This window comes from Crinia signifera, chromosome 2 (assembly GCF_055691185.1).
Source record: "Crinia signifera chromosome 2, ASM5569118v1, whole genome shotgun sequence".
NCBI lineage: Eukaryota > Metazoa > Chordata > Amphibia > Anura > Myobatrachidae > Crinia > Crinia signifera.
The window spans coordinates 306,448,476-306,520,564 of NC_139218.1; the positions used below are offsets into that span (position 1 = coordinate 306,448,476).

The 72,089-nt window shown below is 43.8% G+C and overlaps 1 pseudogene; it reads left to right on the forward strand.

The window, feature by feature from the left end:
- The first annotated feature begins 29,210 nt into the window (after positions 1 to 29,210).
- LOC146060880 (U2 spliceosomal RNA) lies at positions 29,211 to 29,346 on the forward strand (annotated as a pseudogene).
- The last annotated feature ends 42,743 nt before the right edge of the window (positions 29,347 to 72,089 follow it).

The window sequence follows — 72,089 nt, forward strand, 5'->3', positions numbered from 1 at the left end:
GTGGTTATACTTTCAACAGCGCCCTCTACGCTCCTACTTCTTGTTTCTATTTCATCTCCCACTAACAGAGGAGATTCTGTAGAGGTAGCAGCTATTAACTATTGGAAGCGCGTTCAGGGTCAACCCCCCTTTTTTGTACACACACATATATATATATATATACTGTATACGCAGATACATATATATATATATATACACACACACACATATACATACATACATATATATATATATATATATATATATATATATAGACTCTGTTTTTTCGACCCCCCAGGGGGAAGAAAGAAGTGGCACTCAGCGGACTTGATTCAAACAGTGATGACAAAATTTATTCCATTTGAATAAAATGCAGGGACGTCATGTCGACGTTTCAAGGCCGACTGGCCTTTTCATCAGGACGTGTGTCCTCCAAGGTGCATAAAGTGCTGTGTGGAAAGTGCGGTGCATACAGAAGTGTTTCTTTTCTTACCTTAAATAGCAGACTGCAGGTGAAAAACTGGCCGGCGTCTCTGCTGCGTGCGGGGTCCGCTACTCCGGAAGTGCTGGTGACGTCCATCCGGTCTAGCGTGGCTGTTCCCTGGCAACCGCCCGACGCCTCTTCCTATTGGCCAGAGGGTCTGTGTACTGCCGGTTACCTGGCGACGCTATTCTGGATCTGTTCACTTGCGCTACCCGGAGCGCGGTTATCTCTCCCCGCTGCCGCTGTCAGATTCGTCGTAAAGAAGACCAGCTGTAAAAAAATAAGGGCTGGATATAAAAACGAGTGTACACTGCAATAAAGTATTCATAAAGCAGTCTGTTCTGTGCTATTACTAAAGTGGAGTGAAGGACTTAAAAAGTGGGTTTGATTAAAGAAAAATCAGGCATACTTAATACATCATCGGTAACCTATTATATGTATACGTTATTTAATAGTGTACCACCCAGGGTACTGAGGGGATCTCTAACACAGCACTGTATGCACCTTCTCCCCCATACAGAGCTGCACAATGTTACATACATTTTTTGAAAAACTGGCACAAATACATATCACAAGAATGACGGACTCTGTAAATTTCAACTTATAAAAATACATTCCAGGCTATCATCTCGTTGAGACCGGACGGTGCCAGAGCGTTGAGTCTATAAATCCATTCCGATTCTCTTTGGGATAAAAGTTTTTGTCTATCTCCACCTCTTGCCAATGGTGGGATGTGATCTATAATTTGGCTTTTTAGATCTGATACTGTATGGCCATTTTCCCTATAATGCCTCGCGACGGGTTGGTCTACTGGTTTTCCTTTTGCCGTTGACATGATGGCGGATCTATGTAGCGCCATCCGCTCCCTAAATGTCCTAATCGTTTGTCCCACATATATTTTGCCACATGGGCATCTGATGGTATATATAACGAACTGTGACCTACAATGTAGTACATGTCGCATTTTAAATATTTGTCCTGTTTGAGGGTGTTCAAACGTATGGCCCATTTCCATTGTTTTGCATGTTGTGCATGAGGGGCATCTGTAACAACCCGGTTTCTTGGATTGAATCCCAAAAAGGGTGGGACTAGGTTTAGATGTTATGTTAGTTTTTACTAGTATATCTTTAAGGTTTTTTCCCCGTTTGTAGCTTGGCATAATGGATTTGTCCCTAACACTGGCAGAGTCCTGTCACTTGAGACGATTGGCCAGAGCGCTTTTGTCACCCTGGATAATAATTGTGTTGCCGGTGTGAATGTAGACACAAAAGGGATCTTTTTATTTAATGTTTTTCTTTCTCTTGTTTTGAATAGAGCATTTCTCGGTATTGCCAGGACTTCATTCTTCTGTTTCTCTAGTGTGGTCTGGTCGTATCCCCGATCTGCGAATCTTTTTTGCATTATGTCTAGATTGGTGGCAAGTTGAGTCGGGTCACTGGTTATGCGCGTTATGCAGGTCACACCTTGCAAACAACAAGATCCAAAATCACTGAGGTAAAGCAGGAACATAAACATCTGCTTCAAGATAAAAAACTACAAGCCCAATGGGAAAAATTGGAGACACAATTAGCCCAACATAAAAAAGACCTGGAAAAGTTTAAGAAGAGAAAGTGGCAAACAGTGGAGGCCGATTATGAAGATGGGAGAGTATATCGGTGGTTATCGGGAATGACCCCCCAAAAACCCAGAGGCCGACGCCAACAAAGACCCAGTTGGAGAGACAGACAGGGAAGGGATCAATCCCGCTATACAAGCGACAGCGACTTCTACGTCGACGATTCAGACGAAAATCCATCAACGTCTGCCCTCCCTTTAGGCCGGACCACCCGGGCCAGAACCGGAGGAGTGCGCGGCACTGGACCAGAAGAGGGGGCCAAACGAACCGGCTCTACAAAACCGCCAAGCAACGCGAACAAAAAGAAACCATAACCTTCAATCTCTCATCACGACCACTTACAGCAGCTGAAGACAAAATTCTTAACAGAGGCCTGACATTCATCCCAACGAACCGACACAACCATTTCAAATGGAATACGGAACTACACAAATTTGGGAGATCACTTCGAGTCAAAGAATTCTTTCAGAAGACACCCATTTCAACTACAGATGTGCATGAAACATTTCTAACCAAACATTTCCACTTAACCTTTGACCCACAATCACATAACCCGTCGATTAAAACATTTACCAAACTGGTTGATGACTCAGTACAAAGATTTGACCTCACTACCAACAAAAAATGGTCTAACATCAGTAAAGCAGAGTCAGAGGCCTTGAAAACTCTGGCCAGTTGCCCTGAAATCACTATACGCCCCGCTGACAAAGGCGGGGGTATAGTGATACAGGACACAAAAAAGTACATAGCTCAACTGGATACTCTATTGGCTGATGAAACAACCTACATAAAACTGACGGGAGATCCAACTCAGGTGTTTAAAAAGGAGCTGGATTTGGTTCTAAAAACAGCATACCAACAAGGACAATTCAGCAAAAAAGTGTTTCAAACCCTCTCTCAAGACCATCCAATAACCCCAGTAATTTACACTATTCCCAAAATACACAAAGATTCCATAAACCCGCCGGGCAGACCCATTATATCTGCCCGTGGCTCATTATTTCAACCTATATCACAGTTTTTAGACACTTTAATTCAACCGTACATTTCTTCCCAAAAGACCTATCTGAAAGACACGACTCAACTCTTGATTAAATTGGAGCAACTCGGCAACATTCCACAGGACGCCACTCTGTGCACAATGGATGTGAAAAATTTATATACCGTAATACCTCATTCACAAGCCATTACAGCCATGAACACTTTTTTGCATAGAGTTAATTTTTCTGCATTAGATATCCCATTGTTTTTGGAACTATTACAACTCACGCTTACCAAAAACTACTTTTTGCACAATGGACATTATTATTTACAGCTCACTGGGTGCTCTATGGGATCGAATGTTTCCCCCTCCCTGGCAAATGTTTTTATGTTCGAACAGGAGAATGACTTTTTCTTTACAGACAGTAACATCTCTCAACAGGTCATTTTGTATACACGGTATATAGATGACCTCCTATTAATATGGTCTGGACCAGAAACATCCCTCAAAAACTTGATTGAGGAAATCAATCAGAGAGAGGGTCCAATCAAATTCACATACTGCCTGGATAAGAAACAAGTGAATTATCTCGATGTATCCATCAGAAACCAACAAGGTACCATCAGTACATCAATATTTCATAAACAAACGGACAGAAACACGCTATTGGAGTACAGCAGCCACCACCCTCCAGCCCTTAAAAAGGGCCTCCCTAAATCACAAATGATTAGGGTGGCGCGCATAACCAGTGACCCGACTCAACTTGCCACCAATCTAGACATAATGCAAAAAAGATTCGCAGATCGGGGATACGACCAGACCACACTAGAGAAACAGAAGAATGAAGTCCTGGCAATACCGAGAAATGCTCTATTCAAAACAAGAGAAAGAAAAACATTAAATAAAAAGATCCCTTTTGTGTCTACATTCACACCGGCAACACAATTATTATCCAGGGCAACAAAAGCGCTCTGGCCAATCGTCTCAAGTGACAGGACTCTGCCAGTGTTTAGGGACAAATCCATTATGCCAAGCTACAAACGGGGAAAAAACCTTAAAGATATACTAGTAAAAACTAACATAACATCTAAACCTAGTCCCACCCTTTTTGGGATTCAATCCAAGAAACCGGGTTGTTACAGATGCCCCTCATGCACAACATGCAAAACAATGGAAATGGGCCATACGTTTGAACACCCTCAAACAGGACAAATATTTAAAATGCGACATGTACTACATTGTAGGTCACAGTTCGTTATATATACCATCAGATGCCCATGTGGCAAAATATATGTGGGACAAACGATTAGGACATTTAGGGAGCGGATGGCGCTACATAGATCCGCCATCATGTCAACGGCAAAAGGAAAACCAGTAGACCAACCCGTCGCGAGGCATTATAGGGAAAATGGCCATACAGTATCAGATCTAAAAAGCCAAATTATAGATCACATCCCACCATTGGCAAGAGGTGGAGATAGACAAAAACTTTTATCCCAAAGAGAATCGGAATGGATTTATAGACTCAACGCTCTGGCACCGTCCGGTCTCAACGAGATGATAGCCTGGAATGTATTTTTATAAGTTGAAATTTACAGAGTCCGTCATTCTTGTGATATGTATTTGTGCCAGTTTTTCAAAAAATGTATGTAACATTGTGCAGCTCTGTATGGGGGAGAAGGTGCATACAGTGCTGTGTTAGAGATCCCCTCAGTACCCTGGGTGGTACACTATTAAATAACGTATACATATAATAGGTTACCGATGATGTATTAAGTATGCCTGATTTTTCTTTAATCAAACCCACTTTTTAAGTCCTTCACTCCACTTTAGTAATAGCACAGAACAGACTGCTTTATGAATACTTTATTGCAGTGTACACTCGTTTTTATATCCAGCCCTTATTTTTTTACAGCTGGTCTTCTTTACGACGAATCTGACAGCGGCAGCGGGGAGAGATAACCGCGCTCCGGGTAGCGCAAGTGAACAGATCCAGAATAGCGTCGCCAGGTAACCGGCAGTACACAGACCCTCTGGCCAATAGGAAGAGGCGTCGGGCGGTTGCCAGGGAACAGCCACGCTAGACCGGATGGACGTCACCAGCACTTCCGGAGTAGCGGACCCCGCACGCAGCAGAGACGCCGGCCAGTTTTTCACCTGCAGTCTGCTATTTAAGGTAAGAAAAGAAACACTTCTGTATGCACCGCACTTTCCACACAGCACTTTATGCACCTTGGAGGACACACGTCCTGATGAAAAGGCCAGTCGGCCTTGAAACGTCGACATGACGTCCCTGCATTTTATTCAAATGGAATAAATTTTGTCATCACTGTTTGAATCAAGTCCGCTGAGTGCCACTTCTTTCTTCCCCCTGGGGGGTCGAAAAAACAGAGTCTGCATCCATCATTTAAGGAGGCACCGCGGCAGTCCCCGTCGGCAGGAGTGCCAGTCAGTCGAGCTCTATATATATATATATATATATATATATAGGCTAGAAAAAAAGACTAGCACTCATAGGTCTTTCTTAGAAATTTGTATTCAGCAAACCAATGTTTCGGGGCAGCGCCCCTTTGTCAAGGTGTGTGTGAACAAGTGAAACAAAAATAGTGCTTACCTTAAATAAGGGTGAGTGGGTGGGCGGCGGCGCGTCGTGCTGGGCCTGGCCTGCTCCGTTGGAGGGTCGCGGTGACGTCGCACCGGAAGTGATGTCAGAGCCATATCAGGAAGAATGTTCAGGCTCTGATACCGCCGGAAGTAACACGGCGGGGGGAGCTGGAACGCACGCTGTCAGGTAGCCATGGTGACTGGAATCTCCAGTCGGACCCAGTGGGCGGCACTAGGCTGCCAGCATGACGCGTAGCCTGCGTGAGGACATAACAAAACAAAGTGTTTATAAGACGATTATAAGGCAGTTATGCAATTTGTGACAAAGTGAAAAAGATTAAACAAGACTGTTGCAAAAAGTTAAAAAGCGTTATGCGGCACAGTTGCTCACAGTGTTAATAAATTATGAAGCACATAAAGTGCTTGGTGAATAAAATGTATGACCTTAGGGAGGACCAGCATAACCCCTAAGGGCTCCTTAATACAACAGATGAAATTCCCATGTTTTAATGTCGACACCACTTGTGTCGACCTATAAGAGTCACTGCACATATCGGAGCGGTGGTTAGTGGAAGCATGACAGGTACCACAGGGGACATACATAAGGAAATTTACAAATATTTTAAATACATTAGGAAGAAAATCAAAGGGATAGAAAGAGTGTTAGCGGAGAGAAGAAAAAAGCACACCAATGGGCGTGTAAACGCTTGCAGCTACTGAAGACGTAGGGGCTCCTTGGTAGCAAATATTGCTGTGGGAGATTGTGATAGGCACATTAATTAAATCCTATAAGGGACACTTAGAGCACAACGGCCCTCATGAGTAACTGGGCCAGGTGCAGGTATGTACACACATTATTGTACACAAGGAAAAAAATCAAAGGGACAGCAAGATCAAGCAGAGAGAAAGAAAAGCACACTCAGAACGTGGCTACGTTCATCTAATATATATATGTGTTCAGGGGTTATCCTACCCCGAGAGTCAATAGGAGAGCAGAAGTGACACACTCGCAGCGCTAGGCTTACAGATTTCTGCTTAGGCTAGGGCCAGGTGTATTGCCTATGGGCTAGCATACATAATATTCAAAGAAGAAAATCAAAGGGATAGCAAGAAAAGAGCGGAGAGAAGGAAAAGCACACCAAATGGACGTATATACGTCACCGGCCTGTTCTATAATCTAGGATGTTCCGACACTTGCTACAATAGAAAGAATTACAGGGGTAAACAGTATACGGAGCATGCAGTTTTGAAGACCTCATCCGTAGGGGCCTGGTGGGTGATGGCTATCCTCATTTATAAAGAAGGACTGACTAAAGGAAGACATTAAGTGGCAATCTGTCGTTCAGTCCTCCTGGTTTCACAGATTTTAGACGATGGATCCATCTCGCTTCAAGGCGTAATAGTTTACCGCCTCGGTCGCCTCTTCTTAGGCTCTCTGGGATGTGGTCAACTGCCATGTGCCTCAATTCACTTAGTTTGTGTTTTTCTTGTGCGAAATGCTTCGCCACAGGTTGGTCGTTGCCCTTGCCCATTAGGGCTTGGCTGATGGCCGAGCGGTGTAGGGCCATCCGTTCCCTCATAGTTCAAATGGTTTTACCCACATATGTCCACTTGCACGGGCAAGTGATCACATATATAATGTGGGTGGAGGTGCACGTTAGCACTTGTCTAATGGGAAACTTTTGTTGGGTCTTCGGGTGTGTGAAATGGGTACCGATATCCATATGCTGGCAAGTGGTGCATTTAATACACCTATAGCACCCTGGTGCTTTGCTCAAGAAGTTGCTTTTATGGCTACTCGCCGTTAGAAAGCCTGTAACATCATTGTGCACCAATGTGTCCTTTATACTCTTGCCCTTGGTGAAACAGAGCATAGGTCTTTTATTCATGAACCCCGGAAGACTTTTGTCCGTTTTTATAATGGGCCATAAGGCACGTGTTGCCCTGGGTAAGATGGCACTGGCGGTGTTAAATCTTGTTACGAATGGCAATATTTCCAGTTCGTTCGTCCCCTGTTTCTGTGCCCTTTCAAGGAGATTTGTCCTCTCCATGGCCAAGACTTCCTGCTTCTGTAGTTTGAGAGTCTTGAGGTCGTAGCCCCTTTGTTTGAACTTGTCCACAAAGTTGTCTAAGACCTGAGGCAACTGGGTAGGGTCACTGGTGATTCTCGCCGCCCTTACCATTTGGGACTTGGGGAGCCCCTTCTTCAATGCTCTGGGGTGGAAGCTGTTTGCCCTCAGCAGGGTATTCCTGTCGGTGGGCTTAGAGTATACTGTAGTGCTTAGATGCCCATTGTTGACTGTGGCTGAAACGTCAAGATAATTGATTTCTTTGTGTGAAAAAGCATAGGTCAATTTTATGGGTGACGCTTGCGAGTTGATGTTAGAAATGAGTGTTGCCAGGGCCTCCTCGCCCCCTGTCCAGATCATAAACAGGTCGTCTATGTACCTGGTAAACATGATGATGTGTTGTTGTATATCAGGGCTGTCCAGGAACATGTTCTTTTCTTGTTTGAACATGTAAACATTGGCGAAGGATGGTGATACACAGCTGCCCATTGCACACCCTGATTTCTGGCGGAAGAACTGGCCATTGAATAAAAAGTAGTTCTTAGTCAAGGTTAGCTCAAGCAATTTCATATACAGGTCCAGGTCTAAAGCATCCATTTTGTTCTCAATGAGGAATTCCCTCATGACCCCCAGGCCCTCTTGTTGGGGGATGCTGGTATATAAGCTGGTGACATCCATGGTCACCAGCAGTGCTTCAGTTGGGAGATCCCGGATTTGGTTTAGCCTGTTTAGGAAATTGGTGGTATCCTTGATGTGAGAGGGTTGACTGATGATAAGAGGTTGAATAATACTGTCAAGAAATTGGGATATGGGCTGGTAGATGGACTGATACGCACTAATGATAGGGCGCCCTGGGGGGTGGGTAAGGGATTTGTGGATCTTGGGAACCATGAAGAAAACCGGGACTGCAGGATGATGCTGTGTGAGGGTAACTTTCAGTTTTTCTGAGATCAGCTTGGTCTCATAGGCCTCTTTCAGAATGTCATCCAGCTCATTTTTGTAGCCGATGGTAGGGTCAGCAGATAGTTTCTCATACACATTAGCATCTTCCAGCTGACGATAGGCCTCCTTTATGTAGTCTGCTGTGTTCTGGACCACTATCCCTCCCCCCTTGTCTGCCGCTCGGAAGACCACGTTTCTATAAAGACCCATATTTTTCAGGGCCTGTTGCTCCTCTCTGCTGAGGTTGCAATGCGTGGGATGTTGTGGGGCAGTATATCTCCCAACTGACTCCTCCATTAGACGTAAGTAGGAATCTATCGATGGGTTGGTAGACACTGGGTCGAATGTCGATCTACTATGGGCTTGTATGAAGCCTTGATGTGGATCCGGATTGGGGGTTCTAGGAATGTGCTGGAAATGTTCCTGCAGGCGCAGTTTTCTTCCAAATTTATGCAAATCACTTTTCCAAGTCAGTTCATCATAAGGTGTGGTGGGCACATAGGATAGGCCCAGATTGAGCACCCTCTGCTCGATGTCGGAAAATTGTCTGTCGGAAAGGTTGTAAATCAACGATTCCGTTGCTCCTTTACCCTTGGTGATTCGCGCGTTCTGGCCCCCCCCTGCGGGTGGTCGCCCTCCTCTTTTGGTATTTTTGGATGTGCTGGCTGGAGTGGGGGTCCCTAAAGGGACATCTGCATCAGGTGTTTCAGGGGTATCAGAGTCCATCTGAAAGTCGCTGTCACTCTGTGAACGATTGGGAGGTCTTCCCGAGTGAGTGCTCCTAGAGCGTCTGAAGGGTTTACCCCTGCCTGGTTGGGGTGGTTTTGCACCCGGCATGTTCCCGGATAGCCATCGGTAGACAGAATTATGGTCATAGTCATCTTTCACGATGCTCAGCTTATTTCTCTTAAATTTGATCAGGTCCCTCTGGTAATTGTTACACTGTTCCTGCAGTTTGGACAACCAGTCTGTGCTGGTGTCGGCTAAGAGTGTTTCTTTGTGCTGGAATTCAAACGCTGCCAATTTACTTTTAGTACGCTGGAGCTCCTGGCCTGCTTCCTCCACCACCAGGACCATAAGGTCATGGCTACATTTGTTTAGGATGCCCACCCACCGTCGACAGAACTCCGGGTTGTGTCGACCGATGGTGGGCATGTTCCTTACCCGGAAACCTCTTGGTATCATGCGCTCACGCACATAGTCAGACAATGAAACTCCATGAAGGAGATAATCAATTTCTCTTTTTCGTAGTTTGTACCAGTCCCGGTAGATGGTGTCGGAGCTGGGTCGCTCATCAACGCTATTCAGGCTCTGTGTGAAGAGCAATTGAGCTGTGTGCTCCTCCGTGTAGCTGTAGTGCTCCTTGCTGTCCACTGCAATACCCATATAGCCTGGGGTGGCTTGGTCCTGTCTGTGGTCCTCTATCACTGGGTCCCGGCAGGGATTTGGGCTGGGAAGAAGTCATCTTTGTTGTAAATGTGAAGTCGGTGGGGGGCTGGTCCAGCGTGGGTTAAAGCAGGGATAAGTGCAGAGGTACTGTGCAGTGGTTTAAAAAGGGAAAGGTATGTCGATCACTACCTCTTTTCAAAGTGTAAGCGTCCAGATACAAAATGAGGGTGCCTTGACTCCAGTGGTCCCACAGGTCCTGGTATTAGTCGCAGTACGGTCCGGCACTCACTCCAAACGGTTAATGGCCCCGGTGCCTGTCTCAGTGAACAGTGTAGGCTAGAAAAAAAGACTAGCACTCGTAGGTCTTTCTTAGAAATTTGTATTCAGCAAACCAACGTTTCGGGGCAGCGCCCCTTTGTCAAGGTGTGTGTGAACAAGTGAAACAAAAATAGTGCTTACCTTAAATAAGGGTGAGTGGGTGGGCGGCGGCGCGTCGTGCTGGGCCTGGCCTGCTCCGTTGGAGGGTCGCGGTGACGTCGCACCGGAAGTGATGTCAGAGCCATATCAGGAAGAATGTTCAGGCTCTGATACCGCCGGAAGTAACACGGCGGGGGGAGCTGGAACGCACGCTGTCAGGTAGCCATGGTGACTGGAATCTCCAGTCGGACCCAGTGGGCGGCACTAGGCTGCCAGCATGACGCGTAGCCTGCGTGAGGACATAACAAAACAAAGTGTTTATAAGACGATTATAAGGCAGTTATGCAATTTGTGACAAAGTGAAAAAGATTAAACAAGACTGTTGCAAAAAGTTAAAAAGCGTTATGCGGCACAGTTGCTCACAGTGTTAATAAATTATGAAGCACATAAAGTGCTTGGTGAATAAAATGTATGACCTTAGGGTGGACCAGCATAACCCCTAAGGGCTCCTTAATACAACAGATGAAATTCCCATGTTTTAATGTCGACACCACTTGTGTCGACCTATAAGAGTCACTGCACATATCGGAGCGGTGGTTAGTGGAAGCATGACAGGTACCACAGGGGACATACATAAGGAAATTTACAAATATTTTAAATACATTAGGAAGAAAATCAAAGGGATAGAAAGAGTGTTAGCGGAGAGAAGAAAAAAGCACACCAATGGGCGTGTAAACGCTTGCAGCTACTGAAGACGTAGGGGCTCCTTGGTAGCAAATATTGCTGTGGGAGATTGTGATAGGCACATTAATTAAATCCTATAAGGGACACTTAGAGCACAACGGCCCTCATGAGTAACTGGGCCAGGTGCAGGTATGTACACACATTATTGTACACAAGGAAAAAAATCAAAGGGACAGCAAGATCAAGCGGAGAGAAAGAAAAGCACACTCAGAACGTGGCTACGTTCATCTAATATATATATGTGTTCAGGGGTTATCCTACCCCGAGAGTCAATAGGAGAGCAGAAGTGACACACTCGCAGCGCTAGGCTTACAGATTCCTGCTTAGGCTAGGGCCAGGTGTATTGCCTATGGGCTAGCATACATAATATTCAAAGAAGAAAATCAAAGGGATAGCAAGAAAAGAGCGGAGAGAAGGAAAAGCACACCAAATGGACGTATATACGTCACCGGCCTGTTCTATAATCTAGGATGTTCCGACACTTGCTACAATAGAAAGAATTACAGGGGTAAACAGTATACGGAGCATGCAGTTTTGAAGACCTCATCCGTAGGGGCCTGGTGGGTGATGGCTATCCTCATTTATAAAGAAGGACTGACTAAAGGAAGACATTAAGTGGCAATCTTCTTTGAATATTATGTATGCTAGCCCATAGGCAATACACCTGGCCCTAGCCTAAGCAGGAATCTGTAAGCCTAGCGCTGCGAGTGTGTCACTTCTGCTCTCCTATTGACTCTCGGGGTAGGATAACCCCTGAACACATATATATATTAGATGAACGTAGCCACGTTCTGAGTGTGCTTTTCTTTCTCTCCGCTTGATCTTGCTGTCCCTTTGATTTTTTTCCTTGTGTACAATAATGTGTGTACATACCTGCACCTGGCCCAGTTACTCATGAGGGCCGTTGTGCTCTAAGTGTCCCTTATAGGATTTAATTAATGTGCCTATCACAATCTCCCACAGCAATATTTGCTACCAAGGAGCCCCTACGTCTTCAGTAGCTGCAAGCGTTTACACGCCCATTGGTGTGCTTTTTTCTTTTCTCCGCTAACACTCTTTCTATCCCTTTGATTTTCTTCCTAATGTATTTAAAATATTTGTAAATTTCCTTATGTATGTCCCCTGTGGTACCTGTCATGCTTCCACTAACCACCGCTCCGATATGTGCAGTGACTCTTATAGGTCGACACAAGTGGTGTCGACATTAAAACATGGGAATTTCATCTGTTGTATCAAGGAGCCCTTAGGGGTTATGCTGGTCCACCCTAAGGTCATACATTTTATTCACCAAGCACTTTATGTGCTTCATAATTTATTAACACTGTGAGCAACTGTGCCGCATAACGCTTTTTAACTTTTTGCAACAGTCTTGTTTAATCTTTTTCACTTTGTCACAAATTGCATAACTGCCTTATAATCGTCTTATAAACACTTTGTTTTGTTATGTCCTCACGCAGGCTACGCGTCATGCTGGCAGCCTAGTGCCGCCCACTGGGTCCGACTGGAGATTCCAGTCACCATGGCTACCTGACAGCGTGCGTTCCAGCTCCCCCCGCCGTGTTACTTCCGGCGGTATCAGAGCCTGAACATTCTTCCTGATATGGCTCTGACATCACTTCCGGTGCGACATCACCGCGACCCTCCAACGGAGCAGGCCAGGCCCAGCACGACGCGCCGCCGCCCACCCACTCACCCTTATTTAAGGTAAGCACTATTTTTGTTTCACTTGTTCACACACACCTTGACAAAGGGGCGCTGCCCCGAAACGTTGGTTTGCTGAATACAAATTTCTAAGAAAGACCTACGAGTGCTAGTCTTTTTTTCTAGCCTACACTGTTCACTGAGACAGGCACCGGGGCCATTAACCGTTTGGAGTGAGTGCCGGACCGTACTGCGCCTATATATATATATATATATATATATATATATATATACATACCAGTATTCCAATGCGCAACGTCCAATTATTAATAGTCTGTTGTGATTTCTAATAGCCTTTATCCAATGTAGTGCAGCCTCTTCTCCTAGGATCCACTGTCTCCAGCAGCCAGGGAAATTTCACATAGAAAAGAGATGGAGGAGGCGCACACAATGAGCAGATATATTTCAACACTTTACTAAAAAATAAAAGCTCACATACATGAAAGTTTTAGAAGATGATCATCATCATATCACCAGTGTGAATACAGCGGTAACCGTCATCAGGACAGGGCAAATCTAGATCCACTGTTCTGTGGCTCCCACAGCAGGGCAGCAGCACGATGTCGCCACGGCTTCACAGACCAGACCGGCTAGGTTTCCAGCGTCACTGCTCACATGCCGTCAACGTGTTTCTTCACGTCAGGACTTCATATATACACACACACACACCAATTTGTTTGCAGGAGGTGAAATAAATAGTAACAGATAATACTGAATAAGCTACCAATTTAATTATCTTCAAGACACAAAAAAAGATCTTTACCTTGACAGTGAAATAGCACATATTGTGCACGAATTGCTGTTATTGTATGTAAGCAAGCACACTTATGTATAATCAGTATAATTATTTTTTTAGAGATTAACATATACAACACATGTGTTGTGCCCCACTTTATTATGTTATACTCCCACGTGTTATTAACATTAGCTCGATGCTTTTTAACCTCATATTTGTGTCACTTTATTCACTAGCACCTTTTCTAATTGTGTGCATCTGTATGCTTTCAGCAACACGCATACCTTAATGTCCAAGTGCACATGCCGCTCCAGCGCCCTTTGATCTATCTATCTTGTGCTCTGCTGGCTCCGCCCTCTCTACCCCCCTGTTCTCATCACCTGTTAAGATATTATCCAAATCTTTGTCCTTGAAGAGAGTTTGTATCCAACCTTGAAAATGTCTGCAATGTGTGACCACAGCTACTATTTAGTTAATTGCTAAGGATCTTCAAAACTTGAACTAATAAACAATTTTAAACATCAAATTCATGTTCAGCACATTGAAATCAGTAAGAGCTGTTTGTTTTTACATAGGATCATTTTTGGCTTTTGCCTAGAGTAAGAAATAGTTCCACAGAAAAATAGCAATTTTCTACATTTTGCAGAATTAGCTGCAAATATAACAAATATGCAACCCCTTAAAACTCCCCCCAGCCTGCTGCAAAGAGCAGGATCAGAGGTACTTGTGTATTTGCATGGCGCCCACTAACCTATTTGCTTAGTGGGCTATTCTGCGTAATAAAATTGCATTGCATCGCATGCAATTTTGCGGTGCTATGCGATGTGATGCGATTTTCCTTAGTTAATTTTTAGTGCACCACTGCCCACGGATCGCATCGCATGCCATTTGCGGTGTGATGCAATTTTTCATTGTATAAGCACCCATACGATGAGATGTGATGGTACTTAATTTTAAAAGCACCCATGCACACCCCCACTATCCACGTCACCCCGAAGCGTGGTGAGCACAGTGAGCCCCGCAATGGGACGCGGTTACATGTCCTCCCAACCTTTTCATACCCCCACTATCCACGTCATCATGGAGTTGATGAGTCCACAGCGTGGCAAGCGCAGCGAGCCCCGCGAGGGGACGTGGATTACTTTACATTTATTCTGCGTCTCCTCGCCACGCTCACTGCACTCGCCACACTTCGGGGTGACATGGATAGTGTAGATGTGCATGGGTGCATTTAAAATGAAGTACCATCACATCTCTTCGCATGGGTGCTTATACGAGGATATATAGCATTGCATCGCACAGTAAATGGCATGCGATGCGATCCGCGGGCAGGGGTGCACTAAAAATGAACTAAGGAAAGCCGCATCACATCGCATAGCACCGCAAAATTGCATGTGATGCGATGCGATTTTCCTACAGTGCCGTACGTATGTAAATTGAGTGCCCTGCAAATACACAAGTACCGGATCAGATATTCCAGGAATATGACAGGGACTGTAACTTTACTTTCAGTACAAAAGATGACCAAAAATCACAATATGCAAAACGTTAACCTCTGTGGTGTCAAATCTGCAGGCGCCCTGTACTGGAAGTGGGAAGGCAGCTGACATCAGCTGCCCGCCCCAGCATGTTTGTCATGGGTGCATTAGCATGGAAATGTGCAATATTTTCATGGGAACACCCCTGAAACGCTGGGCATTCCCATGGGTGCAGCTAGTCACTGCCACCCCATGTCCCCTGCACGCACTGCTAGGTGCAAACGGGACAGCAGTTGCCGTGCCCACTTGGACCAAGTATCTGCACATGCGCATAAATGCGTACATGCATAAATGCACACGTGCATCTACATGCGCCAAACATCTCTCCACCATGCGGGGGAGCGAACAAACTAGAATAACTCCCATAATTGTTTCTTTGCAGTTGTAATATATTTGAATACTTACAGTAGCTGCATCTTTGTCAATGTCTATATGGCCCCTCCAATCTTGCACCGGCCCTCTTTGATGGAGCAGGACGTTGTATGCGGAAAACATGGATAAGATACCATGGCAACATAAATGCATCATGAATTACATGCATGCTCACATTGGAAAAGTGCAAGTTCTAAAATACCAACCAATGCTGATTGAGGTCCTATATTATGAAATGTATAATGTAAGAGACAATTGGTTATTTGAATATTTAGCTCAGAAAAGTATATTTTATCTATGAACTGGACCTTAGTTATGAAAAGCATTTGATGCCTACCATAAAATGCATAGTACAGATGTGTCCTCATACATTTAGTCTCAATACCTCTTGGTGGGAGTGAACTGCTGAGTCCTGTGCAAGTCTCCTACTGTTGGGTTTATTTTTTGTGACTCCACAAGGACCCATCAGGAGAATGAGCTGATTCATTTGATATGCAAAACTTGTATATATCAAATGCAGACTCAGGTCGCATACAAACACTAAGGAACTTTCATGTAAAAGAAAAAAAAGCCATAGCTGGTGCACTGTACTTTAGCACTTTGTATACACATTGAGAGACTCAGTCACACACATACAGCATATACAAGTGGAGAATATAAAATTATTCAGAACAGTATCATGATGTGTCCTAGACACATAACATGGTAACAAAAAATAAATAGCCCAAAGCTCTCACAGGACGTTGGGGTTGTTTAGAATGACAGTGATGCTTGGGGTATATCTGTATATTAAGGTACATGTACACATTCTGCTCTCACAAACACCACTGCAATATAAACATGTGCCTAAGTGAGAAGAGGATTGGTAGAAAATATCCATAGGTGGAAAGAAAAATAATAAAAAAAAAATTAACGAAAAATTTAAGTAAAATATGAACCCTATAGAACCCTAAATAAAGAAATATAATAATAATAATTATTATTATTATTATTATTATAAATTTCATTAGAAATTAATTCATTCATTTAAAAACAGTGTCATTCGGTGGCCATTATGGGTGAAGATATGGAGTTTTGCCTGCCCTCCTCTGCTAAGACACTAATGGAGAGTACTTATTGAGACGTTATGAAAGGACAATACTATACCAGTTATCGGAGGGGTTTCACCAATTTGATTAATAACCTAGGAGAAGGATGGATCAAGTTTTGGGTAACTTCTCCACTTCACTGTATCTCTCCAAGGCTTGATACAATACTAACATACTATTGAAAGATGCATTGCTTCTATGCAGCCCAGCCATATACCATTAACTTCAAAATAAATTATCTGACTTTTTAATGCCAATTATTAAATTATTCTTATATAATAAATTTGTAATTTGTTGGTATTTTTATATGTGTTATCTTGTTTTGCAGCATAACAAATTCTAGCAGGTTGAATATATAATGCAAAATCCGAAACTTACACACACAATATAATAATATGAGATAAGAGTTTAATAAAATAGTGTATATCTCTTCTCTTCTGCCCAGCCGTATAACTCAGAGACTAATAACTGACCTTGGGTCACATCTCGATGTTCACATTGTTTGTGGAGGTCAGAGGCGTAACTAATATTGTGGCGCCCCCCCGCCAAAAAATTACCTTACCCCTCCGCATGCCGCCGCTGGCCCCGCATTCAGTCTGGCACCGCAGATAGCCTCCGGGCTCCGTCTCCTGCAGTAATGAAAAATGACACGACAAAATGGCTGCCCCCGTACTGCCCCCTCTAGCATCCTTAAAAACTGTCTGCTATTAGGGGGCAGCCATTTTGTCGTGTCATTTTTCATTACTGCAGGAGACGGAGCCCGGAGGCTATCTGCGGTGCCGGACTGAATGCGGTGGCGGCAGCATGCGGAGGGGTAAGGGGGGGTCTGACCAGAGTGCCAGGGCACCGGGGGCGCCCCGCTGGCGCTTGCTCCCCCAAGCAGCCGCGGTGGCTGCCTTATGGTAGCTACGCCTCTGGTGGAGGTACAGCGCTATTGTGATCCACTTTTGGAGTTTGTATTGTGTTGGGAATTGGTAAATCCCTGGATTTGTTCATAAGTTGCAGTACCAGGGACGCAGTCATGGGGCAGTATACAATGCTCTTTTGCGTGCTGTGACGGCGAGCAGTGCTTATTGCTTGCCATCACAGCTCTTGGGTCAGTATTCAACTGACCCCCCATGCACACGCCATTTTCACCTCGCTGGGTTTTTACAGTGTGGTGGAACGGTTGCATTAGCCGCAAACCTCACCATTTGGGGGAATCTTCACTAACCTCTAACAGTGAGGATTCCCCTGGAACATTGAATAGGGTGAGCGACCAGCGTAGGGGTTAAACGGTGAGGGTGGCATGTTTTCGGTGATCCTCACCTTTTAACCTCCTCGCCGGATGCATTGAATACGGCCCATTGACCTATACTCTTGTCTTTTTGTGTTAACATCAGGAACACGCACTTACAAGTTAATGTTAAAAAGAAATATTTTATATGAAAATTTATATACAATAGAAGCTTAGATTATAGTGAACAGCCCAACAGGATCTTTTTACATCTGTATAAACAAAAGTGTTATTTTATTACTGTGGATTGTATGATTTAATAACACATTCAGTGTGATTGCACCATGCAATTTATTTAAGAAGTTTTCTTTTAAATAGGTTACATTTTCTCATTGAGTCTTTAGTGTAAAGGATATTGAAATTGAAAAGAACCATTACCAATATCCTAAGTGTCATTAAAGAAAACATTAATAACACACATTGAAAGAGACCATTATGAGATGCATTAGTATAGTTTTACCATTGTTTTAATGTAAAGTAAAAGGGTGAAACTTTTCCTTTATGTTCAAGGTTTTCCCTATAGGTTCAGAAAAAAAGGACATTTATAGCATATTCCATTAGATAAATTCCTGCATTAAGTATGATCAATTGACTATTACTCACCTTAATTCTGACATATATTTGTTTAATTTATTCAAAATTTAGATGTTTCCCCATAGACAAAAAGGAGAGAAAGTTGAAGTGGTAGAAGAAAAGATAAATAGAATAAAATAAAGATAGTGACCGAGAGAGACATAGACAAAGAGAGAGAGAAAGAGAGAGAAGGAAAGACAGAGTAGAGAAATTATAAAAGTAAAAATATATATATATTTTTTAAAGTCTGCCTCTTCATTAAATGTATATTATGTGTCTGCAGATATAAAGACATCTGCTTTGGTTTTACTGCAAATCAGTCCTCCAATCTGACTGTACAATAAAAAGTGTAACTTGAGCATAGACATTTCTGAGCTGTGGTTTGTAAAGTCTCATCCCACAGAAATCTTACCATAAATATTGCAAAAATGATGGTCTAGAATTGCAGCACAGACCCACATGGTCCATGCATTTTTGAATTTCATTGTAGAACTGTGTATGGAAAACAAGTATTTAGTAATTAAAATGTGGCTTTACTAGCCAGGTCAGGGGGCACTATGACATTGGTCTCGGGCTGGTTGGCACTATGTTTTCTCAATCAGTTTTGGGTAACTTGCAGGAGGGCCCCATGAATTTTTTTTTATTTTTTAAAAAAGGAAGCCTCTACATATCCTAGTACAGTGTTTTATCCAAAATAACTCTCAGAGGCTCAGCAAAGCTAATCAATTTGGGACAGGGAACAGTGATTTCTGTTCTACATTGTCATCTCTGTGTTTTTGCTGCAGCTTTTAGCTTAGTAAATTGCTTAGGAAAATTATGCAAGTATGCTGAAATTACAAAAACAACACTTAATAAATTCATAATTTATAGCTGACATAAGCATTTACATACAAGTATAAATTGCAGTGCAAAAATAAAGCTGTCCAGCATTTATGTGTAATGCCGGGCACTAAATGAAAAGTCGCTCATACAAATATATTTGCACCATTTCTATTGTAACATTTCTTTCTTTAGTATGTGTCCAACTTTGTAAAAGTAGCTAAGACATCCATCAATTTATTGTACTTAACCATGATAAAAAAAAAAAAACATTTGAAATACTGCTCATAAATAATGCAGGTTATTCTGAGTTACTCAGAAAGGCACAATCACTCTCTAATAGACTAAACCATATGCACTGCAGGTGGGGCTGATGTAACAGAGAGAGTTAGATTTGGGTGGGGTTTGTATTTCAAACTGATATCTATATTGCAGTGTAAAAATAAACCAGTCAGTATTTACCCTGCACAGAAACAATAGAACACCCAAATCTAACTTTCTCTGCACATGTTACATCAGCCCCACCTGCAGTGAATATGGTTTTGTTCATTAGAGAGTAATTCTGCCTTTCAGAGTATCTCAGACACAGCTGTTGGATGTAAAGTTCAAATCTTCTATTAATTGACAACCAAAATTTGAATTTATAAATGAGGTGGCCAAGAAGATGCTTCAAAACACTTAGCTTTAGGCTATAAACTTAACATAAATGAGGGCCAACTACCATGTCCACATTCTTGTGTCTGTGTGTTGGGAAGTATGTCACTTTTCCCTACTCTAACAAAGTCCAAATGCTTTTGCAAAGAAAACAGCCAAGTTGTCCTGCATAGTTGTTCTACACAATCTCCCCCAAAGTGCACCACAATGATCTCTTGCAGGGGGATTTCTTGCCACAGACAGGTTCCCAGAACTGCAGCATGAAACCCAAGATTGAGTATATTCTCATTTTGGAAATTAGTTTGGCTTAGGTCAAAAATGTTTAAATGTACTACATTTGGCATGTAAAACTGAGAAGAGATCAACTATAACAAGGAATATATTGCCATCAAACCGACATTTTGTAGCACTTAATTGGGAACAACTGTATACTCAATATACTCAATTGAGAATATACTCAAGCTTGGGTTTCTTAGCTTTATTCAAAGCTAAATGGTCATTAGACCCCATCCAATGAAATCTATAGAATTTAAGATAATTTTAATGTCCTTAAAATGACCAATATTATTACCTTCAACGTGTACAATGAGGCAACCATTGTGGCACAGAGGATGACAATAAGTCCAAATGCAAATCCTAATCACCTATTTTTAACCCCACCAATCAATAAAAAACTTTTAGTAAGGGGTAAGCTTCTTGGCCCAAAACTTATATGAATGCCTCATAATTAACGTATGTTCTGAAGAATAATCTTCACCTAAAAATTGTCTGAGAAGAAGTACAGTATCTGAAGCAAAGCCAAGCAAACAATGCATTGAGAAGAAAAAAAAAAAAACAGGAAACCTAGCCAAAGTCAAAAACAGTACTCAATTGAAGGTAGAACTTCAAAAAACCTCCAGTAGCATGCAGTTGGGCCCCATGGAAGAAAATAAAAATAAAAATTCATGTCCCTATTTTTTAAAGCTAAACATTTTAAAAACATATAAACAAACAGTATTTGGGGTAAAAGCAGGAACTACAGAACTACGGCTTTTTGCAGCAATATGGAAGATTAAATCATCTGCCTATAATTCATATAACACCTTCAATTGCTGATGTACAGGATGATAATAAAAAAGTGTTAGACATGGGATCAAATGGATACAACAACCCACTCTCTTGAACCCCCCCCCCCCCAAAAAAAAAAAATGCAGCAAATTGAAACTTCATAAGTGGTGTGGAATCTGTGTGCAAAAACCATTAAACATTGTGACACAATCTTAAATAAATGGAAGACAGCTTAACCAGGTATGCAATGCTATTCTCATGAATTTAGAGAGTAACCTAGTGCCTAGTTACCTTATCAATCAGTTTTGGGGGCTTTTCATTTTAATTTAAACTGCTTTAGTAACAACATCCTTTAGTAACATGTCATACCCCAGAAAACTTGAGTAGACTGTAATTGCTGAAGTAACTACAGTAGTAACTCCCATTCATGGAATGCCCCCAAAGTAGAGGCAGTCTGAAAACAATTGTTTTGAAGCCACACTTCAAATTGTTTAAGGCAGTTCCGGGGACAACTTAAAAAAATTACTGTAATAGAATCAGAACTGTAACTCTTGCAGCTCTCTTTAGCTCAACATCTTTGCCAAGCTTAAAAGTTTTTCTAGGACATACTGTACAGCATGTAATTGTTAGAAAAATGTAATTCCTGACAAAGCTGCTGACACGGCAGCCATGGACCTCGTATCCTGATAAATGCCCCCATACAAACACTAAAATAATTGAGTCACTGATTTTCTTAAATGAGCGTTAGAATTGAAAGAGTCACAGAGTTTCTCACCAGTCCTTCTATGCCAGTATGTGAATCTTGAAATTATGAGAAGAACAAATTAAGTCTATTGGATTTGGCTCCAGTACAACTGTGCTGAGGAAGCCGCTGAACACAGAAAAGGCAGGAAAACACGTTAAAGCGGACCATATACATACACACTTGGATGACAGAGAGCATCAGGTCTATGGTTATTACCTACTAGAAAAAGGCAGCAGGACTATGTTTATTACCAACTAACAAAAGGCAACAAGTCTATAGTTATTACCTACTAACAAAAGGCAGCAGGTTTAGGGAAAAAAACCTACTAACAAATGGAGCTCCACAAGCTGAATAAGCATTACCATTTTAATAACTCTACTTTGCTTATACTGTATTAAGTACTTATCCATGCACTGCTATATTAAGCCTTAGTACCTTTATAATGGACTTACCTATGTTGTGAGAGATCTGCATATAAAAACCTTGTGCAGCCAGCCAATTGCATGCTATACACTAAGTGCCTCTACTAATATCAGCTGTGCAAATACATGATCTAACACTGCCATCAAATTTACTATCAAGTGTAGAACTATAAGTGATCTCTGGACTGTGTCACTCAAGTTCTTGATTATGCATGAAATACTTTGTAAGACTTTGATGGTAACTTTTACATTATATTTTTTTTTATTCAGACAGCTACTGAAAGCTCTATTCTCTTCTCAGAAATGCCAATCTTGATAGCCACTTGCATATTTTGCTGAATTATTTTATGTTCCTCTTCACAACCTTTCCAATATTGTGAACCAATCTCACCTTTTTTTTTTGCCACAGAACTTTTTTTTGACAACTCAAATTTTATGGTTAGTTTAGTTTGCCTTCCAAATGAGCCTACATACATCTTAAATTAAAAACCAAGGAATATTTCTGAGCAGTGAAGCGTGCTTCATTTTTTCTCTAGCGATTTTTTTAAACATACACTGATAAGAGTATAGATTAATGCTTGTAGATAGGAAGTCAATGTATATCTTTGTAGTTTTATTAATGGTAAGATTAAGAAAATGCTTGTAATTAGGGATACATATCCTGGGGCAATTTTTTCAATCCCAGGATTGGCCTCCTTTAGAAAAAAAATATCCCAACACACTGGCTGCTCTGAACATTTACTTACTTGGGTGGGTGGTGGGGCCTGGAGCAGAGCAGGCAGGAGCGGGGCAAGCATCAGTGGTGCGGCAGTGTGGGGCTGCCCAGTGCAACTGGAAGTGAGTGGGCGGGCAGTCTGCACAGCATGAAATCTGACCATTTCATGTTGCGTAGAGCCGCATGCTGTGTTCGTGAACAACCGGTCAGTGTCTGGGTGGGTGCTCAGACACTGCTCGCCATTGTGCATGCGCAATCTAATCCCAAAATCGTGAATCTTTGAAATCCCAGCAATTTTAGGGCAAAATACCAGGATCCCGCCAATCCTGATTGGCCATGCTACTTGTAATGTATTTTGTAAATATTGAAAGTTATATAATAATAGTCCTCAGAGTACACTTGTAAGTGGCTACCCACATTTGGAAACCATCTCATTAAAATATACTGTCAGTCCAAATTTAGTGCTAAACTTGCACATTTTGAAAACTCATCAATGTAAATTGCATGTTGTTTTGGTCTAACAAAACTTCCAGGTGTTTTCCCATACAACTCACCAAATGTTATAAGGTGAAATGTTGAGTTTGAAACTTAAAACGTGCCCAAAAACTTTCCAAAAACTAGAATTGGTTATAATAGGTGAGTTGGAGATAAATAAAATTACACACTTAAAGCACATTTGCACTCAATACACATTTTAAAACATACTGTACTTCCAACATTGAAAACACAAATACAAAATTTCTGCCCCTAAAAATAGTTGATGTTCATGTATTTGTAAAACCACATTAAACTACCCCATATTAGCTAAATTGTACGCCCTAAAGTGTGTTCCTACAGTACATATACAATTTAAACACACATTATCCCCCCAAAATATACTTGATGTAATTTATGTAAAAAAACACAAAACATTTTTTTTAATTACTTTACTTAAACAGTAGAAAAACATGAACAAATACTAACAAAATGAAGAAAGTGATCAAAACAATAAACAAATAAAATTAATAACAAAGAAGTATTGCAAGGCTCAAGATGCTCATACTCTCACTGCACTTTATTGTGCACCTACTCACCCCCATGTATGGACACTATGCTTGGTGGGGAGCCAAAGGTTTTGATAGTCTGAGAGCTGGTCTGAATGGAGCTGGACATGATGTGGATGGTGGACATGATGGGGATGTCTTGAAAAAGGCCCCAGCTTGGGGAGGAAATGCGTTGGTGAACACTTGCATTTGGACTTTCAGCTACAGGAAACAGAGGAGACGGTAACCAGAGATGCAGCCGATTGCCATTTGGGAATTGAGATACAAGCGCATGTGGAACTGTTTAAACTCAGTTCCATACTGATCTGGTAATTACCATTGTCTTCCTCCATGTGGATACCTGTCACTTTGCACTGTGCACTATATATAAAGAAGTGCTAAGTTTTAAATATTTTAACATTTTGTTGTCATTAAATTGTATGTGAAAACGTACTTCACTATGATGATTTACTTATATGACACTCCTGAGGAAGGATTGTAACATCTTTGAGGACCAAAGAGTAGGAACCAATGTGATATCTCTTTCACTGTTGAGAACACAACAATTAATCCTACTCCACAAGCTTGCTGCCTAGGGGTCATCCTCGACTCTGACCTGTCATTCATTCCTTAAATTCAATCTGTCTCTAAATCTTGTTACGTGCATCTAAAAAACAAATCCAAAATTTGTCTGTACCTTACACAAGACACTGCAAAAACTCTAATCTATGCACTGATTATACCACGCATTGACTATTGCAATATTACCGGTCCTCCTAAGTAAAGACTCTAACCAATACAGTCCATTTTGAATGCAGCTGTTAGACTGATCTTCCTGGCTAGACATTCATCATCTGCTGGTCCGCTCTGTCAGTCCCTCCATTGGTTGCCTGTATAGCACCACATTCAATAAAAATTATTCTATTTAAAGATGTAGAGTGAAATTTACTAAGAAGTGAAATACACTTCACATGTCATGTTGCTATGGGCAACCAATGACATCCTGTCTACTATCTTCTAGAGGGTGGTAAATAAATGAGAAGTAGATTCTGATTGGGTGCCCATAGCAACATGACCTGTGAAGTGTATTTCACATTTTAGTAAATTTCACCCGTAGCCTATTTATTCTTGGCCTTTAATAGGATTAACTGAGAAAGACCAGTCACACTAATCCCCTGTTAATCCCCTTGCTGTGTTGTTCTCTCTATTGTATTGCAGCTGAGAACAATAGATGAAAGGAAGCATTTTCTATGCCTAGCTGCAGAAATTTAGTCAAGATGAGCCTGGCTCTATCTGTCCATACAAAGCCATTACTCTGACTACACCAATTTATATCGCTTTGCTTATCTCAAAATATATCCCCACCCATCCACTCCACCACACTCTCTAATGGACAGAACCATGTGCACTGCAGGTGGGACTGATGTAACATGTGCAGAGAGAGTTAGATTTGGGTGGGGTTTGTACTTCAAACTGATATCTATATTGCAGTGTAAAAATAAAGCAGCCAGTATTTACCCTGCACAGAAACATTAAAACACCCAAATATAACTCTCTCTCCACATGTTACATCAGCCCCACCTGCAGTGCACATGGTTCTGTCCATTAGAGAGTGATTGTGCCTTTGCGTCTGAACTGGAATAACCCCCAAGATCTGCAACTCTCATCAACACTCATTACTTGCTCCCACTTACACTTGCAGGATTTTTGTCGGGCAGCACCCACCCTATGGAATGCCCTTCCCACACACACTAAGACTCTCCTCTAGCCTCCAAACTTTCAAGCATTCCCTGAAAACTCACCTCTTCAGGCAAGCTTATCATATTCAGGAACCCCCACACAACCTCCAGTAGCATTTACATCTAATTGCATCCCATCAGGACTGTCTTGTAATCTGATGGGAATGCCATGCTATGGAATTATATCCTTATGTATCCCTCCTATTATCCCTATAGATTGTAAGCTTGCGAGCAGGGCCCTCCTACCTCCATGTCGGTTTGTATCTACCCAGTTTGTTTAATCACTGTTGTTTCCAATTGTAAAGCGCAACGGAATATGCTGCGCTATATCACAGATTTACAAGTTAAATATTTAGCTCCATCTGTGAATCTTTTAAAATGTGTAATGCATACACCTGTGCACCTAACAAGTGACCTGCAAAATGGGAACTGTTTGGGGTCCTGAGTAATGATTTTGAAAACCATTGATCAAGCTCAAAATCTATAAGCATGTGTAGTCATAGTGTTTTGAGACACTACTGTACAAGGGTTCCACACTAGCTTGCACTAACATGCACTAACATGCAAATGATCAAAGTCTTATTATTACTTGGGTGTGGAGCAGGATAGAATATATTTATGTTTTCTGATGCAATGGAATGGCTTCACTTCACAATACCAGTACGCAGTATTCATTTATTTTTTTAGAAAGAAGACATTAAATACGAAAGCCAGTAATTTTCTAATGCATTGCAACTTTGTAAGAATATGTCAGCCTAAGAATAAGTTGCTACATTAACTAAGTAGTGACATTACTCTAGTCACAGTATCTAAGGATTTGATTAAATAATAATATATTGAGATAAAAAGTAATCAATTACAGATTACAATGGTAAAACTTACAATTATGTATCTTATTTGGAAATTAATGTATAAATTCTAACATATGTTTACTTTATCTTATCAATCTGTACAAGTTTTTCAGAAAATGTAACTATAATGCAGCTGCCTAGTTCATTGCATTGCAAGACAGCACTGTCGGAACAGTTACTTTTCCTTCATATGGCTGTCATTACATTTCACTTGCAGGACCCCTAGTGGTTTAACTTAATATCAGTAGATACAGCACATATTAAATACAATTAGAGAGAGTTTTTTTTTCAACCAGATATTATTCATAATGATTTTCTATGAACCCAAACTTATGTATGTTTTGTGACATAGAGGCTTTGGAATTATTTTGCAATGACAAAAACTTTATCAACAGTATGAATTGTACAAAGAGCAGCTAGAATTTTGCATGTACATACATATCGAATTTGTATCCAAAATTGTATATTTAAATTTTTTCTTTTGTACAAAAATAGTATACAGTAGTATTAAGAAAATGATTATTAACCTGTTGATCCTAGCATCTCGTTTTGACTTGTATATTCCATGAACCGATTGAAGAGCCATAACAAGGTAATGGACTATTGTCTGAAGTTGAGAACTGCCATTGATTAAAGAATTAATGTTGAAATGGCATACAGTGTGACTTTATGTGTTAAAAGCATTGATACTTGTGTATTTGCAGGGTGCCAAATTTGCATACGTACACAGGCATAGTGAAATCACATCGCATGTCACAGTTTCGTGACGTGCGATGCATTCTCATTAGTTAATATGGTACTTGTATATTAGCACGGCACCCATTACACAGTTAGCGTAGCGGTGCTGTCAGAATCAGCGTAGATAGCGTAGTCAATCAGAAGTAGCGTAGTGTTCCCGCTCCCTGTCAGATTCAGTCAGAGGTGAAGTGACTGCGTAATGGCTGCAGAACAATGTTCAACATGCCGCAGACAGAGAAGGAGTCAGTGTTTTTTTTCCAGCAGCACCATTTGCTGCCACTGACACAAACCTGTGTTAATGGACACCCAATGCACCTGAGTATAAAGGAGTGCAAGTGGCGCTGCCATATTAAAATGTGTCGTAAGAAGGTGAGCCTCCGTGCGGCACATTGGTTCCCAGGTTGCCATTTACCTTTTCTTACTGTAATATAGTTTATTTATTCATGGGTGTAGGAGCTCACAAGTATATCTGTCTGTGAGCGACAACTTAAGTTGTTGAATTAAACAATGGTGCTGTATAATAATCTGATGCAGGAGGCCTGCACCATGGACATAATGTCACAGCCCCAACGCCAGATTGGCGGTCCTGGGAAAATCGTTGAAATCGACTAGAGCCTCTTTGTACAGAGGAAAAGTCATGTGGGACGGATGCTGCCTCAAAAGTGGCTATTTGGAGGCATTTCCAGAGACACTTGTAGAAAGACGTGATGCCAGTACCCTGGTGGCCGCCATCAAGCAATACATTGAACCAGGGACGACTATCTAGTCCGATTGCTGGCGTGCTTATAACACTGAGCAGCTGGAGCAGGCAGGGTACCACCATGCTCAGGTGAACCACCGGTTTAATTTCGTAGATCTGGGGAATGGGGTTCATACCCAAAACATTGAACGCCTTTGAGGATCCTGTAAATGGCGCAACAAACGTCAAAGAAGCACTGCGTACCAGAATCTCGACTCCTACATACAGGAATTTATCTGACGAAAGACTGTCGGCGCAGAAAATGCTTTCAGGTGTATTTTTTATGCCCTTTCTCTTCTCCCAAAGGCTGATGCAGAATCAGAAGAATGACTGTTTTCTTATTTTCTTTGTTCTTGATTAATTGTTATTATTGTAATTTGTTAATTAGATTTTTTCTTCTTTATTATTAAGTAAAATCCAGTTAACAGTTAACACATCGTTAAGTTTAATTTATAAAGTGTGGCGAGCGCAGCGAGCCACCGAGCCCAAAGCATGGTGAGCGCACTAGGTGACGCGGATTACTTTACATGTGTTCTGTGTCCCCCCACCACGCTTTGGGCTTGGTGGCTCGCCACACTTTATAAAAACAAATACACGCCAACGTGGATAGTGTGGCTATGAAAAGGTCAGGAGGATGCGCTCTGCGTCTCCTCGTGGGGCTCTGCCCTCAGTGTGCTTCGGGCTGGCATGGATAGTGGGGGTGTGCTAAATCCCATTGTATCACATAGACGTGTACACTGGGGGTGTTGTGCTCAATCGCATCACACGCAAAATCGCATTCAATTTTGCGTGTGATGCAATGCAATGCGATCTGCGACCAGGGTGTAGTGTGTAAATTAACTAGTGAGATCGCATCACATTGCACGGCATGAAAACGTGCCATGCGATGCAATTTCACTACGCAGAAAAGGTTACTAAGCAAATAGCTTAATGGGCACCCTGCAAATATATAAGTACCAAAGCATTTACAGAAAATAAGATATTGTTAGACATTCTTAGATATAAAATAATTTGCTCAAATTAGATCCATAATAAAATAATACTTTAATATTGCACTTGCATGAAAGTAAAATTTCCCTTACTAAAATAAGAAATTATTATTGTCTCTGTAATAAAGAAACAAGAAAGTTTTGCCCCATGGGGCGTGGCTTGGTAGCCTAGCATGACAGGTGCATGATCCTAGAGCTCTGCTTTTTGCCAGCCAATATAAATCACTTCTCTGCCTTTTGGCTTAGATCAAGTGTAGTATCTGTTCTTATCAGTGGGTATGGACTGGCCTCTGGCAGAGAATAGAGAAAGGCTGGACTGAGTAGCTGCTCTGATGGGCGGAGGGTGTGGGACCCCTCTTTTTTGCCTGGGAGTGGTGAAAAGTCTGGCTGAGTACCTTCACCTTTGCCAGTGGTAGGAGGTGTTGTTTCCGTAAACCCACTGGTGAGAGGTGGGGGAGAAACACTGGGCCTAGTAGTTTGGCTCTCCTTGACGGGGTTCATAGCCCCCGAAGGATGAGACAGCGAAAGGCTCAGTCTAGTATCCATTCCCAAGGAGCGGAGAAAGGCTGGGACTGAGTAGATGGCTCCTGTTCCAGAGGTTCGTAGTCTCTGATGGGGAGACCGCGAAAGGTCCAGCTTAGTACCTTAACCTTGGGATCGGAGAAACACTGAGACTAAGTAGATTGCTCTTCCGAGGGGGTCTCAGCCCCTAAGGGAGTCAGTCGAAAAGCCCAGTGGAGTACCCATTCCCATGCCAGGGGCTGGAAAATGCCCTACGATGAAAACAGAGAAACCTTGGTCGGACGCTGATCGGTCGGTTGTTCGGAGTCCGAGGCTGCACTGTGCCCCCGGGGAAACTCGGGGGTGCCGAACATGCACGGGTGATCCCAAAATCACCATGCACTAGTATGGCACTTGCACTGCGCACTTCCCTTCAGGTAGCGCTTCACGTCCTTACTTTGTCCTTTTGGATGGGGTAGGACAATTTTTCCCACCCCCACCCCGGCCTTCTGGCTAGGGTATCTTTATTATTTATTTCTCTTCCCCTCTCACGCTCATCACTTTTCACGGTCCTTGTTTTTTGTAGTTTTGTCACTTTTTTTGGGTAGTGTGGTCGACCCTTTCGGGCCTTCCATTTCCCCAATGTGCCAAAGCTCTCGCCTTTTGGGGAGAGCTTCGGTCCCCCGAGGACCACCCCAAGCCGCAAGGCGGAGGGAAGTCTACTGAGGGTCTCTCCAAACCTTCGGGTGCGGAGGACCCACAGTCCTAACCCTTACGGGGGTTGAGGAATGAGGGTCTCTCTAAGCTTCGGCGAAGAGGACCCACCGTTCCCTATTTTCCCCTCTTCGGCCTGATGGTTGAGAGGGGTTAGGGTAAAAACGGGGCCCGTCTCCTTCGGGAGATGGCCCACTTCGATCGCACAGCCCCCTTTGCACGTGTTTAGGCACAGCACTGGTGGTAGGGAGCACACCTTGGGCTTCTGAGTTTCTTCAAACTCAATATAAATGTCTATAATAATTATCCACAGATGCAATTCTGTGTGACTCACCCAGCACTTATCAATCAATATAACTGAAATGCTAATCAGCTATTTACAATATCATTGGCCAAGAATTAATATAATACAGACCTTAGTGAGAATTATTTTATTTTCATACATACAGATGGAGCCTCTCTCAGTTAATGCTGGAGTTCGCCAGAATGTCCATGATAGCGAGCACTGGGTGAGAGGGACTCCATTAGACTATGATTCACGAGCGTCTCACATGCATGCGCATCCCAGTAATTTGGCGGCTGGGTGGCGGAACACTGCTCATCTCCGCTCCAGGGGGACAGGCAGGGTAAGGGTGGGTGGTGGGGTGTGCTGAAACTGAAATCAAAATTGCAGTGTTAAAATAATGCAGCCAGCATTTACCCTGCACAGAAACAAAATAACTCACACAAATCTAACTCTCTTTGCACAGGTTATATCTGCTCCACCTGCAGTGCACATGGTTTTGCCCATTTTCCAAACAAATTTGTACTGAGCTCAGATCTGAACAAGGCCCATAATGTGAGTACAATTTCGACTAATTTGCATGGAACACTGAGTGTCATTCAGATAAATTGTATGATAATTTTACATACGTAAGAAACTTGTTTTTATGTAAAAAACTGGGTGATCATTTTTAGGATAATCTATTAATGTAAGCTTAGGAATGTAAGTATGCTTTTAAACAATTATTGCTTCAGCATATACAGTATAACCATCATAGCATCTTTACTCTTGACATATCAATGTAATAAGATGGCGATCTTAAATCTATTGTTTTTGTAAAGGGGAACTACAGTAGTGAGCAAAGTTGTTTTAAAATCATTGAATTTGCAAGTAAAATACAATATATTGCTTCATGTTAACACTGTGACAGGTTAACGAATAGAATGCAGCAATGTTATTGAAGTGATTGAATGAAATAGCATGTGACAGATCATTTAAGTTATTTTCCATTATAATGAATCTAGATAGAATGGATCACTCATGCTATTGAATGATAATGGATTTGAACAATGGTAATGATTAATTATATTTGATAGTAGGTCTACAGCTGTCATGTAAATGATATATTATTCTAATAATAAAAGAATGATGAATCTGACAATTGCAATGTTAATGAAGAGTCGAGATTAGGTTATTTTTTGCTGCAAGAAAACTGAATACAATAGGTCATTTAGGTCAACAGTTCTAAACATGGGTTATGAGTATCTCTTGCATAGTTGTTGTGATGTTCAGAGATATGCTAAACATGTTTAGTAATGTCTGATGGGATATGGAAAGTTATTTAAATTCTTGATGACAGAAGCTCAGTAATTCTAATAGCCTAAATCAGGCATTCCCAGCCACGGTCCTCAAGGCACAACAACAGTACAGGTTTTAGTGATATCCAAGCTTGAGCACAGGTGACTTAATTAGAACCTGAGTGATTCTGATTAATCCATCTGTGCTGAAGCCTGGATATCACTAAAACCGGCACTGTTGTGTGCCTTGAGGACCGTGGTTGGGAATGCCTGGCCTAAATAATCGTGTAAGACAGGTAGCACCTTTTCCTTCCAAGTTCAGAGCTTAAACCTTTTACCACATTTGATTCTTGTAATTAGTTCAGTCATATTCTTGATGTTAATCGCATCAGCGCCTGTCCATTAGAACAATACTAATTGAAGGTCATTCTGGTTGGCTCGCTAAGTGCAGTGGTAGTTCACCGCTTAGTGATCCTTCTAATGCCCGTCCCCGGTACCCAGCAAATATGCTGGGTGAGCAGCTACACAAATGGGCTATGTCCCCTTTTCTGAGCATTCCCACTGAAACCATGCCCCCTTTTTCAGGTGTGCTCCATAGGCTCTATTCTACATATATGTGTGTAAATTTAGCTCTATTAGAAGCCAATGCTCCTCTGTCCATTTACCTTGCAGCATAACGCTGACTCATAGACACCCTTAGGGGAGTATTACATGCTTGTGTTCTCCATGTGCAGCGAATCCTGTTTAGGATTCACTGCACATTCGCAGGGTTCAGGAGGGCTGCAGCATGCCCCTTCACAGAAAAAAAATCTGATTTTTTTACACCAAAAAAACAAAACAAAAAAATGCTTTATTTTAAAAGATCACATTCCAGTTCTCCTAAAAAAGATGACGAATGTAAAATGGAGAATCATGGCGAAAATCAATGGAGAAAGCAGTTCTCCATTTGAGCATTGAATACACTCTCGGCGAATCCCAGTGAAAACCCCATTGAAATACACCAGCAAATTGCACCGAGCATGAAACTGAGAACTGTCCGGCATTCACTGTTTGCTTTTGGCGAACAGTGAACATTGAATACGGTGAATCATATTTTCAGTAAAAAAAATTCACCGCAAGGAGTGAAAACAGCCCAATTCGCTGAAAAAATGGTGAATCGGGAGCATTGAATACTGGCCTTAGACTCTTCTCAGGATTTGTGAAATTTGGGCAAACACAATTTGTTTTCAACTATAGTGTTCTTTTGTGAACTGATTTGCCTGTATTAGAAGTGGCACATCTAGACTGACTGTGTTTGGCCCTGGCTTTCATAATTTGATATGCCTTTTAGTGCAAGAAAGAGCAGTAGCAGGACCATCACTTTCAAATGAAGGTCATGACTGGAGCCATTTCCTTACTGAAGTTAAACGCATCACCTCTCACAATTCCAAACTAATTTTTGGCATTGTTAGAGGTGATGCTTTCTTTAAGACTTTTACATGTTTAGATTATAGGTGCCATTTGCATCTTCTTTCACATTTTTTTTCTCCAGTAGAGGAGAACGTTTCACATTTATTTTCTCCAGTAGAGGAGAAAGTTGAACTTTAATGCCACCACACCAAGTGAATAAACTGTAAGGGTGCTTACACACAGGGGGAGATATATTGCTCAGCAATATATTGCTAGCAATATGTTGCTGAGCAATATATTGTTCAGTCTCCTTTTCATCAGCGACCAGAGATTGTCGCTGATGAAAGGGAACTTCTGCCGGCGGTGCCGCAGAGGTAAGCAGCTGGTCGCAGGAGCAAGCTCCTGCGACCAGCGATTAGAATGGGGCTGAAAACGGGAGCACGCACCCGGCGATTTATTGCGGGGGCACACTCCCCTCACTGGCAATATGGTCACCAGCGACCATATTTCCAGCGATTTCAGCCCCTATCGCCCCAGTGTGTACACAGCTTAAGACAGGAAAAGAGGGACTGTTACCCAGTGTCAAACTCGGGAAAGAAGGGCATTGGTAGGGGCCCATTTGTAGGGGTTTGGCCAGTCTTCAGAGGCACTGTGGCCAGCTTCCACATAGGAATGGCTAAGCAATAGGGAGCCCTGTAAATATATATATATATATATATATATATATATATATATATATATATATATATATAACACAAGCATCCCTGGCACTCGTCAGAAATAACAGCGAAGGAAGATGAAATAAATCAGCCCAATACAGTGGGTGCTTAGCCAACGTTTCGGGTCCTAGACCCTTTATCAAGACATGCAAAAAACAAATGAAGTACTTACATATATAGGTGATCAGTGACATTGAACCCAGTGAATGCGGCAGCTCCCAGTAAGTGCGCCAACCCAGAGCTCCGTGACGTCATCGGGGCGCCCGTGCGCCGGCTAGATCTGACAGAGCAGGGCAGGGGGCGTGTTGAAGTTCAAGGGAGAATGCAAAAAAAGTGCCCGCAACCTAGTGAAATAAAGTGTACATATACATTAAAAACGGCTGCGGCTGCAAACCCAGAGCGGGTCACAAAGTAACAAGAGTATTCATGTCATACAATAAAGCATAAAAAATATAAAAGATATATGCGCCAACAATATTTAAACATAATATATGGGAAACCAAGACAGTAAGGGGCGCAGAGAACAAAAAGTTGCGTAGGAGGAGACCAAAGGAAATGTCATTCACTACAAGGCAACTGCACTGAAGCTGTCAGAGGTAAGCGCACGGCTGAAAATCTGAGCTGTCAGAGATCACAAAGGTGTAGCTGTGCGTGGTGCTGAAAAGGTCATGACTAATTTAGAGAAAGCAAGTTAATGATAATTGCTCATTAAGTCCAAGGGGTTGCACTGTCTGTAGGCGATGAATCCAGAACGATTCACGTCTCAGCAGAGCATTGCCTCTGTCACCACCTCGCAGTGTGGGACTCACACTGTCAATCATCTTGTAACGGAGAGATGGCAGAGTATGGCTACGTTCCTTGAAATGTCTGGCAACGGGCTGGTCAGAACCTTTACCCTCTAGGGCAGCTCTAATGGCAGAACTGTGGTTAGCGATCCTTTCTTTGAACTGTGTAGTGGTTTTTCCTATATAAAGGAATCCACACGGACATTTAATATAGTAGACCACGAATCTACTGCTGCAAGTAAGTGGGAATTTAATGGAAAATTTCTCACCTGTTCTAGGATGGTAAAAACTGTCACCCACCTCTAAGTTTGAGCATGTAGTGCAACCTAGGCACTTATAGTTCCCGTTTTTGCGGGATAAGAAATGGCTTTGGGGTTTGATGTTAAAATTACTGACATCATTATGCACGACATAGTCCTTCAAGTTTTTCCTTGTCTGAAGGATGGGAGAAATGAACTGCCCTGAAGGCTGGGGAGTGTTTTATTAGCCGCAATGATCGGCCAAATTTGTCTGGCCAATTTAGTCAATGAGTTGCTCTGTGTGTTGTACTTTTGTGTCCATGGCCCTTATTCTGATTGACGCGGACTTTACCGCATACTTTCGGATCGCGTCTTTTCGGCGTCTGCGCATGCGTGGAGAACGCAACGCGCATGTGCCACGCCTTGACTCCGTACCTGTTCGGCCAAATCCCGTACAAAACTGTTCCCCGCAATCAGTCGGGAAATATGGGCGTATTATGGGCGTCATGCGGAATGACACATGGGCGTAGTTTCAAAGTGGGCAAAACGGGGCGGAAACATGGGCGGACACGGGGGAGTACACTTATGTTGGGGGGCGTACATTCGGATACCACTCCGAATGTACGCGATCAAAAAGGGAAGAAATGTGCGGTGTCCACAAGTGTACTATTGCTTTGCGGACACCACTCGTTCATGCGGTAGGCGAACGTACGCCTAATGACTACAAGCATTAACACCTGAACCCAATAGAATCGACTCCTTTACTCATTACTCACTAATAGGACGCTTGTCAGTGCTTTAATTGAAACCATTGCTGCTTCAAGGAAACCGTACTAATCCCCCACATATGCTGTACTTGTCACACACTTTAAAACTGCTAACAATGGACATGACTGAATATTAATACTAGCAATACACATGTGTATTCGACATGTACTCATGAAACCACACATTTTTGGTAAAGTAAACAAATTTATTTCTATACATGTCACAGTCAATGCCACTGTGATGCAATGACCAAAAAATAACAAATCCCAAACAAAAACAACATGGCAGGAATGTACAAAAATAAATAAGAATACAAAACAAATATAATTGCACACAGATGGACTACAGCACCTCCTATGTGCCACTGCACATGCAGCCAGTGGGAAATGAGGAGGCTGCTGGCCCTTCGACAGCAGGCCAACCTGCACCTGACCATTCTACAGCAGGGCAACCTACACCTGGCCCTTCTGCAGCAGGCCAACCTGCAGCTGGCTCATATGCACCATCAGCAGAATCATTTGGAACACAACCGGGGACTTCACAAGATAGTACCATGGCCATCACTTCAAGTACAGCTGACAGTAATGGCAGGCAAAAGAGGGCAACAGGGGCACCAAAAAGGACATATGAAGCAAGGGCTCATCTGGTTACCCTCAGCACGTGATTGGACAGAAGAAGCTGACACACACAGCACAATGGAAGATTTGGGACCACATAACGGTGGAGATTAATGCAGCCACAAGTTCATTTGCGACCACGTTTGGCCTTGGGAGGCTCCTTGGCCTGTGCAGCAGCTCTTCTGGCACGGGCAGATGCTGGGGCAGGTGGAGCAGATGATGTTGAGGGGTTGGCTGGTCTACCCCTCCTGCCAGCAGGGAGTGTTGCCGGTGGTAATGCACCAGAAACGGATGACATTAGGACCCTGTTGCTGGTAACCAGCTCCACCATAAGCTCATTATGGTGGAGGAGGAGATCATTTTGGCGGGTGGCTTGCTCGGCCAGCACCTGAGCACTTGCAGCCATGGCCTGATGTGACTCAGCCATGGCCTGCATGCTCGCAGCGATGGCCTGCTGGGTGCTGACCAAGCTCGCCAGGATCTCCTCGGTCCTATGCATCCGTTCTGATGCCAACTCTCCCTGCTGGTTGATGTCCCCAAGCATGTTGGCCAAGGCGGCCAAATCGGCTTGGGCCGATGGCTGCTGCTGCACAGGCCTACCCCTGGGGCCAGGTGGCACGGACTCCTCCACCTCCTGAGCAGAGTCGGCACCAAGCGGTGGGTTGTCTGTGGAAAAAGATAAAGAAAATTAGGACACATTCTAAGATAATTACTTGCACAAGTTTATGGCATGACCAATATTTACCTTCAATAAAAGACGCAAACACTTCAGCTGGGGCCTCGCTATCCATCGTGCTCACCCCCCTGATCTCCTCAACTGATATACAGCTCTCGGCCATCAACTCCAGGGGGGTGAGCTCTAGCCCTGATGGCATGGGCCCGGCCCCAGATGTCTGGCTGTGTTCCCACCGCTTGGTCATCTTCCTCTTCAGGTTGGTTTTGAAGTCCTGCCACCTGCAATGTAAGTTGACATATTAATACATGTCACTCCAGATGTTAGCTGTTGCAGCCATTGCTCTGTGCTACATATTACGACATGTGATTAATGTCCAATAGATAATATTACATGCAACTATGATATCAACCGTTACAATACACATTCACAATCACCCTACTCTAACTCTCAACGAAATAACATGTCAATAATGTCTGTGTATCGTAACAACCTCACGGGCCATTTGCAAAATCCATCTAAGCATGAATTCAATCATTACTTGCCTATTACTGGCCACATGTATCACAAAACAACTTGCCTCTTCTTCACATGGTCCGTCTCACGAACTTGTGGCGCAACTTCATTAATCTCTGCCGTTATCTGTTCCCAAATCTTCCATCTGCGTGTGTGTGTCAGCTTCTCCGATGGACACTCAATCCAATCACGTGCTCGGGGAACCAGGATGGCAAGCTCCTGTGCTTCATATGCCTTATTTCTTGTAGTTGGTTCCTCTGTTGCCCTCGCTGTCCCCTTGCCACGTCCATGGCCACGCCCCCTGGCACGTGTCGCTGCACTTGAAGTGCTGGCCATGGTACTACCTTGTGAAGTCCCCGGTTGTGTTCCAAACGATTCTGCTGATGGTGCATATGAGCCAGCTGCAGGTTGGCCTGCTGCAGAAGGGCCAGGTGTAGGTTGCCCTGCTGTAGAATGGTCAGGTGCAGGTTGCCCTGCTGTAGAAGGGCCAGCAGCCTCCTCATTACCCACTGGCCGCATGTGCAGTGGCACATAGGTGGTGCTGGAGTCCATCTGGTCAAATAGTTGCTGCAGGTCTGGGTCCACCTCTGGTTGTGATCCAGACATGTTAGCAACAACATTGTCACCTTCTAATACACCTTTATATACTGTTTGTGTATCCTGTTTGGCGGACATCAGCGGCAGCTGCGTTCCGTGCGTGTGCGTACGTCGCTGTTTTTTCGCGCCGCATACGGTGGCGGAAATTCCATTGTGTAAAACCTGGCGAAACTTCGACATGAAATACTGGTCACCAATTCTAACATTGCATCGAATCTTCTGATACACCTGTGACTATTGCACAATACACATGCTATTTGCTAGCATGACATGACATTTGGTTCATGACTACTGTGGTATTGTGGAGTTTGATTGCAAGCTAAAAGTAGCCCAATCCCTTAGAAAATCCAGGCCACAAATCATGCAATACTCATCACTACTGTTATAGACCACACATGTGAGAGGCCTATAAATAGTGAGTTGCTGCTAGAATCATTTGTCAGCAGATCTGGACTTGTCAGGGTCTAAGGTAAGCTCTTCCATGGTACAGCTATGCGTTGCTAAGCTATAGCACGCGTTGCTTGGCGGAGCGAGGCGTCATTGGATTTGCTAAGTGCATACACACTGTGTTTTATATATATCAGATTTGTTCATTGCCATACATCAGCACTACTGTTTTGAAGGCATGCGAATTTGTCACCATTTGTGTTGGCGCAGAGACGCTGTTCATGTCAAGATGAACAATAAAGTTATTAACACAAATAACTGTGATAAACCAATGACACCACCTGATTGGTTGATAGATGCCATTGTTAACATGGCGGAGACAAGAAGGGCAGACCCCTTTTCACATGCGGAGCTGAGGGTTCTGGTCTCCGTCATGGAGACAAGGCTGGGCCGTGCGGGGCCCTTTGTCAGTAACCGCCATAAGCGGAGGGCATATGCTGCGGCAGGGCGCCGTATTTACGCCCGCACTCGGGTGCGGAGGTCCCTCGGGCAGCTCGAGAGGCGGTGGTCGGACCTCCGCAGGCGCCAGCCCCAGCTGTTGCAGCAAATCAGGGGCGAAATTGCTGATTGTGAGTATTTTAGCTATGAAATTTCGCACTTACAACATAGCATATATAAACAATAACAGGTGTCTCATGATAAGTGGGTGTCCATGGGTTTAAAAGTCCATAGACTGTTATGTGTGCTTCTTCCTGGTTAACATGCAGTCATGTGGCTTTTATATGTAATGACATAGCATTGAGGATTCTGATGCATACAATGTGCCAGATCTAATATGTGTTACACATTGATAAATGCCAGGGTTGTAATGTTTGAACAAATTACTAACAATCACATAATAATTTTAATGTCACATTTTTGAGTCCATTAACAGTAAGGAGCTACTTGCCTGCATCGTTTGCCATCATTATCACCCTTCCATGTATGTCTTGTTATGGATTAATACATGTGCCCCAATGACCCGACATTGACCATGATTTTTTTTTCTACCACACAGCACGAGCCCGAGCCCAACAGGCCCGTGAAGAGGCCGAGGCAGCCCTGGACCAGGAGGAGGCCCAAGACCCTGAGGAGGAGGTGGCGGCAAGGGTGGAGGAGGAGGAAGTGGAGGAGGAGGAAATGTTGGAGGAGATGGTGGAGGAGGTGGTGGAGGAGGAGGAGGTGCCTGAGGAGGTGGTGGTGGAGGAGGTGGAAGTGGAGTTGGTGGCAGAGGAGGAGGTGTTGGTGGCGGAGGAGGAGGTGGAGGAGGAGGTGGTGGTGGTGGAGGAGGAGGTGGAGGAGGAGGAGGTGGAGGAGGAGGAGGAGGTGGAGGAGGAGGTGCTTGTGGCGGAGGAGGTGGACGTGGTCATGGTGGCAGAGGAGCTGGCGGAGGAGGGGGCTGAGGAGGCCACGGTTGCCCCAGAGGATTCAGATTCCGAGGGGGAGGAGGCGTGCCAAGCCCCGGAGTCCCAGCAGATCGGTATGTTTACATAATGCATCATTCATGAAGTAGTTGTACTGGTATTTGTTATGTAGCACTGGTGATTAAAAATTTTGTTCCAATACTATTCATATAGACCCCAAAGTGGGTAGCTACAGATACAGGTACGGGTTAGATGGGGTGTCCAAGGCATCCCTTTCATCCAGGACACCTCTCACTTACACAGGTTTGTGGGATGGGTTGGAGCTCCATTTTGACTGCCACATAACCGTTGTAGTTAAACAGGATCCTGGAGTAAAGGGATGAGTGGATCATTTGTGGATTAAATTCACCTGCTGCAATCGTAGATTATGACCCATCAAATAGTGGAATCTATATTGTTGGTGAATGTTATTTATAAACTCTAGGATGTATGCTGTAAATGGAGTATGGCCCGGCCTACCTTGGAATGGAGTCAGAAGTTGCCAGTGTCCCAGGAGCCTCCTCTACCTAAACACCCCCTGTAGTTCAGATTTTTTTTTTGCCCTCACAGAATTGTAGGTTGGTTTAGACAGAATTATGATTTTGAGGATGTGTACTGTGCATTCCTGACATTTGCATAACTCCCATGCCACGAACCATCACTGAACTTAGACTGAGCAGATTGTGACAAGTTCTTATTGACGGAGGCCATGACATGCTTGTCATTGGTTAGTCATGGGTGGGTTGTGACTGAGAAGAAACACTATGACTGTTATGATATATATATATACACACACATGTCACCTAGCATTTGTGCAATTTATGTCGCAGTATGTGAAATGTATGCATGAATAACATGACTAATTTTTGCCCCTTTGACATGCCCACAGATGACACCACACCGGCAGATGAGGGGGTGCGTGGGGCCCTCCTGCGGGCGGAGCACCACTTGAGGCTCCTGCTAGCCGACCTGCAGGACCTCAGAGATCTGCTGATTTAATTTATTATTTGATATTTTTTTATTTATATGTTCATTGTGTTTTCTAATAAATTGTTTATGCAAGTTCACAGTTGTTGGTTTTCTTTGCACATTAAACAGTATATGTGTAGATTGTTTATAATCTTTTACACAGGGTGTAATACAAACCATTGCACTTAAATTGCTGTAAGGGTTAATGTGTGCAATGCATGTGTTAGGCATGCTTGTAAGGATATATTGGCATTTAATTGATTCCAATTCCAAATAAGCAGTTTTTTATGAGGATAGGTAATTGAATAAGTGGGTCATGTGATGTCTTGCAGAAGATACTTAATAGTGGGTTGTTTGGCGTAAATACTCCGCTTACGGGCGGTAGCACCGCTTGGCTCCCGGTCGGATGCGGTATTTCCGAGCATACTCTGTAATACTCTGTAATACCGTGCATAATCGGAGTGTTTCTCCCGCACACGCATGGTTTGTATGTCGTCCGTAAACACGCCCTGTTCTTAAAGAGTGAGTCCGTCCGAATGCGGAGGACACGTGGGCGTTTCTACGGACGATGGCCGCATGCGGCAAAACACCGTGGCGTGCGGACCGCTCCGTAAGAATGCGGGAATATCCGCACCGATCTGAATAAGGGCCCATATTATTTTATTACCAAGATTTTTATCAGTGGTAGAGTTCAGGACCGTGAGCCGGTCCAAATTAAGAACTTTACATTTAGTCTGTGTTAATAATTTTAATGGGTAACCCCTGGACAAAAAATCAATGGTCATTGAATCAATTTCCTTTTCTGCATCAATTAATTTACTGTTAATCCTAAGAGCCCTTAGGAACTGGGAATGTGGTAAACCCCATTTCAAGGAGGGGGGATGATGACTTGAGCTCAGCAAGATAGTATTTCTATCTGTTGGCTTTTTGTACAAGGTGGTGACAATCTCATTAGCGGAATTGATGGTCAATTTTACATCTAGAAAGTTAATAGATGTAGGGCTACAGGTGTAAGTAAATTTAATTGATGCATCACAGGAATTGGCGGTTTGCATGAGCGAATAAAATTTTTCCTCTCCCCCACCCCAAATCAAGAAAATATCGTCGATATAACGATAAAAAGAACTGATTGAGGCAGCAGTGGATGGGTCAGAGAAGAAAATGTCCTTTTCAATATCATGCATAAAAATATTAGCCAAGCTAGGGGCCACACAGGACCCCATCGCAACCCCAGAGCATTGCAGGTAATATTTACTGTCAAAAAGAAAGTAGTTGCGCGACATAGCAAGGTCAAGCATGTCAATGAAAAATAAGGCATCAGGGCCATTATAGACATCACTATTCAACACAGATCTCTTGACAGATTGGATACCTCTCTGGTGGGGTATTGAGGTGTATAGAGAAACAACGTCTATGGTACACAGGAGGCTACCAGGAGGAAGACAAGGTACAGATATTAAATGCTTCAAAAACGTATTAGTATCCTTTAAATAGGTGAACTGGTTCTGGACAACAGGCTGCAAGAAGAGATCAAGAAACTGAGCAGAGGCATAAAAGATAGAGTCTCTCGCCGAAATAATCGGCCGTCCTGGTGGATTCAGGGGATCCTTGTGGATTTTTGGAATAGTGTAGAGTAACGGAGTTTTAGGAAAGTCAACGGATAGGGCATCACGGACTTTGTCTGGTATAATTCCAGTGTCGACACCATGTCGTAGGAGGTCATCAAGTTTTTTTTTATACTTTGCAGTGGGGTCACCATCTAATTGTCGATACACAGTAGTGTCTGCAAGCTGGCGGTAGATCTCGTTTTTATAGTCACTGGTATTTTGTACAACCAATGCACCACCTTTATCGGCTGTGCGTATGATAATGTCCTTGTATGCACTTAATTCCTTCAAGGCCTTTTTCTCATCAGGGGTAAGATTGTGCAGGAGTGGTGGTATATTGACAGTAGCAGTGCAAATACTGCTGTCAATAATATCTATAAAGCTTTTTATGGCAGCATTGTTGGATTTGGGGTCGAAGGAGGATTTTTTGGAGAAAGGTAATTTCTTTATTTCCATCGGAGGGCTGTCAGCAAAGTGTTCCCGCAATCTCAGGCGTCTTGAGAATTTGTAAAGGTCCACTTTATTTTCAAATTGGTCTGGTACAGTGGTGGGTACAAAAGATAGACCTTTGTTAAGGACTTTGCGCTCAGTCTCAGATAAAGTTCTGGAGGAAAGATTATGGATCATGTCCTCTTGTTTGTAGTTTTTCTTTGCGATCCTTGCCCACTGACCCCCTCTCCTGTTTCCAGGACGTCTGCGGGGCCTCTCCTTGCTCTCGTTAAAACACCAAGAGGGGGACGATTGCCGCCCCTGCCTCTGCCTCTGCCTTTTGGGGGCCTGGCACATTCTGATTCACTCGAGGACGGGTGATCACTTGATCGATCGGTATCTCGCTGATAACGGCGGCAGTAATCACGTTTTCTGCCCTCTGTTTGACCACGGCCGTAAGCCCAACTATATACTTTATAGTCCTCGTAGTCCTTGTTGACCGTTTCACATTTAGATTTTTTGAACTGGATAAGTTCGCTGCGGTATTGCTCGATTTGTTTATTGAGCAGTGTATACCAATCTTGCGATTTGTCGTTCCTGATAGTGTCTGAATTGATGATCTCAAAAGATTTGATTTTTTCTTGCGTGATTATAAGTTCTCTTTTAGATTCTTCGATCACCAGAAGAATAAGATCATACGAACATTTATTCAAGACCGCAGTCCAATGCCTGCAGAATTCCGGGTTAGATCTCCCTATTGTGGGGATATTGTTAATTCTAAACCCTCGGGGAATTTTCTTTTCCCTGAAATAGTCCGAGAGAGTAACCCCGTGTAAATAAAAGTCAACTTCTCGTTTTTTTAGTCTGGTGAGGGCTGTGACCAGTTGCTCCACTGAATCAGCTATACCCACATCCTTAAGATGATCAGAGAACAGGATTTGTTCAGCATCAGAATCCGTAAGAACCAGTGAGTCTCCAACCGCAAGAGAAAGTTCCTTGAACCCAGGTACTGTGTTCTGCTCGGACATATCCTTTAGTGTCAGAGCTGAACGATGGTTGATGGACCCAAGAGGTGCAGGCAGCCGGTGGGGGAACAAACACTGATGTCCTAGATGTAGACAATCGGTGAAGAAGGTAGCGGTGCCTCAGTTCCTCATAGCGGATATACCGCAGTGTGGATAATATGCTGCACAATGTACTCGGCACTCAGGCTTGAGAGAGTCAGCTTGGACGGTGCCTCGGTATTCCAGGAGGAAGTAATATGTAACACAAGCATCCCTGGCACTCGTCAGAAATAACAGCGAAGGAAGATGAAATAAATCAGCCCAATACAGTGAGTGCTTAGCCAACGTTTCGGGTCCTAGACCCTTTATCAAGACATGCAAAAAACAAATGAAGTACTTACATATATAGGTGATCAGTGACAATGAACCCAGTGAATGCGGCAGCTCCCAGTAAGTGCGCCAACCCAGAGCTCCGTGACATCATCGGGGCGCCCGTGCGCCGGCTAGATCTGACAGAGCAGGGCAGGGGGCGTGTTGAAGTTCAAGGGAGAATGCAAAAAAAGTGCCCGCAACCTAGTGAAATAAAGTGTACATATACATTAAAAACGGCTGCGGCTGCAAACCCTGTGATGCATCAATTAAATTTACTTACACCTGTAGCCCTACATCTATTAACTTTCTAGATGTAAAATTGACCATCAATTCCGCTAATGAGATTGTCACCACCTTGTACAAAAAGCCAACAGATAGAAATACTATCTTGCTGAGCTCAAGTCATCATCCCCCCTCCTTGAAATGGGGTTTACCACATTCCCAGTTCCTAAGGGCTCTTAGGATTAACAGTAAATTAATTGATGCAGAAAAGGAAATTGATTCAATGACCATTGATTTTTTGTCCAGGGGTTACCCATTAAAATTATTAACACAGACTAAATGTAAAGTTCTTAATTTGGACCGGCTCACGGTCCTGAACTCTACCACTGATAAAAATCTTGGTAATAAAATAATATGGACACAAAAGTACAACACACAGAGCAACTCATTGACTAAATTGGCCAGACAAATTTGGCCGATCATTGCGGCTAATAAAACACTCCCCAGCCTTCAGGGCAGTTCATTTCTCCCATCCTTCAGACAAGGAAAAACTTGAAGGACTATGTCGTGCATAATGATGTCAGTAATTTTAACATCAAACCCCAAAGCCATTTCTTATCCCGCAAAAACGGGAACTATAAGTGCCTAGGTTGCACTACATGCTCAAACTTAGAGGTGGGTGACAGTTTTTACCATCCTAGAACAGGTGAGAAATTTTCCATTAAATTCCCACTTACTTGCAGCAGTAGATTCGTGGTCTACTATATTAAATGTCCGTGTGGATTCCTTTATATAGGAAAAACCACTACACAGTTCAAAGAAAGGATCGCTAACCACAGTTCTGCCATTAGAGCTGCCCTAGAGGGTAAAGGTTCTGACCAGCCCGTTGCCAGACATTTCAAGGAACGTAGCCATACTCTGCCATCTCTCCGTTACAAGATGATTGACAGTGTGAGTCCCACACTGCGAGGTGGTGACAGAGGCAATGCTCTGCTGAGACGTGAATCGTTCTGGATTCATCGCCTACAGACAGTGCAACCCCTTGGACTTAATGAGCAATTATCATTAACTTGCTTTCTCTAAATTAGTCATGACCTTTTCAGCACCACGCACAGCTACACCTTAGTGATCTCTGACAGCTCAGATTTTCAGCCGTGCGCTTACCTCTGACAGCTTCAGTGCAGTTGCCTTGTAGTGAATGACATTTCCTTTGGTCTACTCCTACGCAACTTTTTGTTCTCTGCGCCCCTTACTGTCTTGGTTTCCCATATATTATGTTTAAATATTGTTGGCGCATATATCTTTTATATTTTTTATGCTTTATTGTATGACATGAATACTCTTGTTACTTTGTGACCCGCTCTGGGTTTGCAGCCGCAGCCGTTTTTAATGTATATGTACACTTTATTTCACTAGGTTGCGGGCACTTTTTTTGCATTCTCCCTTGAACTTCAACACGCCCCCTGCCCTGCTCTGTCAGATCTAGCCGGCGCACGGGCGCCCCGATGACGTCACGGAGCTCTGGGTTGGCGCACTTACTGGGAGCTGCCGCATTCACTGGGTTCAATGTCACTGATCACCTATATATGTAAGTACTTCATTTGTTTTTTGCATGTCTTGATAAAGGGTCTAGGACCCGAAACGTTGGCTAAGCACCCACTGTATTGGGCTGATTTATTTCATCTTCCTTCGCTGTTATTTCTGACGAGTGCCAGGGATGCTTGTGTTACATATTACTTCCTCCTGGAATACCGAGGCACCGTCCAAGCTGACTCTCTCAAGCCTGAGTGCCGAGTACATTGTGCAGTATATATATATATATATATATATATATATATATATATATATATATATATATACAAAACACAATCTCCAATATTGTTTTTTATAAAACCAGGCGGTCGCTGTTGACACTTGGTTCCCTACTAGTAGGAACCAACCAAAACACAACACCTTCACAATAGTGTCTTCAGCGCCCTCAGTATGTAATGTTATTTAAAACATCTAAAATCAATAAACACACGTGTGGCTTCTTTTTTGAATGATGTTTATCTTTTTATTTTCAAGTTGTTGTAATCAGTACCCGACGCGTTTCGTCTCCTTAAGAGACTTCATCAGGGGTTTTGTGTTTACAATCTCTGACTTTATAATTAGCTCCTTTTAGTGTAAGAATATCTGAGTCTTGTTAATTTTAGACTTCTGGAGTGTAGTTATTCAAAAACGATAAATGATCCTTCATATCATTGGATATAAACTTGAAAAAGTACTTGAATTAGATCAAAAAATTGAATAGGAATGGATTCCTCAGAGCCAGGTGATTATGGGGTAGTAACCCTTCCTCAATGTATTTTTTGGGACAATCCAATCTTTTTTCAGAAATTAGGGCTGATAACTTCAGTTTTAGAAACCATTCAGAAGGCAAGTATCAGCAGTGTGTGTGTGCTCCTTGGAGTTCAGCCTGCAAGTCATATATATATATATGAAGGGAGATGACCCGGCACGCAGTACAAACAAATGACAATTGCTCCAGGTGACCCTGCCTCAGGTAATACAAGCATGGATGCTCACAGGGGAGCAGTGGCCGGCACTCACGGAGTCTCTTCATGGATGTCCTGACGAAAGAGGTTCAATAAAACCTCAGAAACGTTGACCGAAACACCGCAGTGTTGTTGAATTATTTTTATTGAAGAGACTCCATGAGTGCCGGCCACTGCTCCCCTGTGAGCATCCATGCTTATATATATATATTTATAAATAAGGTATGTACACTAAATATGAAATCTAATTAAAAAGGCTATATATATATTATTCTGATTCCTAAATGGAATTATTTTTGTATAAACCCACCAGGTTCTATTTTTTGGTCAAAAACTTATTGGGCCTTCACGGATATTTCTATCTGTCCACAATCAAATTTGACCTAACTTTGAAGGGCATTAAATGTTGTATTCTAAATAAAAGGTATGTACCTAAAAAAATTCTAAAAAATCCTATGATTGATGAAATGATTAACTAATTAAGTAATTGATTATCCAAAGAGAGATGTATTAATATAAGCCTGTTCCCCCTATCTGTATACTACCGCTGCTGTAATTTTATGTATATATATATATTTAAAATATTTATAATCTTTTCTGTAAATTGTTTTGTATGTAATGTCCAAAATGTGATTGTATTGTATATGTATACTATACTTTTATAGATCACAAACCCCTGATGAAGCTTCTTATCGAGGCGAAACGCGTTGGGTACTGATCACGGTTTCAAAATAAAAAGACATTTTCTTCAAAAGAACTACTTCGAAAGTGTTTTTGATTTTATTATTGATTTTATTATTGTTTTACTGTGTAAATTATATGGACATTACAAGAAAAGGGCGCTGAAGACACTATTGTTTGGTATATTGAAGGTGTTTACAGTCCCAGCTAGTAGGGGATTGAGTGTCAACAGCGACCGATATAGATTTTGAATATAATAGCGCAATTTTAGAGATTTTGTGTTGGAATATATATATATATATATATATATATATATACACACACACACACACACATATACTGTGTACTGTATAGAATACACCATATTCCTGTGCAGTATAATATACATATGTATGATGTATAATTCAAGTGCACAGTCTGGAACCTGTTGCTTAGAGCAGGAGGTGGGGATGCAGGCAGTTGGGCACACCGTGGGTTTCCCCTGTTCCCAGAAAGGCTAGTGCAACCCTACTATTACCTTTACCACGCAGTAATAGAATACTTGAGAATTTTTTTACACCAGCAAAATAGATGATTTTTTTCCAAACATGATTTTTTTGGGTGCAGCTGATGGGGACACAAACATATTGTTTGATTATAAAAAAAATAGGTATTTTTTAACACAAATGAAAATTACAGCCTGGTTCTTTAGGAAATAAGTGGAAGCCCTAGAATTAATCATATGGAAAAAAAACGTTGCTAATGGATAGGAGAATGCATTGATATTTGTGATGCATTTACACTTTTGCAATGGGTTTTTATTCTTTTTTTCTGAGGGGCAACTTTTAATCACAGGCCTTTGCTTTTTCTCTAATTAGCAATCCACACTGAATAAGGCTGCCAGTAAGAAAAGAAATATACAACTCCAAAACACTGGCTATTTTTTTTTTTACTCAGAATATATATATATATATATATATATATATATATATATATATATATATATATATATATTTTTTTTTATTTATTTATTTATTTAGTTTGGATTATAGATGGCAGTGATACATCACACCCAGTAAGATCAGTAATTTACAATGATAAAATACTAATTATTTATTTTTTTTAACACCAGGAAAATTTACAAGAATTTTATTTGAAGTAAAGATGGAAGGGATAACACTGCATTGCATGAGAATAATAACTTTTGAGTTTAAAAATAAAATTTTTGAACACACCAGAGAAATAAAATTACTTACTTGCAACATTTAGTTTGGAGAATATGGGAAAGGTGTGCTCACCCTAATTACAAACAAAATGAGAGGTGCTATCATGGTGAGACTTGTAGCTCCACACGGAAAGAAAGAACAATGCTAATGCACACTCTATAGTACCAAGATATGCCAATCATAATAATTATAATGAACTTTGCAACCTAACATAGGCCCTTATTCTAGTTCACTCGCAAAGGCAAATTCCTTCTCAAAAGGACAAAATATTGTGCACTGCAGATGTAACTTGTGCAAAGAGAATTAGATTTGGGAGAGTTATTTTGTTTCTTTACAGGGTAAATACTGGCTGCTTTATTTTTACACTGCAATATAGATCTTATTTTGACGTAAAACCCCACCCAAATCTAAATCTCTCTGCACAAGTTACATCTGCCCCACCTGCAGTGCACATGGTTTTGTCCATTTGAGAAGAAATTTGAGTTTCCGAGTGAATTAGAATAAGGGCCATAGAGCAAAATCTACATGCTTTACATACTTTGGCCAAATACTATCTCCTGCTCATTATTATTGGGACATTTAGACAGGAGGTAATACTGTTGGCACCCGGCTGCTCCGAGGGAAGTGCAGAAATTCCATCAACCCTTTTTTCTTTTACTTGCTAGAATCCAGTTGACCTAATCTGCTACCTAACACTAAAGGCCCATACACACTGGGTGAATTTGAGCTGAAAGTCGCTCAAAACTGCATGATTGAGCGGCTTTCAGCTCAAAGTTGCCCAGTGTGTATGCCCAGGCGATGAGCAATGAGCGCTGCTGCGTGTTCCCGCATCATCGCCGGGAAAGCCGTTCATCTGCTGGTAATAACAGAAATAGAGCGGCTTTGCATAGCACTGCGCTACGCAAAGCCGTTCACCCCATGCTGTCAGCATTGGGCAGGGGAAAAGCCACCCAGTGTGTATGCACTTAGCAGCTTTCCCCCTTCGATGAAAACGATCATCGCTGTCCATACACGCTGAACATAATCGCCCAGTGTGTATGGACCTTAAGTTTAAGTCCAAGGCATGTGATGCTACCATGCCAGCAAAGGCCAGATGCCTCAAAGAATGACATGTTAATAAGAAAGGAGTAAAAGCTATGAATTATGGAGTGTTACATAGATATATTAGAATGTTAAAAAGTGTTACAGATGTGTCCTAATAGTTTGTTTGCTGAATTGCATATGCAATGCAACATGTGGCTCCCAATACAGCAGGCGCATGCACCTCATGTTTGCACTTTGTTAGATTTCAGAGTTCATTATAATTATTTTCATTAGCGGTGCTTTGCACCATAGAGTTTGCATCAGAATTATTCTTTCTCAGTGTGTTGAAAACGTATTTTGGAGTAAAGATGGTGGGACTACCAGTAAGAACAGTAATTTATCTGCACATTATGCAATTTTTTTATTTCATTATAAATAACAACCAATGCACAGCACCTTCACACAGTGATTGACAATGATGCCTGCAGCAACTGTAGCCAGCCATCTATCTACTGCACCTCTTTCGTCAAATCCTATTTGCACCCTAATGTGGTCTCGATAGCTATCTATTGGGGATACTTAACACATACCACAGCCCAACACTCTTTGCTTCCACTCTCATGTGGAATTGGAGCCTTTTCATGAGGGTGGGACTCTTATATACAAGCAAAACCATACAAGATCAAAGATTTCTGAGAAAACTATGGTTATTCTGGTTCACTTACAAGGGCAAATTCCTTCTCAAATGGACAAAATCATGTGCACTGCAGGTGGGGCAGATGTAACTTGTGCAGAGAGAATTAGATTTGGGTGGGGTTTTACTTAAAAGTGAGATCTACAGTATATTGCAGTGTAAAAATATAGCAGTCAGTATTTTCCCTGCACAGAAACAAAATAACCCACCCCAATCTAACTCTCTGCACATGTTACATCTGCCCCCTGCAGTGTTCATGTTTTTGTCAATTTGAGAAGAAATTTGCCTTTGCGAGTGAACCAGAATAATGGCCCTTATTTTGCCTTCTGTTAAGATTTGAACTTGGTGGAAGAAGTCGAGTCGGGAATTAGTTTTCATTGTAAAACCAATGTTGTCCAATTCATGTCTAATTTGACCAGGTGATAAAGTAAAGCAGTGTATCACCCCCCATGAATTAGAATATAGTACAACCATTGTAACGAATGAAAACACAGGGATATAATTACTGGTAACTCCTGCATAAAATAAATTATCTAGATTTAGTGAAAATAATATACATTTATATACAGGTGTCCTTAATGTTAGAAACTAATAGTAACTAATTCGTTTGATATATTGCATGAAAATGTAATTTTTATTTAGACTTTCTAGCTCTTTCAAATTAATATACATGTAAAAAATTGTAATAATTTAGTAAAACAAATAAAAAGTGCACATATTGGGCTTCTAGTAATTGTAAGAATACAGCATACCTTTGAAAAATAATAAAACAGCATATGTGGACTAAAGTTTTAATTTTTCTTTTTACATTTTTCTCAACTTGCAATATGTGAGAAATATATGTAAACAGTTAATTCTATTCATTTTATTCTTGCATTATTAATCTTACTTTTATATAGCACCTATTCTCTTTATCTAATGACTACAAAGAACTTGAGGGGGAGGCATTTTTTCATCCTTATTCATAATTAGAGTGACACATTCATTTTTCTAGGCATATCTTCCTCGGAGAAGCAAGTCCTGATACTAAGTATCGTAGTCTGGTTGTAGGCATAGTTGGGGAACAACTCCATGCAGGGACCCACTCTATGGCTCCACTATCCCAAAATATTTAGTGATTGTATTGTATGATATATTTAGTTGTTTTTTCCTTATTTATTCTGTACTGCAATAGTAGTCTTCGTTTGCGGAAATTTATTTTAGGCTTTCATCTACACTGGCTGTAACCTAAACAAAATTAAATAATATTAATACTGAAATAACAATTTCCTTGTTTTTTTACATTCATGTTATCACTCTTACGCTGAATGTTTTATTACCTATCATTTTAATTAACCTACTGGTCTTTCAAAAGGAAATAAAAACATATCCAGGAAAATTATAATTAAGTTTATCTGAACAAAATTTATTTTCTTTAAGAAAATAAACAAAGTGAAAGTTCTCAGAAGTTGCTAAACATAATTTAGTTAAATTGACATAGTCTAATGCTATTTGTACTGTTTATTTACATATTTTACCTACAGTATTAAAATAAAAATAATTTAATATCTAATGATATTTTTTAAATTAATTTCTAGATAAATATATTAATAATAGAGATGTGCAGTTTGGTTCTCCCAAAATCCAAACCCAGTTGAATTCTGTGGATCTGTACCAAACCAAAATCTGGTCAGAATCCCCCGAGATTATCCACCCCGAATTGAGTCCTGGTTCGAATCTTCAAAAGTGATTTTAGCTTTTTTTTTAATCGATTTTTTAGCAGAGATTACCATTGGGTTGGGCGAATTTAAACCAATTGCAAATCAAACTCTGAAAAAAACTGAGTAGTTTTGCCAAAACAAAACTAAAAACAATGAATTAGAACCAAAAACAAAACACAGGGGGGTTCTGCACACATAGCTAATTAATAACAATGTACTTTTAATTTGCATGCATTCTAAGCAACTTTAATGGTACTTATAATATTTAACTCTTTTGTACCTGATACAGAGCAGTAATTAATTGCATCGCTGCTGCATCTTCACACACAGTTGATATTTCAGGCACCATTTTTTTGTGTAGAGATGCCCACTGCTAGCTTTTCAGGTCAGCCCCTTGTGTGCAGAAAAGGGGGATATTCAAGAAAGGATATCAAGAAGTCTCCCGGGCGGGGCACAGCCTTCTATCAAAATTACAACTGTTAAGATTAAACAAAGAGTCTCTCACCCAATGTGTGCTGGTTAAAGATGTACTGGGATCTCACATAGTACATCTTTAACCAGCACACATTGGGTGAGAGACACTTTGTTTGGGTTAACAGGGGTTACTGGATGAGACTGTATCATGTAATTTGTTACATTACTATTCCAAGGAATCATTCTGTGGCTATTTTGAGGCACTCTGTGTCTGTAACATTTTTGAATCTGACCTAGAGACTGTTTATTTATCAATTAAAGTGATTTATACAAGTAATTGTCTCAACAGATTAACAGACACCAAGGAAAGCTATATTTTCACTGCTTTCTCAAATTAATTCATGTATATTTGTTGTTTGTCTTTGTCTGGTGTCTTTCAGATCCTAGTTTAAAGGATCTTTTTTTAACAATAAAGTTTAATCTTAACAGTTGTAATTTTGATAGAAGGCTGTGCCCCACCCGGGAGACTTCTTGATATCCTTTCTTGGATATCCTCCTTTTCTGTATACATTTACCTACTCCTTAGGAGCACCTCCACAAGCATATAATATATTGATGGTCATTTTTGTTGAATGAGAATGCCTTCTAACCCTTTGCCAAATTAGTCCGGTGCCCTAGGCCCATATCCCCATTACCCTTTTCCCTATTTTATTAATACAGCCCCTTGTGTGCAAAGATGCAGTATTGGAAAAACATCTGTTGTACTATCAGACCTTATTGTTTATTACAACTAGAGCTGGTTTCACATTGCAAAAACCTGCTTTCAACCCATATTTCTAAACGTGTCTTAAAACGGGTCAAAAGCCAGTTAAACCCCTTTCATATTGCATGTTGTAAAGGTATAATGCAGTTTCAATACCATTTGTGTACCTTCAGATTCAACCCGTTTCACCCATAGAAAGCCATACAATGTCATTTTAAATGTTTTTTTCCTGCTTGTGGGCGGGGGTCATGTGGGGTGATCATTTGTAGCAAATACCGTTTCTGAGTTGTTCAGACAGCAGGAAAAACGGCTCAGAAACGTGTAGGATCCTGCTTTTAACACGTTTCAAAATACCGGTATTTTGTAACCAGTAAATTGATTGTGGAGCTTTCATATTGCAGCTGATACCATTTTAAAGCAGTTAAAAATCGGCAATATGGCGTGTTAAAACTGCAATGTGAAAGGGGCTTAAGATACCAGGGCCATTGAAACTGTATTAAAAGACACAGGGCCTTATTCTAGTTCACTCTTTCTGACAAAATCCTTCTTAGATGGACAAAACCATGTTGCACTGCGGGGGGGGGGGTGCAGATGTAATATGTGCAGAGAGAATTAGATTTGGGTGAGTTATTTTGTTTCTGTGCAGGGTAAATACTAGCTGCTTTATTTTTACACTGCAATATAGATCTCACTTTGAAGTAAAAACCCACCCAAATCTAATTCTCTCTGCACAAGTAACATCTGCCCCACTGCAGTGCACATGGTTTTGTCCATCTAAGAAGGATTTTGTCAGAAAGAGTGAACTAGAATAAGGCCCACAGTGCCTGGCTGCAACATGCTCCCAATCACTATGCACATTACAACCACTGCTGCAAGACTTTTGCGCTATTACCAGGGGAGACTCCAGAGGAGTGGCCGCTGGACAGTTCAAAATTCAATATCTCCCCTATTTGATTTTTGAACTGTACTGCACCATCTCTGGAACCGCCACAGGGTATAGTCCTGATTTAGGTCCCGACAGATTTCCAGCATGGCTGCAAAGTACAGGTCGAGTATCCCGTATCCGAATATCCGTTATCCGAATTATTCCGAAATACGGACATTCCAGAAAGTGCAAAAAAAATTTTTTTTTGCTAAAAACTCACTGGGGACATTTGTAACAGCATCACTGGGGACATGATATGTAACTGGCACTATATATGTGCAAGACAATGATTGCTTGGCATTCAAATTCAGTGCTGAGATAGTACACACATTTTGTTTCACGTTTTGAAACCTTGTTTTTTGAACAATTAAAATATATTTGTGTGTATTTTATGTGGTAATAAAATATATTTGTGTGTATATTATGTGTTTATACAGCATAAATGCAAGATACTTCAAAATACATCATTGAAATATTAAAATATTCCGAAATACGGAATAATCCGTTATCCAAAATTCTCCTGGTCCCGAGCATTTTGGATAAGGGATACTCAACCTGTATAAGGTGTGCCCAAATATAAAGGAGACTTTTGCTGTAGCAACAGTGTATCTAATTGGAGTGGGTTAATGTGTTTGCCAAAAGATGGTGTGGCATTTTCTATATGCATCTGTGTAGTGAACAGCTCAGTTTCTTTATTCCTGGAAAGTTGTTTTCCCTGGTCAGATGCATGATGGGTTCCTCCAGATCAGCGCAAAGAGCTGTTATCCAATTTCTTTGCGCAGAATGCAAGAATGCTTCAGAAATATATTGTAGGATGAAGGCGTGTACGGAGAGTATCTCGCATGGTGCTTCTCCAGGAAAATACTCAGCCACAAGTGGCCAATAAGATCCCTGACCAACTGGCAAAATTTCAATGGGAGGGCCTGAAACATCCTCCATACAGCACTGATATCTCCCCATGGGTGAGATGTACTAAGCATTGAAAAGTGATAAAATGGAGAGTGATAAACAACCAGCCAATTAGCTCCTACCTGTTATTTTTCAAACTCAGTCTCTGGCATGGCATGTTGGAGGTGATTGGTTGGTGTTTTTTCATTCTCCATTTTATCACTTTTCAAGCTTAGTACATCTTGCCCCCTGTGACTGCCATATCTTTTGGCTCCTTAAAAAAATCACTGAAAGGTCAATGGTTCACCTGTGACAAGGAAGTGCAGGACACTATGGAAAACTGGATCTGTCAGCAACCCAAGAGTTTCTTCATTGAAGCCATCCACCCCCTTTTTATGCTCTGGGATCAGTGTACCAATGTCAATTATGTAATTGTAATGTTGCATATGAACTGTAATTAAATAGTATTTACTTAAAATATTCTTTACATACAACCATATTCTCCTTTTCATTTGGGCACAACTTAAATATACACATATCAGCAGTAGAATGTCAGGGTTTGAGTGTCTGCTGCTATTTGGGGACATGCCACTGACACTGTTGGGGTGTAATGACTGCAGGATCTCTGTTGGATGACCTTTTTTTTTTAAGTATTTGTTGGATCTACTGTATGCCAGCATATGGTGATGCAGATAGTCCGATACTGCGCCTTAGGATGCAGCTTGGACCACTACTGTAAGTAGGAGGTGTGACGCTGCAATAACATATAGTAGCGATATCACTTCTATATCCATGTAAGAAGCAGTTACAGCAAATCCATCCACATCTGAATCATGCTATACATACACAATGCAACACAGATGCATGTGCAAGAAAAAAAAAGAAGATATGTGAAAATATAGGAATTGCATCCACATCTGAATCAGGCCTTGTAATCTCTTTAGTCTCTACAATGTAAAGTAAGTGCTGATTGATGCACTGATGAGATAAATAAAGGAGTATCAATCAAAGCTTATCGCAGTTACAAGGTCAGTGTACCTCTTGAAACTTACAACTGGGAATGTTCACTATACCCATTTGACACACACGCACACACACATATATACACACTATGTAAGTCCATCAAAATTACTGTTGGATGCAGGTTCTTTCACCTTGAGCTGTGACAGTTTTTATCTTTACTTTGAGCTGTGACCGTTTTTCTCCCACAAACTCTTCACCCCATTCCCTACCTGCTTCTACCTCCAATCTCTATCTTCACAGCTCCCTCTCTTTATCCAGCAAGTTTAAAACAGATCAGTGTCCCTGCAAAAAATGTATTTCACTTTCTGTTATTACATTTTGTAGCACACAAAGGTGTAATTTGGTCTGTCAAATGGCGTTTAGTGGTCAATGGCGGTACTTCACCTTATGGAGGTATATACATGTAGATAGGTTTTAGATGGTGGCACTCACAGGACTTTAAAAAAGAAATCACACCAAGTTGGGGATCTTGGTGGTCCGATGTTTCAGTCGTTTATACTTTTATCAAGAACAATTGCAATTGTTGATTCACAAATAACTTCAGCTGAAATACAGGAATCTCTAAAAAAAAAGTGGTGTGGTTGTTTCAAGAGACACAATAAGGAGGCATTTGAAGAAAAATGGGCTGCATGGTCGAGTTGCCAAAAGAAAGCCATTACTACGCAAATGAGCATCCCACTTACAATACTCCAAACAGCACAGAGACAAGCCTCAAAACTTCTGGAACAAAGTCATTTGGAGTGATGAGACCAAAATGTAACTTTTTGGTCCAAACCATAAACGTTACATTTGGATAGGAGTCAAAAAGGCCTATGATGAAAGGTACACCATTCCTACTGTTGGTGGATCGCTGATGTTTCAGGGATGTGTGAGCTACAAAGGCACTGGAAACTTAGTCAAAATTGATGGCAAGTTAAATGCACCATATTATCAGAAAATACTAGAGGAAAATTTGCACTCATCAGCCCGGAAGCTGCGCATGGGACGTACTTGGACATTCCAGCATGACAATGATTATAGCTACAGCAGAACTGGGGTATGTAAACTTTTGATCAGGGTCACTTGGGTAGTTTATGTTGTCATTATGATTTAAAAAGAGTAAACACAGTTGTTTGACAATAAATGGCTTCACCCAACTACTAACCATGAGTGAAAGAAAAAATTGTGAGTTATCATTGGTATTCTCTGACAAATGGGCAGATAATCACAAATTCTGCTAGGGTATGTAAACTTATGAGCAAAACTGTATATATATATATATATATATATATATATATTCCAAAGACAAAAAACCTTACGGTTTCACATGTCCCATTAAGGCTTCTTAAACATGATCTGGCATTTCCACTCAAACTACAAAAAGCAATGAAATTCCGATCATTAAGGCTGGCGCCTTAATGGACGTGTTCCTTGCGCAGTACAGATATGGTACGCCATCACAGCCTGTGGGTAAGTGCAGATTCAGCACTCTCACAGAGTGAGATTGCTGTCACTCACACAATGGTGGAGCTGCTAATTCACAGATTTGTGTGCTCATTGGAATACACACATGCAGTCTATGCAACTGAAGGTCTGAGCAGTAAACAGCCGAGAGGATGGGGTAAAAGTGGTGTTGATTGGGGGAGGAGACAGTGTGGTGCAGATGAGGAGGAATAGAAATGTGTAGATTGTGGAAAGGCTAAGCAGCACTGATGGGAGACTAACAAATGCGGATGGGTGGAAAACCGTGGCACAGATTGGGGGAGGTAAGACAGGGTGATGTTATTGGGTGGGAAACAGTGAAGCAGTTGGAGAAAAGACAGAGTGGACCAGATAGGAGAGAGAGAGCAGTACAGATGGAAGGAAACTGTGGCATGGATAAGAAGGGCAGAGCAGCATGGATGGAGGGGGGACAGAGTAACACTAATAGATGGGGAGGCATTGGCACAGATAGAAAGAAACAGTGGCATCGGTGTGGAAAAGCAGGGCAGCGCAGATGGGGAAAGACACATTGGTGTGGATGAGGGAGTACACACAGCAGTAGGGAATTGGGGAAGACAGTGCAGCATGAAGGCTTATAGGAGAAGAAAGTGTAGATGCATAGGAGTTGGGAGTATTATAGTTTTTGCAATTATGAAAGATGTTTCTGGTAACTGCATGTGAATACTAAATGAAATGGATATATGTAGTGAGTGTGAAAGATGTTGGACCCTCAGTGGGATAGTTCTAGTAATAGTGTTTATTCTAGTACCTGCCATCTTTGAAAACCCATGCAGTTCCTCTACCCTGTCTAGGGTGTTGCTGTCTGCTGTAGTGTTTCTAGCACAGGTCGGGTTTGCAGTGCTGATATACAGACCACACAGTGCTAGAATTACTACAGCAGACGGCTACACCCCAGGCAGGGAAAAGGAACTGCATGAGTTTTCAAAGATGGCTGGTACTAGAATGAACACTATAGTAATTCAGTGGGCTAGACAGTTTTAGATGATTGCAGGTACTTATTAGGATGAGTGCGCCACATAACAGCTCAGTCCTTCAGTTGCATAGACTGCATGTGTGTATTCCAATGAGCACACAAATCTGTGAATTAGCAGCTCCACCATTGTGTGAGTGACAGCAATCTCACTCTGTGAGAGTGCTGAATCTGCACTTACCCACAGGCTGTGATGGCGTACCATATCTGTACTGCGCAAGGAACACGTCCATTAAGGCGCCAGCCTTAATGATCGGAATTTCATTGCTTTTTGTAGTTTGAGTGGAAATGCCAGATCATGTTTAAGAAGCCTTAATGGGACATGTGAAACCGTAAGGTTTTTTGTCTTTGGAATTTCATTGCTTTTTTTCAAATGTTTTTTTTTTTTTTTAAATTCAGAAATTTAAAATTTCACTGTAAGAATAAACATTGGATTTTTAAAAAGGTTTAAAAATACCCACCCTTGGCAATGAGCATTACCACTGGCTACAAGCATGACAAACCCCTGGCAATGAGTATGACACCCGTCCCAGAGCATGAAAGCCCTGGCAATGAAGACACCCATCTCATGAAACCCCTGGCAATTAGCATGACACCCATGCTGCTTTCACACCGCAAAACCTGCTTAAACCAGGTATTTAAAATGGGTCAGAGCAAGTTTAACCCCTTTCACACCGCATCTAAATACCTGGTCTAAAGCAGGTTTGCGGTGTGAAAGCAATAGGGAAAGCGGTACGGTCTGGGCAGCTTCCCCTCCCCAGGGACATCTTAACATTAGTGAGGGCTTCACTGTGCCCCCCCCCCCCATGAATCAGTTTGTCGGGAGGACCCCCGGGCAGCCCCCTCCCCCCCTCCCTGGGTTGATCATTCCATTAATTTACCGTGAAGCAGGGCTGCGCTTAGAGGATGAGCCCCTGGCCGTTGGTGAATGCCATGCTGGGCAGGTGAGCGGAGGTGGTGGTCCTCCATGCCCCGCTGTGGTGGTTCCTCTGCCCTGGTGCTGCAGAGTTCCGGCGGCCGCTGTCCTGCATGCTGGGGTTGATGTCCTGCTGGCCCAGGGGACTCGTAGATAGAGCCGTGATCCCCCCGTGATCGTCCCCGTGAGATAGAGCTGTGATCTCCCTTCCCCCGACCCCCCCCCCGGACCCGGCCAAAGAGCACAGGGGAGCGTGACCTGAGGGGGAGCGTGACCTGAGGGGGAGCGCTGCGTGATCAACGGAGCGGGCTGCTGGGTGCAGGAGCCGGCTATCCAGACGCTGGAGCCTGGAGGTAGGGACACGGGGAGCAGCAGCCAGCCACACAACCCGGATTCTACCTGGGCACGGCAGCGCAGGGCAGGGAATAGTCGCACTGGGGGCAGGGGGTCCCTGCAGTGTATGATCAGTGGCGGGGTCCCTGCAGCTACTACTTACCATCCGCTGCAGGGACCCCGCCACTGGTCTAACATACACTGCAGGGACCCCCTGCCCCCAGTGCGATTATGCCCTGCGCTGCGCTGCCCAGAGGTGGGTGGGGGGAGAGGAATCCCGTTTCAGACCCGTTGTGACACCAAAAAAAACGGGTCTGAAACAGGTAGGACCCTGCTTTTTTACCGTTTCCAAAAACCGTTTTTTTGTGAAACGGTAAAATCACTCTGCCCCTTTCAGACCGCACATATTACCGTTTTAAAACGGTTAAAAATCGGCAAAATACCGTTTTTTTAGTGCGGTCTGAAAGGGGCACCAGTGTGTAGAAGCTATCTTGTAGGGCATAATGTATCACGGGCATTGCAGTGTGGGGCATATGGTGCAGGGGACATTACCATATGGGGCATAATATGGTGAAAAAAAGTTCTTCCTGTGGTGGCAAAGGTCTGTTGGTGCAGGGCCAAAAACTGGGGCGTACGGTAGTCTTCTCCGGTGAGGCCTGGGGAAGAGATTAAATTACAAATGTATGGATAGGGTCAGGCTGCGAGTGTGTGTGTATGGACAGGGTTAGGCTATGGGTGTATGATTGGAAAGTGTTAGGCTGCAGGTGTATGTGTGTGTGTGTGTGTATGTATAGTGTGCGGATGGGCGTGTGTGCAGATAGGGTAGGCTACATGTGTGTATGGATACTGTTAGGCTACATGTGTAGTGTGTGTGTGCGTGTATGGATAGGGTTAGGCTATGGGTGTGTGTATGGACAGGGTTAGGCTACATGTGTGTGTGTGAGCGTACAGTTGTAGCCACTCATCCATTCCTATAATAGGATTAAGTGAGTAATTGGATTACTATGCTAATCCCCTACTGTATTGTTCTATATTGCAGCTGAGAACAATAGGATAGCCATGGTGACCCATGGCTTAAGGAAGATGAATGAGTGCTGGTCCATCTGTATGTATGAATGTATGGATAGGCTATGGGTGTGTGTGTGTGTGTGTGTTTGTGTGTGTGTGTACAGGGTTAGGATACAGGTGCCAGAGTCAATGATGCCTACCTATACATGACATGCTGACCCTACCAGGTCATGGAACTCCACCAGGCTGGGGTTTCCTTCCAAGGATGGCGACCAATCTGCTCCTTCTGTCTGACTAGATGGTTTTCCCTCCAGCAGCGGGTTCCAGGCAGCCGCTCCCCTCTGTCCACATATGCTGAGCAGGAACACAGAACCAGGCCTCCTCCTTCTGGCATGGCAGTGGTGCAGTCTCCGGACTGGATCGCCGGAGTTAAGGGGAGTGTCGATGGGGTGACCAGGGTGGCAGGCTCCCTTTGGAGGCCTGCTGCACATGTGCCTCCTCCCATGGTCCTCCCTGCAAAGGACCGTGGGAGGAGCTACACACGACTGTGCATGCTCAGCAGCCCTCCCGGAGCCATTTTGGCTTTGTGCAATGATCAAATTTGTTTGGGGAGGGAGGTAGTGAGGGAGGGATGTAGTGAGTCAAACCATACCTCTGGTGCTATATTGAATAAAAATAATAATAGCCAAGGAAAGCCGCATATGACAACAAGCAAACCAGCTTGTAAGAAATAAAAGAAAACAATTGGACAGCTGTCACAGTATTAGCAATTATACCTTTGATTAAAGTTAAAAATTAAATGTAATATAGGTCCCCCTTTTCAATAATGGCACAAGACTCCGTTCAATTGAAATAACAAAAATATTTTATAAACACATAATAAAGTCATATACAAGAATATACATAAATCACATGTAATTAATGGTAAAACAATGTAATTTAAGGTGCTGGCGTCCCAATTAATTAAAAGAAATGAATATAGCAGCAGCAGACCTCACTTGAAGCTCAGACATGATGGTGATGGAGCCGGCGGAAAAGAGCTGGGTGTATGCATGATTAGGGTTATAGGCTGCAGGGGGTGTGTGTGTATGGTTAGGGCTATAGGCTGCGGGGTGTATGCATGGTTAGGGCTATAGGCTGCGGGGTGTGTGTGTATGGTTAGGGCTATAGGCTGCGGGGTGTGTGTGTGGTTAGGGCTATAGGCTGCGGGGTGTGTGTGTGGTTAGGGCTATAGGCTGCAGGGTGTGTGTGTGTGTGTGGTTAGGGCTATAGGCTGCGGGGGGTGTGTGTGTGTGGTTAGGGCTATAGGCTGCGGGGTGTGTGTGTGTGTGGTTAGGGCTATAGGCTGCGGGGTGTGTGTGTGGTTAGGGCTATAGGCTGTGGGGTGTGTGTGTGTGTGGTTAGGGCTATAGGCTGCGGGGTGTGTGTGTGGTTAGGGCTATAGGCTGCGGGGTGTGTGTGTATGTGGTTAGGGCTATAGGCTGCGGGTGTGTGTGTATGGTTAGGGCTATAGGCTGCGGGGTGTGTGTGTATGGTTAGGGCTATAGGCTGCGGGGTGTGTGTGTATGGTTAGGGCTATAGGCTGCGGGGTGTGTGTGTATGGTTAGAGCTATAGGCTGCGGGGTGTGTGTGTATGGTTAGGGCAATAGGCTGCGGGGAGTGTGTGTATGGTTAGGGCTATAGGCTGCGGGGTGTGTGTGTATGGTTAGGGCTATAGGCTGCGGGGTGTGTGTGTATGGTTAGGGCTATAGGCTGCGGGTGTGTGTGTATGGTTAGGGCTATAGTCTGCAGTGTGTGTGTGTATGGTTAGGGCTATAGGCTGCGGGATGTGTATGGTTAGGGCTATAGGCTGCAGGATGTGTATGGTTAGGGCTATAGGCTGCAGGATGTGTATGGTTAGCGCTATAGGCTGCAGGATGTGTGTATGGTTAGGGTTATAGGCTGCGGGTGTGTGTATGGTTAGGATTATAGGCTGTGGTGTGTGTGTGTGGTTAGGGTTATAGGCTGCAGGTGTGTGTGTGTGTGTATGGTTAGGGTTATAGGCTGCGGGTGTGTGTATGGTTAGGATTATAAGATGGGGGGGGGGTGTACTAACCGTACACCCCCCCAGCCTATAACCCTAACCATACACACTGCACAGACTAGGGTCATAGGCTGCGGGGTGTGTGTATGGTTAGGGAAATAGGCTGCGGGGGGAGGTGTATTGTTAGGGTTATAGGCTGCGGTGTGTGTGCATGGTTAGGGTTATAGGCTGCGGTGTGTGTGCATGGTTAGGGTTATAGGCTGCGGTGTGTGTGCATGGTTAGGGTTATAGGCTGCGGTGTGTGTGCATGGTTAGGGTTATAGGCTGCGGTGTGTGTGCATGGTTAGGGTTATAGGCTGCGGTGTGTGTGCATGGTTAGGGTTATAGGCTGCGGTGTGTGTGCATGGTTAGGGTTATAGGCTGCGGTGTGTGTGCATGGTTAGGGTTATAGGCTGCGGTGTGTGTGCATGGTTAGGGTTATAGGCTGCGGTGTGTGCATGGTTAGGGTTATAGGCTGCGGTGTGTGTGCATGGTTAGGGTTATAGGCTGCGGTGTGTGTATGGTTAGGGTTATAGGCTGCGGTGTGTGTGCATGGTTAGGGTTATAGGCTGCGGTGTGTGTGCATGGTTAGGGTTATAGGCTGCGGTGTGTGTGTATGGTTAGGGTTATAGCCTACGGGTGTGTGTATGGTTAGGGTTATAGGCTGCGGTGTGTGTGCATGGTTAGGGTTATAGCCTGCGGGTGTGTGTATGGTTAGGGTTATAGGCTGCGGGGGGTGTGCATGGTTAAGGGTTTAGGCTGCGGGGGGTGTGCATGGTTAAGGTTATAGGCTGCGGGGGGTGTGCATGGTTAGGGTTATAGCCTGCGGTGTGTGTGCATGGTTAGGGTTATAGGCTGCGGTGTGTGTGCATGGTTAGGGTTATAGCCTGCGGGTGTGTGTATGGTTAGGGTTATAGGCTGCGGTGTGTGTGCATGGTTAGGGTTATAGCCTGCGGGTGTGTGTATGGTTAGGGTTATAGGCTGCGGGGGGGGTGCATGGTTAAGGGTTTAGGCTGCGGGGGGTGTGCATGGTTAAGGTTATAGGCTGCGGGGGGTGTGCATGGTTAAGGTTATAGGCTGCAGGGGGTGTGCATGGTTAAGGTTATAGGCTGCGGGGGGTGTGCATGGTTAAGGTTATAGGCTGCGGGGGGTGTGCATGGTTAAGGTTATAGGGTGCGGGGGGTGTGCATGGTTAAGGTTATAGGGTGCGGGGGGTGTGCATGGTTAAGTTTATAGGGTGTGGGGGGTGTGTATGGTTAAGGTTATAGGCTGCGGGGGGTGTGCATGGTTAAGGTTATAGGCTGCCGGATGTGTGTGTATGGTTAGAATTAAAGGCTACCGGATGTGTGTGTATGGTTAGGGTTATAGGCTGTGGGATGTGTGTGTGTGGCTAGGGATATAGGCTGCGGGATGTGTGTGTATGGTTAGGGTTATAGGCTGCGGGATGTGTGTGTATGGTTAGGGTTATAGGCTGCAGTAGGTGTGCATGGTTAGTGTTATAGGCTGCGGGTGTGTATGGTTAGGGTCAGGGCCAGATTTAAGAATCAGGCCGCCCCTAGGCACCACATTTTTGCCCCCCCCCCCCCATTCGGGAGGGAGTGCACACCGGCATGGGAAGAACCTACGGAGGGAGCACTAGCAACAGCGCATGGCACGGGACACTATCTCCGGGTCTTTATGGGCAGCTGCGCAAGGGGTGATATCAGTGCTGCCGCTGCCCACTCGGCCATCTGATGCTTAGAGACCCAGAGCTAGTGAGCAGGAGTTAGGACCCTTTTAGCCGACGCAGTGATACCCCTCACCTGGCAGATCGCTGAGGCTGCGTGTGATTGTGCTGTTGGCAGCCTGGAGCCTCCGTCTACAGTCTGCTATCAACGAGTTCTCGACGAGCCGCCTTCCGGGCATGATGGACAGGAGCACAGATTTCATGTTTAAGAGCACTCCAACGCCACGTAGAGCCCACCCAGTGCCTCGACCTGACACTGCTCGGAAGAGAGCAGCAGCGACAATGAGCACGGCAGTAGCCTTGGGCTCACTGAATGAGCTCCCGAGTCCCGTCCCCCTTCTCCTGCCTCAGTGTGAGTTTGTGGCCGCATCTAACAGGCCTTCTCCGCTATAGCTGCTTTCCTTTTTCGTTTGCAGAATGTAGATGTGGGCATGAGGGTTGGAGCAGACCCATTGTCTGTGCTGGGCGAAGCTCCTGGCTGCCTGCCGCCCTTAATTTGTGCCGCCCCTAGGCCCGTGCCTCACGTGGGAAGTCCATCCTTGGTTAGGGTTAAAGGCTGCGGGAGGTGTGCATGGTTAGTGTTATAGGCTGTGGGCTGTGTGTGGTTAGGGTTATATGCTCTGGGGTGTGTGTGTCTTTGTGATTAGTGTTATAGGCTGAAGCAGGATGTATGGTTTGGCTGCGGAGGGGAGTGTATGTTATGTTTAGGCTGTGGGGATGGGGATGGGCGGGGTTAGGCTGCAGGTGGGAGGCGAATGGTTGGGTTGTGGGGGGTGTATAGACAGGGTTAGTTTATGGAGGTATGTATAGGTAGAGTTAGGCTGCAGGGGACAGGGGTGTATAGTTGAAGTTAGGATGTGGGGAGTGGGATGTATAGTGAGTGTTAGGCTGGTGGGGAATAGGATGTATAGTTAGTGTTAGGCTGGTGGGGGGTGGGATGTATAGTTATAGTTACGCCGTGGGGGAGGGGGGTGTATAGTTAGAGTTAGGCTGGGGGGATAGTGTTAGTATACCTTCCAACTGTCCCACGGTGTCCCGTGGTGGTGGTGGGGGCGGCAGTTGGGAGACGGCCGGGCGCGCAAACTGTCCCTCTTAATGGCAGGTTTGGGGAGGTATGGTGTTAGGCTTCAGGGTGTATGAAGAAGCTACTAACCTGGTCCACTATGCTTCAAAGGAGGCTGCTTTTGAGGGACACTCTGGATGATTCACCGCTCTGCAGCTCTTCATTCATCCTGTCCGGACCTCTGGTTCCAGGTTCCCTGCAGCCTTCCTAACCTTCTGCTGCTTGCACCGCGCGGTTCACCTCTTCTGCTCCCCTCTGACAGCCAACACCGGGACTGGAACGGCACAGAGCAGGCTGACATGTGTCCTGTGCAGGAGTAGAGACAAAATCATGACTTGCACCGAGCACGCAAATCCTGGGAATCCCGCAGCTGACTTGCAGGAAGGGAAGGGGGGGTTCCCGGTGTACACACACAAGGGGGGGAGGGGCACACACAAGGGGGGAGGGGCACAGGGCACACTGGGGGGGTGCACTGAGGGGGCACAGCGTACACACGGGGGGCACAGCGCACATAGGGGGTGTGTGCACTGAGGGGGCACAGCGTACACACAGGGGAGGTCACAGGATACACACGGGGAGGGCACATGGTACACACTGGGGGTGCACTGAATGAGCACAGCGTACACACTTGAGGGGGGCACTGAGGGGGCACAGCGTACACATGGGGGTCACAGGGTACACACTGGGGGGGCACAGGGTACACACTGGGGGGGGGGCACAGGGTACACACTGGGGGGGGGGCACAGGGTACACACTGGGGGGGCACAGGGTACACACTGGGGGGGCACAGGGTACACACTGGGGGGGCACAGGGTACACACTGGGGGGGGGGCACAGGGTACACACTGGGGGGGGCACAGGGTACACACTGGGGGGGGGCACAGGGTACACACTGGGGGGGCACAGGGTACACACTGGGGGGGGGGGCACAGGGTACACACTGGGGGGGGGGGCACAGGGTACACACTGGGGGGGGCACAGGGTACACACTGGGGGGGGGGCACACGGTACACACTGGGGGGGGGGACAGGGTACACACTGGGGGGGGGAACAGGGTACACACTGGGGGGGGAACAGGGTACACACTGGGGGGGGAACAGGGTACACACTGGGGGGGGGAACAGGGTACACACTGGGGGGGGGGACAGGGTACACACTGGGGGGGGGGACAGGGTACACACTGGGGGGGGGCACAGGGTACACACTGGGGGGGGCACAGGGTACACACTGGGGGGGGGGCACAGGGTACACACTGGGGGGGGGGGGCACAGGGTACACACTGGGGGGGGCACAGGGTACACACTGGGGGGGCACAGGGTACACACTGGGGGGGGCACAGGGTACACACTGGGGGGGGGGCACAGGGTACACACTGGGGGGGGGGGCACAGGGTACACACTAGGGGGGCACAGCGCACATGAGGGGGCACACGGGGGGTGCACTGAGGGGGCACACGGGGGGGTGCATTGAGGGACTGCGCCTGTGTATTACACCCCGTACATAGTGACTGCGCCTGTGTATTACAACCCATATATAGTGACTGCGCATGTGTATTACACCTCGTATACAGTGACTGTGTCTGTGTATTACACCCCATATATAGTGACTGCGCCTGTGGGGTGTATATAGTGACTGGGCCTGTGTATTACACCCCGTATATAGTGACTGCGTCTGTGTATTATACCCCATATATAGTGACTGCGCCTGTGTATTACAAACTGTATATAGTGACTGCGCCTGTGTATTACACCCCGTATATAGTGACTGCGCCTGTGTATTACACCCCTGAAAATAGTGACTGCTCCTGTGTATTACACCCCGTATACAGTGACTGCGCCTGTGTATTACACCCCGTATACAGTGACTGCTCCTGTGTATTACACCCCGTATATAGTGACTGCTCCTGTGTATTACACCCCGTATATAGTGACTGCTCCTGTGTATTACACCCCGTATACAGTGACTGCGCCTGTGTATTACACCCCGTATACAGTGACTGCGCCTGTGTATTACACCCCGTATATAGTGACTGCGCCTGTGTATTACACCCCGTATATAGTGACTGCGCCTGTGTATTACACCCCGTATATAGTGACTGCGCCTGTGTATTACACCCTGTATATAGTGACTGCGCCTGTGTATTACACCCTGTATATAGTGACAGTGCCTGTGGGGTATATATAGTGACTGCGCCTGTGTATTACACCCCCTAAATATTGACTGCGCCTGTGTATTACACCCCGTATATAGTGACTGCATCTGTGTATTACAACCCCTATAATGACTGCACCTGTGCATTCCACCTCGTAATTAGAGACTGCGCCAGTGTATTACACCCCTTATATAGTGCCTGCGCCTCTGTATTACACCCCGTTATTAGTGACCGCACCTCTGTATTACACCCCGTATATAGTGAGTGCGCCTGTGTGTTACACCCCGTATGTAGTGACTGCGCCTGTGTGTTACACCCCGTATATAGTGACTGCGCCTGTGTGTTACACCCCGTATATAGTGACTGCGCCTGTGTGTTACACCCTGTATGTAGTGACTGCGCCTGTGTGTTACACCCTGTATGTAGTGACTGCGCCTGTGTATTACACCCCGTATGTAGTGACTGCGCCTGTGTATTACACCCTGTATGTAGTGACTGCGCCTGTGTATTACACTCCGTACACGCACATGTGCGTGTGTTGCTATGGGGGCAGTGTGTGCGTGGGCTGCTATGGGGGCAGTGCGTGCGTGGGCTGCTATGGGGGCAGTGCGTGCGTGGGCTGCTATGGGGGAAGTGCGTGCGTGGGCTGCTATGGGGGAAGTGCGTGCGTGTGCTGCTATGGGGGAAGTGCGTGCGTGCGCGTGCTGCTATGGGGGAAGTGCGTGCGTGCGCTGCTATGGGGGAAGTGCGTGCGCTGCTATGGGGGAAGTGCGTGCGTGCGTGTGCTGCTATGGGGGAAGTGCGTGCGTGCGTGTGCTGCTATGGGGGAAGTGCGTGCGTGTGCTGCTATGGGGGAAGTGCGTGCGTGTGCTGCTATGGGGGAAGTGCGTGCGTGTGCTCCTATGGGGGAAGTGCGTGCGTGTGCTGCTATGGGGGAAGTGCGTGCGTGCGTGTGCTGCTATGGGGGAAGTGCGTGCGTGCGTGTGCTGCTATGGGGGAAGTGCGTGCGTGCGTGTGCTGCTATGGGGGAAGTGCGTGCGTGCGTGTGCTGCTATGGGGGAAGTGCGTGCGTGCGTGTGCTGCTATGGGGGAAGTGCGTGCGTGTGCTGCTATGGGGGAAGTGCGTGCGTCTGCTGCTATGGGGGAAGTGCGTGCGTCTGCTATGGGGGAAGTGCGTGCGTGTGCTGCTATCGGGGAAGTGCGTGCGTGTGCTGCTATGGGGGAAGTGCGTGCGTGTGCTGCTATGGGGGAAGTGCGTGCGTGCGTGTGCTGCTATGGGGGAAGTGCGTGCGTGTGCTGCTATGGGGGAAGTGCGTGCGTGCGTGTGCTGCTATGGGGGAAGTGCGTGCGTGTGCTGCTATGGGGGAAGTGCGTGCGTGCGTGTGCTGCTATGGGGGAAGTGCGTGCGTGCGTGTGCTGCTATGGGGGAAGTGCGTGTGCGTGCGTGTGCTGCTATGGGGGAAGTGCGTGCGTGCGTGTGCTGAGACAAAAAAAGGCAAAAAAAACCTCCCAGAGAGCTACAAAATTTTGTCCAATGCCCCTGATACTATGCCGCACACCATAATGCCCCTGCACAATATGCTGCACACTGTAATGCCTGACACATTATGCCACAGACCACAATTCCTCTGACACCTGATGTTGAACACCACAATGCTTATGATACTGATACTATGCTGCACACTGTAATTCCCCTAACACATTATGGCACACATTGCAATGCCCCTCACACCTAATGCATACCTTCCAACTTTGCCAGCGGCCAAAGTAATATATACACAAGCCAAAATTTTGTGGGCACCATTTTTGTTGGTGTGAGGGCATGGCCAGTGCTATATGAACTGCTTGCCATGCCCCCAGCCCCTCTGCCTGCCTGGCAGCTGCAGCAGCAGGGACGCGGACGTCGGTGGGTGGGTGGCCAGATACATGGGTGGGCGGGCGGATGGCTGTACACATGGGTGGGGGGCGGGCAACAGTGGTCAAGCCACCCGTTTTGCTCAGGCGAGCTACCAGTACCTCACGAGTGACGGGTTGGCGACCACTGCACTAATACATAGTACAAAATATCATAGCACACAGTAGAAAATCACCATACATCACGCCCCTGATCATTAAAATAGCAGCTGGACTTACCACCTGCAGTGCACCACTCAGACCACCGACAGTCATTAAGAATTCCAAAGACAGCGTGCTCTGTGTGTGTATATATATATATATATATATATATATATATATATATATATATATATATATATATATATATATATATATATATATATATATATATATATATATATATATATATATATATATATATATATATATATATATATCATCCAAGATCCTGTGGGGGATCCAAAAAACGGCACTCGGAGACGTGTACTTGGAACAAATAAATCTTTAGTGATAGAGGGTAACGTTTCGTGGTATCAGCCCCGTCCTCAGACCCCAATCCTACAGCAATGTGACCCAAGACCAAAACCCCTACTTATACTCACCCTGCTCCCATCCTCCCGAGTCTCCAGCCACGCCACGCCATCACAGGAAGACACGGGCCGCTCACTTCCGGTCTCAGACACACCGCCCGGTTACTAAGCAACCTTTGGCTTGCGTTCTAAGATACAGGAAGCGGCGCCTCGGCTACCATCAACAGCAAAGGCCTGCGTACCAGGACATCATAGGAAGACGGGTCACAGAATCAAGCATAATAACCCTGCTAGACCGCCATGTCAGACACCACTTACAACAAGCCTCCTCTGCTGGGGATGTGGATCATTACCGCATCATGCCACCACTAACCTGTAGTCGCCCACATAATGCGGGAAGCACACATCACCCAACACGATCCGGCCGCTGCTGTGGGTAGCTTGACACAGCATCTGTCCTGCAGAGCACCTAAAACACACAACAACATAGTAAGACATGAAATATAGGACATTATATACAGAGAGAACATTCACAAGGGAAAACAACACATGCAAAATGTAAATTATAAGTAGGGGTTTTGGTCTTGGGTCACATTGCTGTAGGATTGGGGTCTGAGGACGGGGCTGATACCCCGAAACGTTACCCTCCATCACTAAAGATTTATTTGTTCCAAGTACACGTCTCCGAGTGCCGTTTTTTGGATCCCCCACAGGATCTTGGATGCTATGCTAAGTATTCTGGCACCGGAGCAAGTTGAATGAGTTGGACTGAGTGCCGGCAGTATTGTACAGAGATATATATATATATCTATATCTATCTATATATGCTGTAGGTCCAGCACTCCGTATATCAGGTTGATTGGCCCCGATGCCATCAGGTACATTAGGACAATAGGAAAAGAGACACGGCACTCGTGGGTCTTTTTAGAAAAGCAAATCGTGTATTAACACATCAACCTTGTCAAGGTGAACAGTGTAACATGTGTAAGGGTAAAAAGCTTACATAAATAGAGTAGGCAGTGTGGTCCCCGCACCAACCCCGTTGCGTCCACTTGTGCACCGGGTCCGGGCGCCATGACCCACGGAGCTGACGTCCCCGGCTGTGCGACTTCCGCTTCCGGGGTAACTCTTCTCCGGCTTGTGTGGTAACCAAGGTTACCCGGATGCGCTGGTGGACCGCTCTGGAGCGATGCTGACAGGATCAAATCTGCACTAGAAGAAAACATAAACATTGACATAATCATGTGGTATATAAATAAAGTAAAGTAGACAAAGTGCTTAATAAAAATAATAAGATCTGTGGCTGAAAAAGGCTGTAAAAATTATTATGCATATAATCAATGGACAAATGCATGATTAATGTTAGCGCAATCCTCATCATGATATGTTAATACACGATTTGCTTTTCTAAAAAGACCAACAAGTGCCGCATCTCTTTTCCTAATATATATATATATATATATATATATATATATATATATATATATATATATATATATATATATATATATATATATATATATATATATATATATATATATATATAGACATTGGATGGGCTCTGCACACACTAAATTAACTGATAATAAATAGTGGAGA